The sequence below is a fragment of the Amborella trichopoda genome, chromosome 6 (assembly GCF_054954075.1).
Source record: "Amborella trichopoda isolate Santa Cruz 75 chromosome 6, AtrichopodaSantaCruz75HAP2 v2.0, whole genome shotgun sequence".
NCBI classification, from domain to species: domain Eukaryota; kingdom Viridiplantae; phylum Streptophyta; class Magnoliopsida; order Amborellales; family Amborellaceae; genus Amborella; species Amborella trichopoda.
This window is the reverse complement of record NC_142341.1, coordinates 19,291,720-19,352,667: the sequence shown is the minus strand read 5'-3', so window position 1 is coordinate 19,352,667 and position 60,948 is coordinate 19,291,720. Positions and strand designations below refer to the sequence as shown.

The 60,948-nt window shown below is 34.4% G+C and overlaps 1 protein-coding gene and 2 long non-coding RNA genes across 8 annotated transcripts; all 3 read left to right on the top strand.

Annotated features, from left to right (window-relative positions):
• The first annotated feature begins 1,006 nt into the window (after positions 1-1,006).
• LOC18430703 (uncharacterized) lies at positions 1,007-10,788 on the top strand. 6 transcript variants are annotated; one of them, XM_020665131.2, is made up of 4 exons: positions 1,020-1,325; positions 2,944-3,176; positions 4,068-4,171; positions 6,641-10,788. In XM_020665131.2, exon 4 carries the CDS (start codon positions 6,687-6,689, stop codon positions 10,524-10,526), a length of 3,840 nt encoding a protein of 1,279 aa, XP_020520790.1. In that variant the 5' UTR covers positions 1,020-1,325; positions 2,944-3,176; positions 4,068-4,171; positions 6,641-6,686; the 3' UTR covers positions 10,527-10,788. The 6 variants fall into 6 exon arrangements, with proteins under 6 accessions (XP_006840888.1, XP_020520790.1, XP_088726484.1 ...); XM_088870358.1 differs by having other exon boundaries at positions 1,300-1,520; XM_088870357.1 differs by having other exon boundaries at positions 1,314-1,389.
• Positions 10,789-14,992: 4,204 nt separating this feature from the next.
• LOC148781654 (uncharacterized) lies at positions 14,993-15,504 on the top strand. Its single transcript, XR_016058171.1, has 2 exons — positions 14,993-15,145; positions 15,278-15,504. It is a non-coding gene; the product is annotated as an uncharacterized LOC148781654 (long non-coding RNA).
• A 36,034-nt stretch (positions 15,505-51,538) lies between these two features.
• LOC148781653 (uncharacterized) lies at positions 51,539-53,502 on the top strand. The gene is made up of 2 exons (XR_016058551.1): positions 51,539-51,683; positions 52,989-53,502. It is a non-coding gene; the product is annotated as an uncharacterized LOC148781653 (long non-coding RNA).
• Positions 53,503-60,948: the final 7,446 nt, after the last annotated feature.

Genomic DNA, 60,948 nt, shown 5'->3' with positions numbered 1-60,948 from the left:
GTCTCTGGCAAAGTAAGTGCTTCATCTCTTTACGTAGGCGTGACAATGGACCCAACAAGATTTGGGATTCGACGGGTAAACCTGACTTCAATTTGGGTATGGGTTAAATTTTTGGATCCGAAATTGTTCGAGTCCAAGTTAAAGTTCAATTAGACCCGATTCATACCGGACCCATATTTTCAATCATATGGTATATGATGGCAATCAAGTATTTTTTAACGGTGTGGTAGGTGTTTATATTGTCACAATATTGATAAAATTTATAGTATTATTGTAAAAGAAAAAAAAAAGAAAAAAAAGAAAAGAAAAAAAACTTGTAATCATAGGTTATGTGATGGTAAAAAAAAAAGAGTTGTATACAATGAGACCATATATACCTTTGTTACAGTAAAATCACAATTATTTACAACTATCTGATGTAAAATCTGATAGCTTGGGTGTGTCAAAATTCGAAATTTTTTTTTTTGAACTTTCAGTTTGGTCAATAAAATAAATGCAGCAACCCAATTTCACACCACTTTGTATAGTGGTAAATGATATTATTATATACTTTTTTATATTAAAAAAAAACAAAAAAAAAACAAAAAAACCTTCATAATCATAAAGTGGCAATGGATCCGACTAGACCCAAAACCCAAGATCCGTTAGGTTCAAGCATTGAACCTGACTACTATTCAAATCCGGATCCAGCCGGACCATACCCGTTGCCACCGCCTACTCTCAAGGTGTTCAAAAAGTGCATATAAGGTTCTTCAACTCATTTGCTTCGAAAAGCAACAGTTGGAGACAAAGGACCAATCTCATCATATTAGAAAAAGGAAGGGACCTTCGCTCCATAAAATTGAGCCTCAAATCCAAAAATCAAGAGGATCATTTCCGTCATATCCTTAGCAATTAGGGTCATTTTAGTCATTTCCAATCTCATTCAAACCGCCTAAGCGACACGTGGGTACGTCAGAGGAACTTGCACCGTCCGATATTCGCGTTATAAAGGTTGTAATTTAGTAGGAGTGGACGGACCAAAGAGAGAGATGGAGACTGTGTGCGTGTAATCAGAAAGGGCGGAGAGAGAGAGAGAGAAAGAATCAAACCAGAGAGAGAGAGAGAGAAGAGAGAGAAAGAAGAGTGAGAGTAGAGAGAGAATGTATTGTAACTAACCTGGGGCATTGTTTGTCGTTTAACTGGCATATGGCAATGGATGAAATAGTCATTGCCTCTGGAAGCTCATGCATTTCATGCCTCTGAGCTTCTTCGTACAGCTGTGTCCATGATTCTCTCAGGTCTTTTTTTGCAGAGCTTGAAGAAGCAGTTTTAATGGCGGAAAGGTAACCAAAACCTCAAAACACTTCTTCTTCTCCTCCTTTTCGGGTTTGTTTTAATGGCGGAAAGGTAACGAAAACCTCAGAACACTACTTCTTCTTCTCCGCCTTTTCTCGTTTAGTATGGGCTTCTTCTTTGACCTTGAAGGGGCGAATAGTCTAGGGTTTGCTGTCTGTGAAGTTCAAGACTCCTGTTTGCTGGTGTGTTTTAGTCCTTTAACTTTGTGGAGTTTCACGAAAATTATGGATTTCGTCTCTTTGAAAGCTCTGCGTACTGTGTCTGTTTCTTATCATCTCTTCTATGTTCTTCTGATGATAAATTGGGAGAATGCGTACTTTTGAAAGAACTAATTTTTGATACTTGGCGTTATAGCTCGAGTGCCTTTTCTGAGGGAGAGAATGGAGGGAGAAACGAATGATGGTTTCTGTCTCTTGTTTCTGTTTCCTTGTTCTTTTTCCGTTTGAAGCTTCTATGAATCGAGAGAATGATGAGACATTACAGGTGCCTTTTGAGTGTTCTATTTTTCCTGCTTTTCTTGAATTTCAGAAGGAATGGCCTCTTTGTTCAAAAATAAAAAAGAAAAAGGAAAAGAAATGGCGTCTGTGAGTGCTTATTTCCAATGAGAGGATTAGGTTTCCTAAGGGAAAAAAAAAAAGAAAAAAAAACAGAAGTTAGAAGTTTGAGTGTCTTGGAATTTGCCTGACACTTGAGCTGTAATTTACGTTCATCTAATGGCTTCCATTTTTTAACGCTCCCGTTTGATCAAAGCCCTAAAGCATTGGACTTCTCTCTTTTAAACTATGAAACCTTACCAAGGCTCTTTCCGTAGATGCTGTGATTGTATTGAAACGGAGATTTCACTCTTCTTTCTCCTGTTCTCGTATCTACTCCATGGCACCACAGTATTTTCGTCGTTATAGGCTTGAATCCGATTATTTATCAAACAGTAAGGACCACGAACTGTAACTGTTTATAATGCTCCTCTTCAAAGTGGAAATGGATGAAAACTTAAGAATTTCAGTTCGATCATGTTAACTTTCAACTAATAATATTTTCTGCCTATTTCTTTATTGATGCTGTTTTCTAATCATTTGATCTCTCTCTCTCTCTCTCTCTGCTCATTCTTCAAGGAAAGAAGAGAGAAATCAACATTCTTCTTGATTTAATATAATCTGCTGGTTCAAAATTTCAATCTTTGGGCATCTTTCTCTCTCTGTCCATCCATATTTCTACTTTTTTCAATCTGAATAAATTATTTTTAACACTGGAATGTAAATGTGGACCCTGGTTTTTTAAAATAAGGGAATGTGGGCTAGATTCCCTTAATTTGGGGTTTATTTAAATGAAAGCGTGGAATTCGTTGGAAGGCAAACGGCGCAAGCCTCCTTTTGTCACTCTAAGTGCGCCACTACCGTCCTTTGGAGTAGGGGGCATCATTTTCTTTTTAGGCTTCAAGTCTCAGGCACTCCCGCCGTTTCCTCTATCTTTATCGAGCCAACTGCCTATTAAAGCAACCCCAGTTTCTCTCTCTACATTTTTTTAAAAGCTTTTCTCTTCTGCTTAAAACTGCAGTTGTCACTGCGTTCTCTGATATCTTTCTTTGTTTGCTGTCTTAATTTGCAGGTTCTGAGGGAAAATTTGTTTGTGGGTTTTAGAGGAGGTTTTAATGTTTCAAAAGAGAGAGAATGAGAGAGGGAGTGAAGAGAGAGAGATATTTAGTACTGTGGTGGGGAACATATTTATGCAGAGAGAGAAAGTGCTGGGTACAGCTGGGTGAAGAAGAGCGATCGAAGGAAGGGGACTTCAAGAGTTGAGACTCTGAGCATTTACTGGGTTTTCGGCTGGTTATATACGAGGTATGTGTGTACTACGTTGCGTGTGTATCATTACTAGTATGGAATTTATCATTTTGAATATATAACGTACATGTTTTATGCACTACTGGTGTATGTGGATTGGAGATTTGTGTTTTTGCGGTTTAGAGAGAGAAAATGAGCAAATGCATATAGGATCGAATAGAAACAAAGCTGGAATTTTTCAAACGAATGCATGATTTTGCCTCAGATGAAGAGCGGAAAGTGGAAAGTATGAAACTTATGAGTAGTACAGATGTGAGGGAAAAAAGTTATTCCTCTTTCAACTGTTTTGCTTTCTGCTTATCCTCTATCCCAAGAAGTGAAAAAAAGAATGACTAACTGAATAAGTACTTATGATACACCATACACCATATGTGTATGGTGCATGAAGTTTATGGAGGCCGGAAATACACAAATGTGAGTATGCCAGTTATTTTAAAATTTTTCTGGGCTTATGAGAAAACTTCAAACCTAATCAATCAAGGTCACACGATAAATTCCCCTTTATTTCATGTTTTGTTATTGTGTTCTCTTTAATTTTTGCTGCAAAATCTGTATCTTTTATGGTTATTTTAGGAATTTCTTTTATTTTTCTTAGGAATAGTATTGTCGTTTTATGGGAAATTTATCGAAATACCCGTAAAAAAATGGGCAAGTATTTTGAAATTAAATCAAAATATATGACTAAAATGGCAAATTGTTCATCTCTTGTGCGTAATTAAATAAATTTCTATTTCTCTTGCTTGTTTTATACTTATGCTTTGTTTTATTAATACTGTTAAATTTTTATGATTTACATATTTGCGTTATGTCAATTTTAAGCACTTCCGTAATGCTCTAACTCCAACTGGTGTACGTGCGCTTCATTTATTGTTTGCTTTTTCTTGATAGTATGCTTCTAACTCTAAGATCCAACTGTAACCTAAAGCTTCGGAATAATTACTCGTGTCAGAAACCTTTGCCGCACCCGTACAGCTAGCTCTGAAAGAATAGAGGTAAATGGTTGTGCATTTATAATTAAGGGAAAAGTTTATATAGAGCCTAGGCTCCAAACAATCAAATGAGAGCCTACCTCAAAACTTTCACTAGATGTGGTTGTTTTTTATATTTAAATATCATCAAATTGATCATCTTGAGGAAAAAAATGGATTTCAAGTTTTGAAAATAGTGCATCTTATAACACATTTTTTAACGGTCAATTTTCAAGTTTTCATAGATTTGCTCGATTTACACTCTTTTTGAAGCTTTAAATTTTATAACTAAAGATGAAAATATAATTGAAGGCTATCACAAAAGTTTCCAGTATTGAAATCATATTTCTCGATACTATTTGAAGGTGGGCTCTAATTTGATTGTTTAGAGCCTCGGCTCTATACAAACTCCACACGGTGCAATTGAATTATTTGCCATTTATGCAACTTTTTATTGTATTTTTTTTTTTTAATTTTGAATTTAATCTAGCCCCCTCAACAATTAAAGATCAATGCTTATTTAGTTTCATTGAATACAAGAACTTTTGAGTCTTGTAATTAGTTTTCCAATAATGTGATAACTTATTTATTGTGTTTTGACTTAGTTTATAGAATACCCTTATCTTTTATTGCATATTTTATTTCTAGCATAATGAGAATTGACTTTGATAAATTAGAATTTATTTTTATTTTATCCTGATAAATCTAATGTTGATAATATATTTGACAATATCTTGGCAAAATGAATCGATGACTATATTGAATGGCATCTCATTGTTATTACGATAAAAAATTCGCGATAATATATGCAATCTTAAAGCAAAATAGCAATTTGAATTTGAAAAGAAAAATATTTCATTTACCTAAAAATAGATAAAAAAATGTCTATAAGGCTAATGAGGTGCAATTTGCAAAGAATTTATAATGGGTATGCAATCTAAGGCCTTTAAGTTGGGTAATGAGTTTTGATATTTTAATTTTATATACATTTTAGATTATTGTCAACTTTTGTCATTTTTTAACTTTAAAAACATATTTATAATTGAATTCATGTTTATAAATCTCAATAAAATTCTTCATACTAATGTCTTTAATTTGACATGTTAATGTACCGATGGTGAATGCCGGAATAAAGCGTCAATTGCGATAATATCCCAATAAAACCAATAATATCCAAAGAATGATATTTTCACCGGTTTTTCAGGGAAGGGTTGGTTTGGTTATTCATTAGAACTTGGATACTTATGCTGCAGGAACGATGGCATTAATTAGGTAGCCTTATGGAATTACCATATAAGTGCCATTTGCCCATCATTATCCTGAAAACTCTCTCTGACACTGCTTATGTGACGAGATATGAGAACAGCTTCCCACATCATTATTACCTAGGCATGTATATGGATATGTTTTAAGTTTTAAAAACTTATTGATATAAACAGTTGACAACTTCAAAAAAAAAAAAAAAGAAACTTATTGATAGAGCTTTCAGAGTAGAGAGAGTACATTCATGAAGCTTGAGAAATGTACTCTTTTCTATAGAAGTTTGCATTTGTGAGAAGTGAATTTTTTGTTTAGTTTACCGTAGAAGAGATATACTATTCTAATGGCAGGGTGTGTATGATTCTGAAAATAAAATAAAATAAAATAAAATTAAAGTTCCGCGATTATCTTTTCCACACAGCCAAACCTAAAATTTAAAAATGAGACTGAAAAATGTGAGAAAAGAAGAGACAAGAAGAACTGTCCGACAAAACTGAGAATGATGTGAAAAGCCTTGCTGCTTTATAGGCTCCAAAATGGGTAAAACTTATGTAAAAATTCATGGTTCAAGGAGAACCTAGCTAGGGGTGTAGTGCGTGTGCATACAAAATTACAAATAAATGGTTCAAGACTACCCTACTCTAAGGGTGCGTATGCATACAAGTACAGACCCTTAGTAACATTTTTGTGAAGTTTGTATAGCTCCAATCTTGTATGATGAATTCCCAAATGTGAATTGCTTGATTTCAAGAACATTTTCTTCATGAATAAAACCTAGTCTGAAAATTTCCACAATCCCTAATCTTCTCTCCTGCTATTTTTGCTCAAGGTTCAAAGCACTTCCTAAAATCTTTTTAGTACCCATTTATCATAAAAGAATCTACTTAGAAGCCAATGATGCGAAATTTATTTCTTTTTGTTTCATTTCAGAATATCACAGTCGTTATTCTTCATTAAAATGTTCCCATTGCTTTTTTTGCTTTTTTGCGAATATTAGTACTCACTGTTGCTTCATGCGTTTTTTTCTTTTTTGACAAATGAAACCCAGTTTGTTGACTCTGACTCAATCGAGAGTTCCAGGAAAACGGTCACCAAATTCCAATTCGCCATGTCCATACCCCTGTACACTGTCTTAATTCTTCTTCTACTCTGAAACTAAGGAGCAAACGTTCGTTCTGACTATTCTGAGCCTTCTAACCCTCATCAATGAATCCATTAATTTTCTTGTTTCAGGTAACTGAAAAACCAAAAAGATTACATTTGTGAACACTTTGACAAAATGCCTCGATTGCCAGAGTTTCTCTCACTTTTGTTCGTATTCTGCATTTTCTGGATATCTTTGTCTGGAAAACATGTTTTGGGCAATGATGTTCAGGCACTGGTTAAGCTTAGAAGCAATCTTAATGGTGCTGCAGTTCCTAATTGGTTTGAACGAGATTTGCCCCCCTGCAACTGGACTGGTATAAGTTGCATCGGCTTTGAAGTTCTCTCCATAAACCTAGCCTTTGTGCAATTGGGTGGTAGTATTCCTCCTGTTATTGGTGATTTCAAGTCGTTAAAGTACCTTAATTTGAGCAATTGTGGACTTACTGGGGATATGCCCATAACCCTATGGAGTTTGGAGAAGCTGGAAAGCTTGGATCTTGGCTCTAATGAGTTAAATGGGTCAATAACTCCTGCAGTCTCAAATATGAAGATGCTCAGAGAGCTCTCCCTTGGCTTTAACCGAATGTTTGGGGCCCTTCCTCATGGTATTGGCAATTTTGCCCAACTTACTAAGCTCTCATTGCCCTCAAATTCCTTTTCTGGAGACTTGCCATCTGAGATTGGGAATTTGAAGAACTTGGGTTATCTTGATTTGAACAGTAATTTGTTTTCTGGTGAGATTCCGCTGAATTTGGCGAACCTTTCGAGGCTTTTGCACCTTGACTTGAGCCACAATAGCTTCACTGGTCCTATCTTTCCAGGAATTGGGAAACTTACTGGATTGCTTACAGTTGATTTTTCCGACAACTCTTTGACTGGAAAAATTCCACCTGAAATTGGTCAGCTCACGAGTTTGCAGTCCCTTTGGATTGGCATGAACAACTTTAATAGTGAGATTCCCTCTGAAATTGGAAATTTGATGGAATTGAATGTGCTTGATTTACGACAATGTGGCCTTGTGGGTCAGATTCCGGCAGAGCTTGGAAATCTAAGGAGTTTAACGGTAGTGGAGCTTTCGGAGAACCAATTCGAAGGACAGTTACCTCCAAGCTTTGGCAAGCTGAGCAATCTGATTTTTCTGCTTGCTACTAATGCAGGACTGGGTGGGTATATACCTGAGGAATTGGGAAATTGCAGGAAACTCGAATCACTCGATTTGTCTTTCAATTCCTTTTCAGGTAGCTTGCCTGATAGTCTCAAAGAGCTTGAATCAATCAGAACATTTATAGTAGAAGGGAACTATCTCACAGGTCCCATTCCTCCATGGATTTCACACTGGAAAGTGGTGAATGCTTTGAGGCTTGGGAAGAACCTCTTTGAAGGCCCTTTGCCTCCTTTAATTGGTAGCCTTCAGTCCCTTGTGACCTTTTCCTGTGATGCCTGCAAATTTTCAGGGGAGATTCCATCAGAGATATGCAACGTCACAGGATTAAATCATCTTTCTTTTGCTGAGAATCGATTCATTGGCAGCATAGATAACACTTTCAGGGGTTGCCATAACCTTACTGATCTGAATTTGGCAGGAAACAACCTTTCTGGTGTGCTCCCCAGTTACCTTGGTGAGCTTCCTCTGGTCACTCTCGACTTCTCTCACAATGGTTTTTCAGGAAAGATACCTGGTGAGTTTTGGGCCTCTCAAACGCTCCTTGAAATAGCACTAAGCAATAATCAGCTTGTGGGCCAGATTCCGGCTGCAATTGCTAATCTGTCCAGTATTGAACAGTTGCTTTTGGATAATAATTTTTTGGAAGGAGGGATCCCTAGAGAGATAGGGATGCTAAAGAACCTCACCACTCTATCACTTCATGGCAACCAGCTAACAGGTGAAATCCCACCTGAACTCTTCGACTGTGTCAATCTGGTGGCCCTTGACCTCGGTTCAAATGGCCTCTCGGGCCCAATTCCAAGAAGGATATCTCAGCTTGGGCTTCTTGACAATCTGGTGCTCTCTTATAACAAGCTTTCAGGCCCGATTCCTGGTGAGATTTGCTCTGGTTTTCAGCAGGTTGCTCCTTCTGATTCTGAGTATAGCCAGCACTATGGTGTGTTGGATCTCTCTTGGAATGAATTTTCTGGTGGGATTCCTGTAGAGATTCGGCAATGCATAGTCGTGGTTAATTTATGTTTGCAAGGAAACAAGCTTAATGGTAGCCTACCTGAAGGCCTTGGTGACTTGCCCAACCTTTCTCAGCTTGACCTTTCCTTCAATTCTCTCTCTGGACCCATCCCGCCTCATGTCTCAACCTCGAAGACTCTTCAAGGCCTCTTTCTTTCACATAACCAGTTATCAGGTCCTGTACCTGACCAACTGGGCTCGGTCTCAAGCCTTGTGAAGCTTAACCTCTCGTCAAACCAGCTAGATGGTCCCTTCCCCTTAGCCATTTCCCATCTCAAGAAACTGACTCATTTGGACCTTAGCATGAACCAACTAACTGGACCCATCTGGTCAAGTGGGATTCTTGGTAGTGGCTCATTGCAGGTCCTGAACGTGAGTCACAATGAGCTCACTGGTCCGCTACCTATGAGCTTGGCAAACCTGACAGCCATGTCAGTTCTCGACCTCCACTCAAATAACCTTAGCGGCACCCTCCCCTCCGACCTCTCGAACCTTGCCACCCTCTCCTACCTCGACATCTCCGATAACCATTTTGAGCTCACAGTCACCCCAGATATTTGCAGCTACCTGGGCATCCCCTATGTCAATTTTTCAGGCAATAACAATAACTTTGAGGGCAATATCCACGAGGGCTGTGTGAAGGGGTCCATTGCAAGAGGCGAATCTCTGGGCATGTACCCATCGTTAAGTCGACCAGCAATATGGGGCATCTCTCTCGGCTCCACCACCCTCTTCCTCTTCATCATTATTGCTATTCTCAAGTGGCGTATGATTCGACATGAGGCCCCCCTTGCTCTCTTGCCCAAGGTCGATAACATTGGCCTTGCATGGCCTCCAGTGAAGAAGGCTCGGGAGGAGGCTCCAAGCATCAATGCAGCCATGTTCGAGCGTCCTCTCATGCGTCTGATGCTAGCTGATGTATTGGTTGCGACTGATAACTTCAGCAAGACACGAATAGTTGGCGACGGTGGTTTTGGCACTGTGTACCGAGGATCTCTCTCTGATGGCCATGTCGTTGCTGTGAAGCGGCTTGATGGGGCACAAGTGCAGGGTGACCGTGAGTTCATCGCAGAGATGGAGACTGTCGGCAAGGTGCGCCACCGCAACTTGGTCCCTCTCTTAGGCTACTGTGTATCAGGTGATGAGAGAGTTTTAGTATATGAGTATATGGAGAACGGGAGCCTGGACTTGTGGCTTAGGAACCGTGCCGATGCAGTGGAGGCCCTCGATTGGCCTGCAAGGCTGCGCATATGCATCGGTGCTGCACGTGGGCTTGCCTTCCTCCACCATGGGTTTACCCCAAGGGTGGTGCATCGCGACATCAAGTCAAGCAATGTGCTGCTTGACTCCAATCTTGAAGCTAGGGTGTCAGACTTTGGGCTCGCGCGCCTGATGAGCGCATGTGACAGCCACGTGAGCACACAGTTGGCAGGAACGTTTGGGTACATTCCTCCCGAATATGGGTTGACAATGAGGGCAAGCGCCAGGGGGGATGTATACAGCTTTGGAGTGGTGATAATGGAGTTGCTGACAGGCAGGCCAGCAACAGGGCAGGAGGAGAGGGAGGGGGGGAATTTGGTGGGGTGGGTGAGGGGGATGGTGAGGAAGGGTTTGGAGGAGGGGACATTGGATGAGGGGGTGGTGGAAGCAGGGCAGTGGGCAGGGCAGATGGTAATGGTGCTGCACCTGGCGGGGCGCTGCACTGATGACGACCCCACCAGGCGGCCCACTATGCTGGCTGTGCTTGAGGGGTTAAAGGAGATTGCCTTGGATGACACTGATGCAAGGGTGGCTTAGCGGTGCGTTTCTGGTTTATGTGGTGGAGATTTGTTCGTGTAGGATGTGTTTTAATTATCACATTTGTATATTACGATGGTGTTTGAATGTTGGTAAAAGACTGTTGCGAGAGAGAGAGAGCCAGAGTACACGGTAGGCTACTACAAATAAACTAAGAGAGAAGTATATTTTGGAACAAGAGGCAGGGTATATTAGAGTGAGAGATATGCAGGTATTGTAATGTTCCGAAGGATGAGAATATATATATATTTTTTTTAATTCATTGGGGAGGATAGCCCCTAATCATTTTTTCAAGTTTTTTCAAGTAGATTAGGTGTTAGCATCTTGAAGGCATTATCAGTCGTGGTGCAAGTGGTGGTAATATAAAGTGGTAATATAAACTACAACGTGATGACTAGGATGTGGGGTGCTATCACCACGACCTAATCCCTTTCTTAAAGAGATTAGGTGGACATTTGTTCGTGTAGGATGTGTTTTAATTATCACTTTTGTATATTACTATGGTGTTTGAATGTTGGTAAGAGACTGTGTTGCGAGAGAGAGAGCCAGAGTACACGGTAGGCTACTATAAATAAACTAAGAGAAGTATATTTTGGAACAAGAGGCAGGGTATATTAGAGTGACAGATACGCAGGTATTGTAATGTTCCGAAGGATGAGAATATATATATATATATATTTTAATTCATTGGGGAGGATAGCCCCTAATCATTTTTTCAAGTTTTTTCAAGTAGATTAGGTGTTTTTGAAGGTATTATCAGTCGTGGTTCAAGTGGTGGTAATATAAAGTGGTAATATAAACTACAACGTGGTGACTAGGATGTGGGGTGCTACCACCACGACCTAATCCCTTTCTTAAAGAAGTTGGACATTGTAGGGCAAAAAAAACGAGAGACACAAAGATGTTGCCTTGGGATGGTGATGGTTGATGCCGACGTGACGCCCAAGATCTTTGTGGGTGGATGGAATGCAATCAAAGTACCTACTCAAAATGATGCACATCCCAAAAGGGAATTCATTCTATCCGTTTGTTCTTTTGGGCTCTTGGCCCGGTTAAATTTCATATTTGTTGTCCTAAAACCAGAGTTTTGTCTTCCAAACCATAGCTAGCAGGTCTCCATTTTATATATAATTTTCAAAAAAAAAAAAAAAAAAAAAAGAAACTGATTTTTTGTGATCTTTTAAGAGCTTCAAATTTTTCAAAAGATCTTCAATAGAATTATGAATTTTTAAAGCATTTTGGATAGACCATTGTTTTACATTTGAGTAATGATCACGTGAGACCCTCCATTACCCCAATTGCTATGAGACTCCTACTTATGGCCGTAGGATTCTTGTCCACATCTCAAGGAGAATGGAATGCGAGGTCACCCGATTAACCCATAAAGGTTACATGAGTGTCTGCTTATACCGGTTTCCCCTACATCAAGCTCTTCAGGCAAGGTTTTTGTGGTGGATCTATCACAAGAGAGCTGAAATTCTGATTAGGTTTTAGAGAGAGCTGAAATTCTGAATGGATTTTAGAGAGGCAATATGAGACTTGTTGTAAAAAAATAGAGTTGCGCAAATGGTAAGCAGAATATGAGAGGGAGAGATCCAAATGGTGTGAGAGAGATCTAAATGGTGACAGCTTGTCTAGTAATATGATACCAAATGTAAAAATCGGAAGAGCTGTACAAATAGTAAGCAAAAGATGATGATGAGAGAGATCCAAATGGTGTCAGTTGTAAAATCATTTGGGTATGTTAAGTTTGAGAAGAAATTGAAGTTCTTGTGGACTCACTCTTAGAGAGAGAATGGACGAGAGAGGCAACAACTAGAGAGAGAGACTCCCTATATTTGACCAGCAAATTTACGAAAACCAAGTACCTATGATGATCATATAGGTCATCTCAGCTTCCAAATTACTGATTATCACACAATTTTGTAAAGGAATTGACCTAATTTTTTTAAATGATTCCCCATTAATCCATCACAAGTAGAAATACTGCACTCATAAATTTCAACATAAATTGCTTTGTAAAATTCACCATAATCACAATGAAAATTTGCAAGAAAATTGCAGGACTCACACCCTAGACCTTTAGAATTGCAGGAATGAACATGATTCCAACATTGATTGCATTTGTTGAGAGATTGAAAATGGCGCCCAAAAATGAAGCTTCGTGAAGTTTTGGGAATTTTCTATTGAATTTAGAAGGGGTGCCTCCTTTTCTTGCTCGTTGTCAAGATTTTTGGCCATGGAACACCATTAATGTTGTCTTTGTCGGAGTTTCTCTCTCTAAAACTGATAGGTTTTTGTTTTGGTGGGTCTCTATCGATAGAGAGAGCGAGAGATTCAAGGGGATGTAGATAGAAAAGGGATGGAAAGTAGAGGAGGTTTAGAAGGGAAATGGTTTATATCTTATCTGGTAAAAAGGGTATGTACCTCCTCCAAGAGAAAGCTTCTCTTTGTGGGTTAATCGGGTGATTTATGTCATCCCATTTTCTCGAGATGTGGATGTGGATTCTACGGTCATGAGTTCGGGTCTCATACACTTGGGTAGGAGAGGGTCTCGTAGGATCATTATTCTTTACATTTTAAGATTTTTTTAGTTTAGTTTATTGCAATCTTATACTAAGGGTCTTTTGTATTTTTTCTTCTAACAATTATCTTATACCTTGAGTTGCAGTTCTTGTTATTTGCTAATTTAGTTCTTGTGCTTAGTATTGTTGTTTCATTATATGCTCATAATGGATCTATCATATGTTCTGTGTCATGATAATGGAGGTTATTGTACTACGTGAAAATTTAGACAAAATTTTGTTTAATATTACCCTTATGATTGTAAGTAAAGAGGTAAAATTATTATTCAATAGCTTTAATTTATCCATGGAACAACTACACATCATAATATTATCATGTCATATTATATATCCAATTTTTTCATTGTCTTTTTGAGTCATATATGAAATATTAATTTTTGGCACCTGTATAGTTTACTTTTTTTGGAACAAAGTCAATTTATTACTGATATTTTAGTTTGCTTTTTTTTTTTTTTAAAAAAAATTATTATGTTTTAGTTTGCTGATATATTATTATTTTCCAACTGGCTAATTATGCTCCAAAAGTCCCCATAAAAAAAATTATTTACTTGGGCTTGATTCGTTGAGGCGCTAACCATATGTCCCAAGAATTATCCACAGAGGGAAAAAAACTCAAAAGAGAAAAACGTGGTATTGAAATTCGTTGAGGAGCACTACGTCCTCAACTAAGATCAGTATCTCTTTATTATATTTATTTATTTATTCATTTTAAACAACATATGTTACTAGTTCAAATATCAGATAACCCACTAGAAAGACAAATCTCCCTCATTTTTACATTAAGTGCATTAGGTAACAATGTCCTGCAAAATTCACTTGTAGACATGATGGAAACATATAGAATTATCGAAATTGACATTTAGTATCCATCCCAAAGAAACGAAAAAAACAGATTTCAAATATATCATTCATTGTGATGAAATGATTGTATTTGACTCTTAATTATGAATTTCTTCTATCCACTCATTTTCCTTGCTCCTGCAATTATATGTTAAAAAAAATCATCACACTTAACATAAAAAAAGAGATTTATCCATTGGATTTATCACACTCAACATACTTTCCCAATATGGATTCATCACACTTAACATACTTTCCCAATATGGATTTATAAAAAGAGGAAAACGTGGGATGGCTATGTGTGTTGATTGTTTTTGGTGTATTAGAAAACATTACTTTCCCAATATGGATTTATAAAAAGAGAAAAACGTGGGATAGGTATGTGTGCTGATTATTTTTGGTGTATTAGAAAACATACATGCGGTCTTCTTTTGCAGAGAAAAAGAAAAGATAAAGTTATCATTCAGAAGAGATAAAGTTATCATTCTTCTAGAGAAAAGCGTAAGAGACAAAGAGAGAACATTTTTCTTTTAGAGAGAGAGAAAGTCTTTAAGAGAAAGAGAAGAACCTCGAGATAGAAAACCTAGAGAGAAAGTCTCTACAAGAAAGTAGAGAGCCCAAGAAAACTTGTTTCTGGAAGACCATTAGAATCTTTGAGTTAATAGTGGATTTGATCTCTTTCTCCCATTGACGTAGCTTGAAAAGATAAACCACGTAAATATCAGTACTAGTAAGTTTTATTTTTTATTCGCTTTATTTGTATGATTTCTCACTCATACACACACATCGATTTTGGCATAATTTTTTTTGTATCCGATACATTTGCATTATGTTGCGTGCATCCACATTCGGGTTCTAATTGGGTGAGCTCAACAAATGGTATCAAAGCAAGGTTACCTAGCCGTAACTTGACTTCTAAGCAAATGCTCACGACGGTGATAAGGTTCAATGATTTTCTGTTAATCCAGCTCTTTGATCATAGTCACTACTCCTGTACCCTATTCCAATTTTGACTTTTGATTATTTGGACTTTTGGGATAGCTTAAGGTATCGCATAATCGACATGGCATAGCTTAATTGATGGGGCATAGCTTAACCGACATGGGATAGCTTAACAGATGGGGCATAGCTTAACTGACGCGGCCAACTGTTCGTCTGTCGGAATTTGGAATGGTGCCAACACGTTTGCCAATGGTGCTTGAACTTTCTGCTTCCTAATTACTAGTTGTCCTTATGTCGGAATTTAGAATGGAGCCAACACGTTATACTTCCTGATTGCTTACATATTGTAGTTCTTGGTTCTGATCTGTCTTGTTCATTTTTCAGGGGGCATTCTTTTGTACTTCAAGCTCTGTCAGGCGCTTTGGATTCATAGGGTATGGTTCATGGTTGATAATGGTTGGGTGTGATTGGCTTGCTCGGGGAATTTCAATCTCCCATGGTTTATGCGATTGGGATCAGGGTGTCTATGAGAGAAAGACCTATGTAATCTTTTGCTAGGGAAATATAATTTTTTTTTTTTAAATAATAATTACCCCTTATAATTTTGGCAATAAGATCACTCACAGATGGTCTTTTTACAAACAATAGAAATTCCAAAAATTAAATAACACATCAATAAAATAAATATCAACTACTTAATGCCATTCATACAACCTAATACTGTGTTTGAGAATATAAAATAAAAGAACAAACAATTAAAAGAAAAGATGCTGGAGATTACCTTAACCGGGCTTTTTATACCCCACACCGAGTCACCACATCCAATGGAGCGAGATAAGCGGTTTAACTTCAATCTCGAACCGAAAAAGTTGATTTTGGCAAAACTAGGTAACCACCCTTAAATCTCTACAAAACCTTGACTCCAAAATAATTAGGCTCAAACCCTAATTTTTTCAACCCTTAGATTAGATCATGAGAGAGGAAGAGAGATAGAGAGAGAAAATAAGAGAGTAGAGAGAGAGGCATGGCCCCTAGGGAAGAGAGAGAGGGGCGTGGGCCCTAAGGATGAGAGAGAGAGTTTATAGGAGAGAGAGTGTATAGAGATGGGGGAGAGCACCCTATTTATAGTGAAATTTAAGTCATCGGTTTCTTTAGGGTTTCCTATAGTTTGCCTCTTTCTTGAGATTGAATAAGGACAGTTGATTAATGTGACTTGTGGGGTGAGAGATCTGAGTCATCCATTCTATAAATGAACCATCAACATTATGGAAGGTGCATGAACCATTATCCCCCTTTCTTTAAACCAGTTTCCCATCAATATTTTAAATAAATTAAATCCATTAAAGATATAGTGCATACCATAAATTACATATTCCATCTCATATTTTCCATAAGAATATTTCAATAATATCAAGTCGAGATATGCCTTCAATAATCAAGATAAGATATGGTCAATATTTCCTAATTAATTTTTGACCATATGCTACAAGATGTAGTTACCATTTGTAACAAACTTGAAGACAAAACAAGTTAAGGTATCCAAGGGAGGGGCGTGCCACCCATGTATGGTATGTGGCGCCCCACCTAATACCTACATGGGGGGCTCCTGTGCATTATGGGTCCCCCATGTATTTTTTTAAAAATATTTTAAAATGAATTTTAAAATATTATAAATTTGTAAATTAATAACTTCATTTTTATAAGTTCAAAAATAAGAAATAAAATATCAAATGACTTACAAAAATTGAAATAATAAATCTAAAATAATTTAATAATAAAATCAACACAATTAAATTATTATGTTGGGAAGTGGATCCATGTGGTTTAGAAAATTCAATCAACGATCACGGGGTACTCCACCTTCAACTGTGGACTACAGACCACACTTGCTTTATCGAACCGACCCAGTGTTTCCCATGACCCACAGTCCAAACAGGGGCTCATTAACGGGTCACCAAAGTCTAGTCGATGAGCCAAGGAGACGCAATCCTAGTCTGTGGATTACAGGTCTTCCCTTAAAGATAAGTCAAAGTCACCACGACCTGATGCGACCACAGCTCTATGACGCATACGGGTATCTCTCGCACAGGCATATGTTTCACCCAAAGGTGGATATCAAGCTTTCTCGAACGATCTATCTATATGCATGCCGGGTGATGGGACATGGATGAGGTTTTGGCCTCCGTCTTTGTAGGCCTACTATCACATATAAGAGTCACACAGTCCCTTGGCTCATTCATCTAAGCATAAGCTCCAACCTCATCAAGGGTAACCCAGAAACCCTTTTCGGCTTATTTTTTATGTCTAGGTACATTGCGTTTTCCAACCGACTGGCCTAGATCGTCAAGCACAGTCCGTTATCCGTAAATATCATTTGCTTAGCATGGTCTTCGACGCCACACTCCCACTGAGTTTATGTTCCACTATAGTAAATGTTTTTCATTACATATTAGTAAAACCTTGAAAGGCTACATAAACCCAACATCTCTCACTTGACATTTGAAACCCTTACATTCTCTCTTCCTCACTTTCTCCCATCCCAATCTCTAACATATCTTACAAAAACATCAGGGACAACTCCCTTAGTCAAAGGGTTTGTAATCATCAAATCTGTAGATATGTAGCTGATCTCGATCTCTTTCAATCTCATCTCATTTCTCAGGTGATAGAAGTATAGCTTGATATACTTGGAATTCTTGTGAAACCGAGGTTCTTTAGAAACACAAATAGCAACCGTGTTGTTGCAGAAAATTCGCATCGCCTCATAACGTATAGGATGGAAATTAAGTTGATTAAGAAACTTCTTAATCCACATAACTTCCTTGGCTACTAGACAACAAGCCACATACTCGTATTTCATGGTGGATGTTGCCACAATATCTTATTTCTTTGACTTCCAAGAAACCACACCCCTTCCGAGCATAAAAACATACCCAGATGTAGACTTCGCATCATCTGGATTCCCGAGATAGCTTGCATCTGAATATTCCTCTATTGCTATTTCAGTTCCCCTCTTATATATGAGCGCATAGTTCATGATCCCTTTTAAATATCCGAGAATTCTTTTATTACTCTCCTGGGTTGCTTTGGAATCGGCTCACCAGACTCATGGCGAAGGACAAGTCAGGCCTTGTTCCCGTCATGACGTACATAAGGGACCCAACTGCGCTCATGTATGACACTCTCTCCATGGCACTTATATCAATGTCTTCGATAGAACACATTTTATTACTAAGCTTCGTATTTTTGCCAATTGGGGTTGACATGAGCTTACACATACTCATATCAAACTTTTCCAGTATCCTCTTACAATAGGTTGCCTGGGAAAGTTGGATAGTCTTTTTTCTCATGTTTCTTATTATTTTGATGCCCAACACATATGAAGCTTCTCCTGGATCCTTCATTTCGAAGTGTGGTGCAAGGAAATTTTTCGTCTCTACTACTAGGGCAATTGAGCTACTAACAATTAATATATCATCCACATATAACGATATAAAGACCACATAAGTCCCACTGACCTTTTGATATATGCAATAGTCCTCATTATTTGTAGATAATCTTGCAAGAGCAAGAGTCTCTTGGAATTTTATGTACCACTGCCACGATGCTTGTTTCAGGTTATAAAGTGATTTATCAAGTTTGCATACAAGGTTTTCTTTCCCTTTCTCCTCAAATCCCTCAGGTTGGGTCATGTAAATTTTTTCCTGTAAATCTTCATTTAGAAATGTTGTTTTGACATCCATTTGATGAACCTCAAAGTCAAAATGGGCTGCTATTGCTATAAGGATTCAGATGGATGAAAATTTAGCAACAGGGGAAAAAGTTTCTTTATAATCTATCCCTTGTTTTTGGGTGAAACCCTTTGCAACCAACCTAGCTTTGTATTTTTCAATTTTCCCTTCAGAGTTCAACTTTTTTTTGAGAATCCACTTACAACCAATGGCCTTACGCTTTCAAGTAAGGCTACTAATTCCCATACATGGTTTTCGTTAATGGAAGCTTATTCATCTTTTATGGCTTTTACCCAATATTCCCTTTTAGGACAGGGCAAGGCTTTACGGTGAGTTCTATGTTCTGAATCTAGATATTCCCCAACCTTATCAATATATTCTCCAAGGTAGACAAAAAGTTTTAGATAAAGATGTGGTCTACTGACTCGGTTACTTTGTGTTGGTTCAAATAATAGTTTACTTTCTTTAGGGAGTTCAGAAACAGGTTGGGTTGGTTTAGAAGTTTCAGGTTCAGGGTCTAGAACTACATCATTGTTTTTGGCCTCCTTATAACAGTTGACTTGTTTTCTATTCACCCTTGCTTCAAGGAACTCTTCCTTAAAGAAGTGAGCATCGCGACTTTCAATAACCGTGTCAGTTTCAAGATTGTAGAATCGATATCCCTTACCATTATCTGAGTAACCAATGAAAATGGATTTGACAGTTTTGGGTTGCAATTTGGTTCTAATTTGATGTGGGATAAGGATATGGGTTAAGCAACCACAAACTTTCAGGTATTCATGGGAGGGAGTACGACCTGTGAAAATTTCGTGAGGAGTAAGTGGGGCAGCTTTTGTGGGAGTACGGTTAAGGATGTAACATGCCGTTAATATGGTTTCTCTCCAAAACTCCAATGAGAGATTTGCATGCCCCATCATACTCCTTACCATTTCCACTAAGGTCTTATTCCTTCTCTTAGCTACACTATTTTGTTCAAGAGTTTAAGGCATGATGTATTGATGGATGATCCCATTTTTAATGCACAATTCTTTGAAAAGGTCAGATGAATATCCTCCCCCTTTATCAGTTCTTAGGACTTTAATTTTCAGGCTGGTTTGATTCTTCACTTGGGCTTTATATTTTTTGCATTTTTCTAGCGCTTCTGATTTTGCATGAATAAGGTACACATGACCATATCGCGATTGGTCATCTATAAAAGAAATAAAATATCTTTTTCCACTTTTGGTGGTCACATTGATAGGTCCACATATGTCATTATGAAAGATTTTCAATATGCTAGTAGCTCTTTTTGCCTTGGTGGTATTTTTCCTTGTTAGTTTTCATTGCACACAAGACTCGCACACTTTCGATAAATCTCCCCTATAATTATGAAGAATCCAGTCCCTTTTTAATCTTTCCGTTCGTTTGATATTAATGTGCCCTAACCTCATATGTCATAGAGTATCATCTAATTCATTAGGGGAGGATACATAAGCAACGTTCTCTTTTATTCCATTGGTAAATAGCCCATCTACAAGTGGTCCATTCATGATCACATCTTTCCCCTTCTTGACCACCACTTTTTCTCCAATGAAAGTGGTTATGAATCCAGTCATAGACATCTTAGGGACCGAAACTGAGCACTTCTTCATATCAGGAGTATAAAGTACTTGTTTTAGGATCAATGTGCTCTCACTCTTTAGTTTCAGCTCAAAATCTCCAACTTCAAGTACATCAGTCTTTTTATTTCCTCCCATATAAATATGCTGTTGTCATGGCCCTATGGGAGTGAAAGAACGGTAACGTTCCTTGGTGTTTGTGACATGAGCCATAGCCCCCGAGTCAAGACACCAAGAAGCTTCCTTGGGGTCAGCTGGCATGGACTCGAAAACCACACATGCCAATTTCTTATTAGTTCCACCGGATTTGTTGGACCGACAATTATTGGCTATGTGGCATACCTTCTTGCAAAGGCTCTTTCTTTACTCCCTTATTTCTAAAATCTCTTCTTTTAAAATATTTTTTTTTCTTAAAAGTATTTCTTCCATTTCTTTTCTTAAATTTAAAAGATGGTTGAGATTTTACTATATGCACAGCATCCCTTGGGTTTTGCCTTGAACTCCTCATTTCTTTTTCAGATATGATGATCGTGATGAGTTCCTCCAATTTTAGTGTCTTTCTTCTAGCAGAGATGGAAGATATGAAAGTTCCCATGATTAGGAAGAGAATTCATTAAATGAATCACTTGCATAGATTCATTGGGCTTCATGCCTGTATCTTTCAAATATCTGACTAGCGCACGAAACACGTGCGCATGATTTGCAAACTTAGTACCTTCTACCGTTTTTAAATCATTGTACCTTCTCATAGCCATAGTTTGCTTCATGAGAGAGGGTTTAGCGTGCTATCTTTCAAGTTTATAAAAAATCTCACTTGCAGTATAAATTGACTCGTACTCAGAAGCATACGAGTCAGTCATGACACCTAAAAGAATGTGTTTGCATCTCAAGTTTCTCCTCTTCCAATTGGCGTACTCATCTTTGATTATTTAAGATGAGTCGTCAGATGGACGATGAGGTCGGTCCTCAAAGAGTACCTCATGCAAGTTTTCTTCTTAGAGCACAAATTTGATTTTTCTTTTTCATGAAGCAAAGTTGGTCCCATCAAACCTTTCGATTTTCAGGATTTCAGAGATGATGGTACGAGCGGCCATTATTTTATATTCTCAAGCAAAAATAAGAAAAGACTCCTAATGACAATCAAGTAAAACTAGCTCTGATACCAATGAAAGAAAGACCTATGCAATCTTTTGCTGTGGAAATACAATTTTTTTTTTTTAAAAAATAATAATATCCCTTATAATTCACTCACAGATGGTTTTTTTACAAACAATAGAAATTCCACAAATTAAAAAAATACATTAATAAAATAAATCTCAACTACTTAATGCCATTCATACAACCCAATATTGTGTTTGAGAATATAAAATAAAAGAACAAACAATTAAAAGAAAAGATGTTAGATATCACCTCAACCAAGCTTTTTACACCCCACACCGAGTCACCACATCCAATAGCACGGGATAAACGGTCTAGCTTCAATCTTGAACCGAGAAAGCTAATTTCGACTAAACTAAATAACCACCCTTAAATCTCTACAAAACCCTAACTCCAAAATAATTAGGCTCGAACCTTAATTTTCCCAACCCTTAGATTAGATCATGAGAGAGAGAAAAAATAAGAGAGTAGAGAGAAAGGGGCGTAGCCCCAAGGGAAGAGAGAGAGGGGCGTGGCCCCTAGGGATGAGAGAGAGAGAGTTTATGGGAGGGAGAAGTGTGTAAAGATAGGGGGAGAGCATCCCTATTCATAGAGAAATTTAGGTCTAGGATTTCTTTAGGGTTTCCCATAAAAAAAAAAAAAAAAGTCAAACACTAAATGTGATCGTGACCGTCAAATCGGTCCAGATTCAATATGGGCCATTGGCATTTATTGTAGTAGTCAGCGAGTGGGCGTACAGAATCTATTCCCATATATATATATATATATTTTTTTTTTTTTTTTCTAGAGAGAGAGAGAGAGAGAGAGAGAGAGAGAGAAAAGATAAGATTAGCCCATATATAGATACATAGAGAGAGAGAAAATATAAGATTAGCCCATATATAGATACATAGAGAGAGAAAAAATATAAGATTAGCCCACTAGCTCATATGAACATATAAGCCCAACATCCCAGATTGAATCTAGGCAACCTGACGATTACGGATGTCTGGTAGTGTTTGAATTTTAATTTTTTTTTTTTACAAATCCAAACCACTTGTAATTTTAGGTGTGTGCTTATAAAAAATAAGTGAATCTTTGAAAAATATCAAAAAAATATTTTACATAAAATAAATTGACCAAAATACCCCTGAAACGTTTTGGGGGGTATTTTGGTCTTTTTTACAAATATTTTTTTTATATTCTTATTAGGTGCGCCTTGATGAGAAGAACATACACCTAAAATTTCAAGTGGTTTGGATTTGTAGAAAAAAAAAATTGAAGTACTACCATACATCTGTGATCGTCAAATCGGCCCAGAATTAATGTGGGTCATTGGACTCATATGAGCTAGTAGGCTAATCATATCTTTCCCATATACATATAGGGCTCATATGTTCATATGAGCTAGAAAGCTAATCCTATTTTTCTCGACACACACACACACACACACACACACATATATATATATATATATATATATATATATATATATATATGGAAAAAGCTCATGTCAGCTCATGGGCTGATGGAACAGTGTAAGCCCAATGACCCATATTGAATTTGGGTTGATCCAATGATCACAGTTGTATTTCGTAATTGAATTTTAGTTTTTTTTAAAAAAAATCCAAATTCAATCTAGGCCGTTGGGCTTACACTGTTCCATCAGCCCATGAGCTAACACGAGTTTTTTCCATACAGGAAAATGCTAGGGTCATCCTACCAGCTAATGGAATAGTATAAGCCCAACGACCCAAATTGAATCTGGGTCAATCTGATGGTCAGAACTGTATTTCAATAATATAATTTTAATATATTTTTTATAAATTCAAGTAACATGAAATTTGGAGCATCGATGCTTCTTGTCAAGGTGCACTTAATCAAAATATTTTAAAAAATAATTCGTCTAAAATAAATTGACTAAGATGACCCTTGAAAATTTTTAGGGGTATTTTGGTTAATTTATTTTATGTGAATAGTTATTTTCATAATTTGATTATATTCCACTATTTTTGAAGAATAGACGTTCCAAATTTCAAGTGATTTTGATTTTTAGAAAAAAATAAAATTCAATTACGAAATACATATGAATATTCCCTTAATGTACTTAACTTCTTAGGACACTCTTATTTTGTAAAACAAATATTTTTAATAAGAGAAATTTTCGTAATTAGGAGGGGTAGGATAAATATTTATATAAGATAGTAGTGACATTTATTAATGGTTAAGATGCAATCAATGCTCTATGTGGGTGATGTCATAATGATGTCATGCTTTTCTTTTTATCAATATTTTTAATTTTACCCCTATTTAATTACTTAAAATATCCATAGGAAAAAAAGTTACTACATGGTGGAGTAAGAGGTATTAAGTGTCAAAAATTGTTCCTATAAGATAGAACAAAAGGTATTAAGTAAATGAAAAAGTTTATATAAAGCCCCGGCTCTAAACAATCAAATTTGAGCCTACCTCAAAAATATCACTAAAGGAGGTTGTTTTGATGCCCAAATATCTTCAAATTGATCATCACGACATCAAGATGAATGGACATGAGAAAAAAATAGATTTCAAGTTATGAAAATAGTGTATTTTGTAATGCATTTTTGGACCGTCAATTTTCAAGATTTTCAAGTTTTTATAGATATATCGATCTACACTATTTTTTAAGCTTTAAACTTTATAAAAAGATATGAAAATATATTTTAAGGCTATCACAAACATTTCCAATACTAAAACCACATTGCTCGATACTATTTACAGGTAGCTCGAATTTGATTGTTTAGAGCTTAGGCTCTACACAAACCACACCCTTAAGTAAATACTCATATATATATATATATATATATATATATATATATATATATATATATATATATATATATATATATATGGAAAAGTCTTTCCAACACCTATAGGCAAAAATGAATAGTGATTTCTTTTATCCTCATTAGCGTCCAAATTTCATCGTGCGGTCACGATTGTTTGATAGTATTTTATTTTTAATATTTTTTTTACAAATCGGAATAACCTAAAATTTAAAAGGTATGTACATCTTATTGAGTCGCATCTACTAAAATATAAAAAAAATTACCCGAAAAAATAAATTGACCAAAATTCCCCCAAAATGTTTTAGGGGTATTTTGGTCAATGTTTTTTGTGTAAAATATTTGTTTTATAATTTTCAAAGATTTCCCAATTTTTTATGAATACACGCTCCAAATTTCAGGTTATTCCAATTTGTATAAAAAAAATGAAAAATAAAACACTATCGAACAATCGTGACTACGCGATGAACATTGGATGATAACGGAGGTAGGTGAAATCACTGCTCATTTTCGCCTATAGGAGTTTCGTAGTGTTTTCCTATATATATATATATATATATATATATATATATATATATATGAAGATGCTAGGGTGAGCCCACTAGCTCACAGAATAGTATAAGCCCAATATCCAAATTGAATATGGGTCGATCTGACAGCCGAAAAGTATTTGAATTTTAATGTTTTTTTCTAAAAAATCCAAATTACTTAAAAATTTAGGTGAATATTCTTCTCATCAAGATGCATGTAATAAAAATATATAAAAAAATAATCTGTAAAATTAAAAATAACCAAAATACCGCCAAAAATTTATGGGGGTATTTTGTTCATTATTTTCATGCATAATATTTTTTCTAATATTCACCTATTCTTTATTAACACACGTCTAAAATTTCAAGTGATTTGGAGTTGTAAAAAAAAAAATTCAAATACTATCGGGCATCCATGATCGTTAGATCGACCTAGATTCAATTTGGGCCATTGAGCTCATTATTTCTTGCGACCCCATTGGCTCACATAAGCCCTTTCCACACACACACACACACACACACACACACACACACACACACACACACACACACATATATATATATATATATATATATATATATATATATATATATATATATATATATATATATAGATATATATATATATCTATATATATATATATGAGCAATGATTCAATGCAACGGTTCTATCATAGTATGATGAAACGACACTTCTAGAAAACCATGTTTGTGCTATTTGTATGACCCCAAATTTTGCATACACACTCCTTTCATCTCAATAATCAATCTCCCAAAAAAAATAATCAATTTGAACCCTAGATATGGCCAAAATGAGTCCCCTCCAAAAACGAATCTAGACCATTCATTTTGTGAATTTCAAGATCTTAGCCTTTATAAAGTCAATTTTTTTTTTTTTTTAATATTGTTAATCTAATGATAATAAAGTCATCAAAAAAATTTGGAAATGAAAAAGTCCTTCTAAAACATAGATTTAATCATCTCACCACAAAATGGACGGCCTATGTTAATTGGGCTAAAAAAAAACTTTCTAGGTTGTGTTTTCAATTTTTTATTTTTTTGTGATTGTTTATTAAAATGAAAAGAGTGTATATTTCAAATTTTTGGTCAAACAAATGGCCATAAAGATGATTTTTTAAGGTTGTTGCATCAAATTACTATACAATGGTTGCATGAAATCATTGCTCTATATATATATATATATATACTGTTTCATCTGTATCTGAATTTTGATGAGATAAATTTTGTAATTCTAGGATTTTAATTCTATTTTTTAATTGATGAACCTCTTTTTTAACTTCTTTAATTTCATGTTTAAGTTCTGAAATAGAAGGTTCTTTTTGTTTAGTAATATGTTGTTCACTAACTCTTTTCATAATAGAGGCAAAATTATATTCATCAGGTGTTTTACTAATAGGAGGTGTTTTTGCTTTTGTTTTAGCTAAAGTAATAAATTTGGTGATCACAGATCTTTTTTCTTCTGGATCTTTAATTTTTTCAATGATATCTAAGATTAAATTATCTTCTTGGGTAAGCATATGAAGATTATGTGTGGGTATAGGACAAGTGCAATTGGATTCTTCTATTTGATGAGATGATTCTATATCAGTAGAAGAATCTGAAGAATCAGATGATTCTGTCCATAATAGGTCGTTATCTTGGATATTTCCTATATGTGATTCAGTAGAATCTGAGGACGTGGTATCATTGTTTTGTTCCACTATATGAGGTATTAGTTCTTGTTTTTTACCTATTTCTTTTGGTAGAACTTTATATGGTATTGCAATAATATCATATAGGGATTGTGGTGGTTCTCCTTTGCTTAACGGGTTTAATATTATACTTTTTTCAAGAGGGTGTGTACTCGTAGTAGTAGTACCATCCATGCTGATGTATGTTTTTTCTTTTCCTATTAATATCTATATCATCCTGTACTATAGGCTGTTGAAATTTTATTTCAATATTTCCATCCTGATGTTCTATTATTTGATTTGGAATATTATTCACAGGTACTTCCCTAGGCTGGTTTGCATTTTGGAATGCCCATGATTGAGGTAAAATAATATCGGACCAAGTAATGGTTTTTGGTATAATTGTATTTGATTTTTCTATATTAGTTTGGAAAAATATAGTTTGGTCTTTCTTATCAGCTTGCATAATATTAGGACAGAGAGTATTCATTACTTTATAATAAATTCGATATACTATTGCTAAGTTCTGAGAACCATGTGTCATATTAAATCCATGAGTTTTCAAATTTATAGTTAATATATATAATATATTTGGGTCTGTTAATGAAATAGAAAAATTTGGAAAGCAATTAAAATATATGGGTCCACTACATAGGCTGGATTCCACTATGCCTAAGAGTGAATTTGAGAACTTATTGTGTCTTGTATCTCTTAGGCATACAAGCACTGAAGTGTTTAACCTTAGACGGGTTAAAGGTTTAATGGCTATTTGTATTAATCCAATATGCAAATATTTATAATTATTTTCTTTATATTTTTCAATAATTTTTCTTGATAATAGTTGAAAGTCTTCCTGGTTTTGCGTTACTGATAGACTTTCTTCTACTGTTTTTATAGCATAACCTAATTTGAATTTGAATGATCCTTTCTGATAAATATCTTTTATTGGTACTTTAGGAATATTCCAATTTTGGATATGATGTTCAATATCATTAATGATGATCTCTTCTTTATTTTTAACTCTTAAGGTTTGAGATTGAGTTGCAGTATTACCTTTAAGATTCCTAATTAAATTTGCCATTTGTAGGTTGCGGATAATGACAATCTGGACGATCAAGGGTCCAGCGTGTTCCCCTAAGCGGCTCTTTCTGACCTTGGCGGGTACTTTGCCTAGACTTTTCCTTTCGTTTCTTGCCTTAACTCTCGGACCAACTTTCTTAGATGTAAATTTAAATAGGTTTCTACAGTAATATTGTAACTTTTAACTCTTAACAATTCACTGTTTTTACTGTTTAGCTCTGATACCAAAACGTGTCGGGATCTACAGTAAAAACATTATATATTGTTTACAATAAATAGGTGAATATTTAGCTATTATATTTTAGTATTTCTTGTAAAATTCTATAAAAGTTTAAACAGAATAGAATTATGCAAATAAAAGGTATGATTGATATATCTATGACTAACCACTGTGTGTGGTTGAAATTACCTATTTTGATACTAAACACTATTTTGAGTTGCATAACATCACATCACATTCTTATATCAAAATTTGTACAGATACATCGAAAAGGAAATTGTAAGAGAACTTATACAAGCTGTAAATTTACAAGTAACAAATTGTAAAACAAACTAACTGTAAAAATAACAAACTGTATACAAACTGTAAACTGTAAAAACAAACTTACTGTTTACATATGCAATAACTGGAAAAGAGTTTCCAGTGTTGAGGGCAATAGGAAGGGAGAGAGCGAAGATTACTATCACACATGCTAGGAATATGGAAAAGGAGGAAAAGATAGAACCTGGAAATTAAGGTGAATTATGTGACCTAGTATTCATGAGCTATGAGGTCAGGATAGCTGTTGCAGTAGATGGAGCAAGTAGAAGTCAGAAGAGTGTCTTCTGAGAGAGAGAGATGCAGAGAGAAGAAGAGAGGAGAGGAGAGCGTCCGAGAAAGAGCTCCTGAGTGACCTGCCTCTTCTGAGAAATGAGAAGCCCTTATATAGAGGGGAAAAGGGGTGTCTTTGTCGCGAAGGAAGGATGACAAGGCGTAAAGGGACATGACATAAAGAAGATGTTGTCGGAGAAAGAAAACAAAATGGAAAAGAAAAGTGAAAAATGTTTTTTGTCTTTGTCGGCGCTTGTGGACAAAAAGGCATCAGTGAATAGTATGCAACTTTGTCTTTTCTGTCGGTGCTACAATGATGGTATCCTTGAATAATAGTCGTTTGTCTTTTTATATCGGTGGAGAGCATCTTGGCACAGTTTTGGTTTGTCGTATGTTGGTGGAGAGCATCTTGGCACAGTCGTGGTTTGTCGTATGTTGGTAGAGAGTATCTTGACGCAGTGATATGAGTGAGTGGCAGTAATGAGTCATGGTCTTTGACTGAATTCGTCTGGATCATCATCTTCTTCAGGGTCTGCTTCGTCTAGGGGAAAGTATCTATTGTTGTGAGCTGGTGATGACTGTACGGTCTCATCTGATGAGACTGGCTTTCTTCCTGCTTTTGCAAAGATTTCCTTCATTTGTTGTTCCAAGGTTTCTTTGGAAGCATTAGGGTTTGTTTGTAGCATATTTCTCAAATATGTGGGAAAGTCAAAGGAAGTATTGGCTGTATTATGTCCACTTGGACTGGGGTTATATATAGGTTTTTGTGAAGGTATACGTTTGGGAATTATGGTTGTGGGATCCATATTGAAGATGTCCCACCATTTTACTGAGATGGTTTTTCTCAGACGTGGAATATAAGTATGGTCGGCTGTATTATTGACAGAGATTGAGTATTCCCATTTCACAATCCATGGGAGTTGGTATAGTGCAACAAAGTATAGGTGATTGTCTGTATTATCATCACTATTATTGAATATAACGAATTGTTCCTGCACTTTTAGGAAAGCAGGAGGTAAAATTGCAGTAGTTGATCCCCAAACTAAAAACCAATTTTTAAACCAGTTGGGGAATCTTTCGAAAATGGGTAAACGAAACTGAATATACCAACTATGAGTGTTGTTTGGATTTTGGTAATAAAACATTTTATGCCATGCTTCGATGTATTCGGTATACTTGTAATATTTGTACGAAAAATCAGGATTATGTAATTTTTTGCCTTGAGCAGGATTGCAACCCCACTCATCATAAGAAAGCAATTTCTTGATCTGTTTTTTTGAATATGCAATCACTCTGGTATTTTGATGGTAGTAATGGACAACAGAGATGGATCCTGTTTCCATAAGAATGGCTTCATAATACTCACGAGTTTTGACTCCATTGGTTGGATTCAAATGGTTTATAAGGTATAATGGAGCAAGTTTGATAGGGTCCATACTAGTATGGTGGTCATTTATTGTAATATCCATAAGATATGCTCGTTCAATATATGCAGAGCGAGGAACATTAGGTCTTTGGTTTGGTTTTGATTGGGCTGGAGTATAGGCGGGAGTGGATGTATTAGTGTCTGGATAAGTGATTTGGTGAACAGAAGAAATGGAAGGTGAAAGGGTTGCAAAGGCGGATTCTCATCTTCAAATGGTATTATTGTCAAAGGGCGTTTCTCATTGCGAGAGGAATTGCTACGAGAGCCCATGAGAGTAGGTGGATTGGACAAAGTATATATATATATATATATATATATATATATATATGGAAAGTATTGCACAACACCTATAGGCGAAAATGAACAGTGATTTTGCCTACCCCCATCACCGTCCAAAGTTCATCCCGTGGTCACGATTGTTTGGAAGTATTTCATTTTTCATTTTGTTTCTATAAATTGGAATGATCTGAAATTTGGAGCGTGTATTCATATAAAATAGAAGAATCTTGGAAAATTATAAAAAAAAAATTTACGTGAAACAAATTGACCAAAATACCTCCAAAATGTTTTGGGGGTATTTATGTCAATTTATTTTCACGAATAATTTTTTATATATTTTTATTATAAGTACCTCAGTAAGATGTACATACCTTACAAATTTTAAGTCATAAAAAAAATGAAAAATAAAACACTACCAGATAATCGTGACCACACGATGAAAAATTTGGACGGTTATGAGGGTAGATGAAATCACTATTTATTTTCTCTTATAGGCTTTGAAAAGACTTTTCCATATATATATATATATATATATGGGAAAAAGTTGGCGTAGGCCCACTAGCCTACAACTACATATGAGCCCAACAGCTCCGATTGAATGTGAACTAATTCAATGATCACAATTGCATTTTGTATTTGGATTTTAATTTTTTTCTATAAATCTATATCACTTGAAATTTTGAGGGTATGTTATTTAAAAATAGTATAATTTAATAAAAATATCAAACAAATAATTTGTAAAAAATATAAATTGACCAAAATACCCTCGAAACCTTTTAAGAGTATTTTGGTTAATGTATATTTTATGAATTATTATTTTCAAATATATTTTATAAAATGCGTCTTGATGAGAAGAATAGACACCTAAAATTTTATGAGATTTAAATTTGTATAAAAAATATTAAAATTAATATATATATATATTAATGAATAGTGCCTATAGGCGAAAATGAACAGTGGTTTCGCCTACTCTCATCACCGTCTAAAGTTCATTACACGGTCATAATTATCTAATAGTGTTTCTTTTTTTATTGTAATTTCTACAAAACGGAATGATCTAAAATTTGGAGTGTTTGTACATCTTAGTGAGCGCACCGAATAAAAATATAAAAAAATATAATTCATGAAAAAAATGATAAAAATACCCCCAAAATATTTTGGGGGTATTTGGTCAATTTTTTTCATGTAAAATAATTTTTTTTATATTTTCCGTAGATTCGCCTATTTTTTATGAACATGCACTCCAAATTTTAGGTCATTCTAATTTGTAAAAAAATAAAATAAAAATAAAATAATCCCGGACAATTGTGACCATGAGATGAACTTTGGACGTTGATGACGGTCGGCAAAATCACTGTTCATTTTTGCCTATAGACATTTTGTAGTATATATATATATATATATATATATATATATATATATATATATATATATATATATATATATATATATATATGAAGTGGTTTCTTACGACTTTTTTAATGTAATATAATGAAAATATATTATATTAAAATATATCTAAAATTTAGAGTGTATGTACATCTTAGTGAGGCACAACTAATAAAAATATAAAAAAATATAATTCATGGAAAAAATAATCAAAATACCCCCAAAATATTTTGGGGCATTTGGTCAATTTTTTTCATGTAAAATATTTTTTTATATATTTTTCGTAGATTCGCCTATTTTTTATGAACACGCACTCCAAATTTTAGGTCATTCCAATTTGTAGAAAAATAAAATAAAAATAAAACACCACCTGACAATCGTGACCATGCGATGAACTTTGGATGGTGATGATGGTAGGCGAAATCACTGCTCATTTTCGCCTATAGACATTTTGTAGGATATATATATATATATATATGAAGTGGTTTCTTACTACCTTTTTAATGTAATATAATGAAACAATCTTAAAAAAACATATTTGGGCCCAAATTCATACTCTTTTCATTCTAATGAACAATTATAAAAAATTAAAATTTGGAAATATACACTGGAAAGTATTTTTTGAGCCCAATTAATATAGATCAATCTATTTTAGTGAGATTCTTAGATCTAGGCTTAGAATGATCATTTTCTTCTTCAAAATTTTTAGATAGCTTTACTATCGGTAGATTAAAATGTTAAGAAATAAGAAATTGATTTTGAATTTGTAAAGGCCTAGATATTGAAATTTACCAAATAAACGGTCTAGATTTATTGTTGGAAGAGACCCAGTTTGACCACATTTAGAGTACAAATTGAATTTTATATTTTTTTTGAGATTGATTATTAGGATAAAAAAAAAATGTGTAAAATTTGGGGTGATACAAACGCCATGATTTTCTAAAAGTGTGCTTTCATTATATTACAATGTCCCAGGAAAAACGTCTAAATTTCAAGTCCTTTGACCTGGGGTTTTGGAGAAATCATCAAAACTTGCTTAAGATGCCGTCTTGCTATGTTGCTACTTTTTGGTTGCTCGCCGCTAGGTGACAGCCATAATATGGTCTGCGTGCTTTAAAAAATGGTGAAACCTCTACGTGTCATTAAAGACATCTTCAAAAAGGGCCATTTCAATTGCTGAAATGAGCATAACTTTTGCAATCAATATTTTGGGAAAAGTTTATATAAGGATGCTACTTTATAATGTATAACTACATATTCCCCTCAAAAAGCCATCAGAAAAGAACTACGGATTCCCCTCAAAAAGCCATCAGAAAAGGTAGTTTTAATGTTGAAAACCGTTTGATTGATCATCTCGACATTGAGATATATGACTATGAAAAATAAAAAGATTTTAAATCTCAAAAATAGTGCATTTTACAACATATTATCTACACCGTCCATTTTCAAGCTTTTTATATGTTTATAGATCTACTTGATTTTAACCGGTTTTTTAAATTTTAAATTTTATAATGAGATATAAAAATAGATTTTGAGATAATCTTAAGAACATTTTACATCAAAATTATGTACCATGATAAAATTTGAAAGTGCACCTTACCTCTATACCTACGGATGTATCCCTATACAAACTGCACCTTAATATTGGAAGGAGTACCTATCCATATACAAAGTACCTATCCATATACAAAATTAAGGTCCTTTAGGTGTTGCTTTATGGGGTTTGTTTATAATTTTCCGTATTGGGCCCAAACTATGCCCCGTCGATGATCTTCAGCTTTAAGAGCTCATATTTCGGTCATCCAAGATCGGATTTACTTGACTTTTGGAGGATATATTTTGGGCACTTTGGATTAAATTTTGGGAGCCTTGGATGAACAATTCGGGCACATTTGACCAAGGCTTGACTGAGCTCCATTTTGCGCCATCTGCTCATTAGTTTGACATCACGGCGGATTCCAAACATCTGTCTTCACATTGGGGTTCCCACATCACATGTTATGAGGATCCCCAAGTTCGGGCTTGGTCTCAGGCTATTTTGGTTGTTTCCAATGAGTTCCAATAATTCAGTAGATTTCTTATAGATGTGGCATCGGGAGCCTGTTAATTTGATCAACTCTAGGTATTGCAAATGATGAATTACAATTGCCATCATATCCCCTACGTTTGCATATCCATATCCATCTTTTAACTAATAAGTATTCGGTATTTGTGGCTATTAAAAGCTTGATGAAAGCATGTAATCAATATTTGATATAGTGAAACAAAGAACTTCAGTGGTATTGAGATTGCAAATGATGTTTACCGAGACTCAGACTGGGCTTAACGAGCTAAGCCATTCGAGTTACAAAACCCTAAATACCTTGGCATAGAGTACAATCGATGATGGATAGCAAGGTTATCCATTGATGAGGTTGGCCTTGCCTAAGATAGTGAGCCAAGAGATTGCGTGACCCTTGTGTGTGATAGTTGGTATGTAGGGAAGAGGGTCCAAGCTTTATCTTGAACCATCACACGACATATACATAAGATAGCCCTTTTGGGAAAACAAATCAACATTGAGGGTGACATGTGTATATGTGCAAGAGATGACCCCATATATACCATAGAGTTGTCTGTGCATATGTCTATATGACCCATTGTTCGTAAAATCTCCCAATCTAACCGCTAACCATCCGATTAGATCGAATCCGACCACTAGCTGGTTCCGATTTTTGGCAGTTAGGGAGATCAACCAGTATTTTAAAAAAACAAAAACAAAAAATGTATATAAATTCTCAAAAATAAGGAATTTGATTTGTAATGTGTTTTTAAATATTCTGTACATTATGGTAAAGATTGAAAATTATTTTGGTCATAAATACTCACTTTTATATTTTCTCATATTTTTAAGAAAATTTTAAAAATAGTTATTGGAAAATATAAAATAAGTTAAAATTCATTTTTTTCATTAATTTTCAACTTCATTTGAATGTGTTTTGTTTTAATCATTATTTATATGTTTTTCATATTTTAGTAGATTTTTTTTATATTTTTTTTCAACACTCTTTTGACCGCTCGGGACTTACCCGATTAGAGCGGTTGAATCGGTCGGTTTACCGGTTAGGCCGATTAAACCGCTTCCATGCCCATGTCCTATTAACCGTTACAGTTCGATTTTGGGAACACTGGTATGACCTTGGCTTGTCCCATGGGGGAACCTATAATTCATAGACTAAGATTGTGTCCCCTCACCTATTGGTTGACTTTGATAGCCCGATCATGAGCCCTTGCGATAGTCTGTGGGTCATAAAAATTACTGGGTCAATTTGAAAAAATAAGTGTGGATTATAGTCCTTAATAGAAGATGTAGTGCTTCAGCAAAATTAATTCTTCCTTAACAAGGTTGGATCTGAATCCCATCAAATTAGTTAATTAATTTAATCTTAAATGATTATTAGATTAATAGATTGAATTTTAAGAAGTATCTGGATATTTTATTTTCTCAAAATAGATTTATAAATAGTGAAAAACTGTATTTTTAGTATTTTGATGTTCAGAGAAAAAATTAATAATTAACCTTGAATAAAAATCATTTTATAAATTTTATCAATCGTATATTATATGGGAGCCCATCATGAGCTATGGGGTGCAACATAAACTGCACATGGGGAGGTTCGTGGGGCCCACATAAGGAGCCCATGAGTGGCACGCTCCACTTTGTGGGTTTTATTTCCTATTTGTGATGAGGCCATCAAGGCACTCAATCAGTATGAAATGTATAAAGAAGGAAAATTAAGAGATTTGATTTTCAAAATAGAGCATATATAAGAGAATTATGGAAGAGATAAGAAATTATAATATATTTTTCATATTTATTTTATTTAATAGGATTAGGTTAAGGAAGCTGCATGATAAAGTTCTAGCACATTCTTTTTAATCACGATGGTTGATCTAGGGATTGTAAGGCTAAGATCTCTCACACCACAGGTCTCCTATGATCAATGATCTAGATATATTATCCATAACGTGGCTAACCCTAAGAAACCTTAGCTCTTTAGAAATAGCTTCTATGAGGTACCCTTTCTCTACAACTCTCATCTCTCTCTCTCTCCCCCTTACAAGGTGGCACGCCACCTTCTCTCCATCTCTCTCTTGATCTCCCACCCCCCTAGCCTAAGTTAACAAATATTTGAGAAAGAAATACTAAGGGGCATGCTCCAACTATAAGCATAAGAAAGGGGCACACCCCATACCATAGGAATTGAGGCCTCCTTGTTCTGGCTCATGCTTTGTTCCGCCATTGCTCTCTAATTTGAAAGGGTTAGCCTAATGTTTTCCATACGTTGAAGCTCTGAGATAGACCGTGATCATGTGCGCCATCGGAAGAGGAGACTCGGTGGGGTGTGCAAAGTTCAGTTAAAGTAATCTTCTCGCAGTTTACTTTATGCTTTTCAGTCTTTTGTTTTTTTGTTCTCAAGAGTATTATGTAATTTTAAAAATCATTGAATAAAACAGTTTTTATTAGTGGTCGCATGTTAGAACCTCGTTTGTAATTGATTTTTATTTATTTTGAGCTTATTTTATTGTATTTGGACCTTTGTAAGTGTTTAAGCCTGTAGAAAGATAAAAATTAAAAACCCCATAGACCGTACTTGATCGCCCTGTCCAACTTCCATTGAGACCCTAGGTGTTAAGCCCTTTTGACCAACATGGGCCCATAGTCTAATTTTGTACACCATATCGACATAACATATCCCATTTGCCACATTGGGTGTATTATTTTTTATAGAAAAATAAACCTAAACAAATTACACCCTCCTCCCTAACAAGAATATTGCATGATTGGTTGATTTGAAGAGCTTAACATACGACAATAGTTTAGGTGACTTTTTAAGGCTTGCTCCCAAATCCATTGTCTTATTAAGGTGTTAGGTTACTTATTGAGGTTTGGTCATGCTCACTATTTGCTTATTCATTGGTTTGTGGAGTACCTCATTGAGGTTTCCTCTGTTGGGTCAATGTGGCCATTAAAGGCCTTTTGAGTACTTCTAAAATGAAATAATATAGTGGAACATAAACTCAGTGGGAGTGTGGTCCCTCGTGGATCATACCAAACAAACAATGTTTGCTGATACAGGACTAGGCTTGACAATCTAGGCCAGTCAGTTGAAAAAACCCATCTTACATGAGCATAGAGTACAAACCGATAAGGGTTCTAATGATATTTCATTGATGATGTCAGAGTATGCCCGGATGAGTGAGTCGAGGGACTGTGTGACCCTTATGTGTGATAGTGGCCTCTAGAGATGGGGGCCAAAGCCTCATCCATGTACCATCACACGACATGTATATTGATAGACTGTTTTGGGAAAACAAACCACCTTTCAGAGTGAATCATATGCATGTGCGAGAGATACCTCTATGCGCCATAGGAGTTGTGGTCGCATTAGGTCTAGGTGACTTTGGCCCATCTCTAGGGGAGAACTTGAAATCCACAGATTGGGATTACGACCCCTTGACGTATCGGCCAAATTTTGGTGACCCACTAATGAGCCCCTGCATGGACTGTGGTTCATGAAAAACACTGGATCGGTTTGTTAAAGCAAGTGTAGTCCGTAGTTTACAGTTGAAGGTAGAGTGCCCTAGATTATTTATTCCTAAATCATAGGGATCATTATCCCATCTAATGAATTTAATTGTATTTATTTTATGATAATATAATTTTAGAATTATTATTTCAATTTTTTTAGATCTCTAAATATTTTATTTATAAAATGTGGATTTATAAAAATGGAGATATTGATTTTTAATGGTTTAAATATTTAAGTTAATTCTAAAATAATTTATTAATTTTTAAATATTTAAAAATAGCATTGGGAGCCCATTCGGCATATGAGCCCACCATGCCCTAAATTGGTGGGGGCAACAAAAATTGAGCAGCACGCCCCAATATTTGGGGCTTCCTATTCCCATGAGGTGGCACGCCCTACTTTTAGGGGTTTCCTATCTTTTATGGGATAAGTGGTTAAAGAAGATTTGAGTGAATCTTTTAAAATGCTTGATAAGACTTGTGCATAAGTTTTTTGATAAAACACAATATTATGATTAATATTATTTTACTTGATTTATATTGATGGGATAATGGTTAAAAGAATAAAGGGATAAATGTTTTAGCACGTTCCATAATGTCGATGGCCCATTTATGGAATGGATGACTAAAATCTCTCACTCCACAAGTCACTAAAGATCAATGGTTCATATTCAATCTAACCCTAAAAAACTCCAATATTGTTTAAAGCTTATAAAAAGAGATTATCTCTGCTTAAAATCTCTACATGTTATCTTTCTTTCTCTCTCCTAATAAAGTTTCTCTGTTTCTTTATCTCTCATGAAAGCCCAAAGGGGCATGCCCCACACTCTCATATTTGATCTCTCTCTCCCTCACATTGTAAAAAAGGGGCTAAGGGTTATGTTATTGGGTTCTTCTCTCTCTCATCTCTCAATTATGGATTTATGGCTCAAGGTTTTAGGGCATAGCAAAAAAAGAATCAATATCTCTCAAACTATGTTGCTAAGAGAATTCACCTAGGGTTCGAGTTTGTGATCAAAGGGGTTCATGTTCTATTGGTGTAGCTTATTGATCATTGATCTCGCGTCATCGGATGGTGGTGACTCGGTGTGGGGTGTAATAAGCCCAGTTGAGGTAATCTCTGGCACTCTCTTATTGTTTCTTGTTATATTTAATTATATTGTTTTTATATTCCCAAGCATAAGAATTATAGATATTAAAGAAAATTGGTTTAGTGGCATCAAAGTTTTTAAGATCTTGGATTTGTTAGTTTAATTTTATTTGAAGCAAGAGTTATTGTAATAAGACTACTTGTAAGTGTTTTTTGCCCAAAAAAAAGAAAAATAAAAGAAAAGGGGCGAAAAGAAGGAAAATAAAAAAATATATTTCCCGGCAATATCACATTAGTCTTTCTTTCATTAGTATCAGAGCTATTAATACTTGATGTCATTAGTTATCTTTTCTCTTTACTGAGTTTAGATCAAGCTTGTGAATGAGATATAAGAAAGCTAATGACCTTTATGGTCAAGTAATACACCCCGGTTAAAGAATTATTAGAATATTAAAAAACCGAAAAGGTAATTTGTATAATGGGTATTCTAGGCTATTTTGGATTAGTGATATGAAGAAGATAATGATATATTTTTCTATTGCATACTTTAGTGATATTGTGTGTGTTTAAGATTAGGATCTACATGTATAATTTCAGTGGGAGATCCTAAGGGAATTGATATTTATGAAATCATCAATGAAAGATATCAGTTTTGACCCTGCAAAATCCAGGAACTGACTTTTCTACTAATCATATGATTTTATTTCTCTTTAAAATTTTCCTATGACTCATAAAATTGAGTCTAATTTCTAACAAAAAAGGTTTCATCAAGAAATTTCTTGTGGTTTGAAAGATATGATCAATTTATTGAAGGGTGCGCAAGTGTTATTTTCTGCAACGAAAACTATTTTCATGACTTAGAAGTCATGATTTTATTTATATTCTTAACATAATGTTTTATGGCTCACACTAAGTTTTTAGACTTCTATTATGAGTCTAGTTTCTGATAAAATTTATTTTAGAGAGAAATATCAATGGGAAGAGAGGAATAAAGAATTGAAGAGAGGTCATCATGAATTTTCTACAATTTGGTATGTTCTTCATTGAGGCATAAATAACTATATTTATCAAGCCTATTTAACAGAGTGAAATGAGACTTGTGGAAATATATGTGTTACTATTATGTGTCCACTTTCGAACAAAAATGGTTTTAAAAGAAAACTCCATGAGGGTAGAGAGAAAATACAATTTTACTAGATAGTGTTCATCCTAGAATGCTGCAATATGATTTATTTTGTGATGTGAATGTCATTTATTTATTTATCTGAAGAAAAGTATTATTTGAATTCATACCATGATATTATAATTTGGTTTTGAGTCTAGTTTTCAACACAAAAGATTTCAGGAAGAAATCTTTGAGGATTGAGAGAAACATAATTTTTTATTGAGAGGTGCTCAATCTGATTTTCTGCTGGGAAAATTGCATTGTGACGTAAATGTCACTAAAATGAAGACTCACTAAATGGTATGATTTAAGGATGAAATTGAGTATTATTTTATTTTTTTGAGTATTTTTCAATATTCAAAAAGATTCGGAGATAAACTCTTTAAGTTGAGAGATATCGTATTTTTATCATAGGATGTTCATGCTCTATTCTGCAGTAATTAAAAGATGTGGCGTGATAAGACATATCTTTGAATTCCTAATTATGGAGACATTTTTAAGGCTCATTTAAAATTTTTTTATAGTGTATCATGCGTATGGTTTATTATAATAAACTTTAGAGAACAAAAATGACACTCTATCTAAAGAGTATTCGATTTGGGAATAACAGAAAGAAAAAGAACCACAATACCTATAAAAGCATATTGGTTTATTCGAAATGAATGGATATATAGAGAGACTTGGTGGTAGCAAAAAAATGCCAAAGATAAGTGGAAGAATCAAATTTGTGATATTTGAAATAATGAGATTAAGAAGATAATTTCTTCATGGTGTGAGACATGGAGAATCCAAGTGTCGAAGAGATGGACATTTCATGACATGTGAAACCGATGACCAATATATTATCTATCAGTTGCGTACTCTTTTAAGATTACAAAAGCTTGTCAAACAAGTGAAGGCAATGAATCAATATAGCCCAAGTACTACACTATATGGTTTTGAGGTAAGAAATCTCTCTCACATTACATGATAAGGTCATATAAGGAAAGATGATTCGATAACTTTTAGTTTTGTGTTTAATATGCTTTGGTTATATTTTGGCTAATTGTTTTATGAATATATATGTAGTGTATGGACATTAAGTGATGGGTGCTAACAAATTTGAAAGAGCTGATTTATGAATACCTTGTGTTTTAGTGCCTCCTTGTGTTACAGTATGAACTACTTAAGGGAGTAATATATATGGAGATGTGATTTGATCAAGGGCTTTGAGCCCTAAGGACGAAATATGAGAGATGAGTGTGGCTCATTCAAATATGTACACACAAAGGGAGTGTTCTGATGGAATTCAGTCTTAGTGACTATCATCCCAATAATGTTTATAATAGGATGTGTTGTATGCAATGGTTTAAAAAGCGGATCGCTGACCCCGATCGGGTACTTCAAAAATAGATTCGGATCTGCGAATCGACTATCCGGATCGGGAATCGGCTGAATAAATCAGATTAAAGCTTCAAAAAAATCTAAAAAATTATTAAAATTCATTATAAATATTGTTTTTCAAGAATTCAATAAGAAATGAGGGTACTCCATTAAGAATTTTCATTTCTTTGCATGAATATGCGAATATTGATATGTTCTTTTCCTACATAAACTACTATTTACCATTTAATTTACATCACGCAAAAGGATAAACATAGAATTATCATGGAATAAGTATATCAACATATATGGACTACAATAAAGCATACAATTAGTAACATACGATCTAAAAATAAAATGACAGACGACGTCATTCTTCTTCTTGGTCACGCTGGTGCCATTGATTGAATTCGTTTGACAATTCATTGAATTGATATAAAAACGAATCATCGATATTAGCAGGCGTCTGACTATACTCAAATCCCTGAGTGTTAGTGTTCTGTTGTGTTTCCAATCCAAAATCCCTGAAGCTTGTCCATCCTTCATGCTCACCTACACTGTCGTGCTTATCCCTACCCTGTTGCTGTTGGGACTCGATATGTGAATAATATGGCTGGGATATGGTGGCCTCAGAATCATCATCTCTCTCATTTTCCCTTAGACCCCCTTCCCACTCTCCCTCATTAGGTATAATATCACCGACATCTCCGACGAATTGTGGATACGTTGGCTAGCTGCCTCCTCTTTCATGTTGCTCATCACCTTCTTCAAGATCTTCCTCACCGATAGCCTTAAGGAATACTCTCTTGTGCAACACTAGCTTCTCATCTTCTACCCCCCATTGGTCTACTGTGTTTGTGACAATATTGTGTCTAAGTCTATCAGCCCATAGTCTTCAAGTTTCCTTCTTATTTGTCGCTTTCGGAGGTTTAAGTTGTAATGAACGTAGACTAGTTTATGAAGCGAGTCAATTCGTCCTAGTAGTGTGCAACCAGTGGAACGTACTTCAGTTGCGCTCACAGCCAGTAGCAGAACATGTCTGGGAGAGCACCTTGATTGCTATCCTCTTTAGGTGAGGTGCATCAGTATCATATATCTCCCATCATTCAGCTGAATTAAAACCCAAAAAGTATTGTAAGGGCAAGACCAATTCATAAGATTAAATATATGAATGAACAAAATATAAGCTAGGGGATAACCTGGATCCATCTTAGTTCGAGAATTCCTGGCAAGTCTAGTTCTGAAGGATCCTATAGCATCCCTATACATAGCACGCTAAAACAAATATATTTCATTTTAGTGCATTATTCATCACAAATATAACAACTCAATGAAGTTCTTACCCAAACATTTAATGATACCTCTTGTATTGCTGCTACTTAGTTTCGATGGCTTCTCTCCAACCTTGCAATAATGTATCAGATATTCAGGTGTCAAATAGAAAAATTTTGGGTTGAAGTAGTAACCTAAAAAATATATAGATAGAAAAATGTCATTTACAATTTCATAAAAAAATGATTTAAAATGAAACATTCTAATGATATAAATATATATTTACCAGCATAATGAATTGGACGTCCAAATTTGGTGTTCCACCTCCTTTCTATAATCTCGATCACTTTGCTAGCAAAACTACACTTCTCCCCAATAGTTGATTTCACCCTCTCGATACCTTCATAAAGGATGCTCATGGTAGCTTTCTTGTCAGCATCCACCATTCTTAACACCGTGACCAAAGGGGCAGTGGCCTCTACGACACTGGAACATCGAGACCAAAACCTTCTATTTGAGACTATGACGTCCACTTTTATACCGGTACTGGACTTCGAGAGGCGGTCATTTAACCACTCTTCACAGGTAAACAATCTCTTTAATGCACCTTCAAACTCCCGAATGGAGCCCACAGCTGAGTAATCGGTCGCAAAGCGGATTATGGCAGGCCTGATTATCTCTTTTTTCTTAGAGTGTTCTCTAAACATAAATAAAATTTCAGAGTGGCTGTATATAAATCTCGACACCAACCTTGCTTCCTCTAGAGTCTCCTTCATAATTTTGATCTCACCGATCTCCTTTAACATAAGATCGATGCTGTGTGCAGCACACGGGGTCCATACTAGATGCTTCCTCTTATCCATCAACTTGCTGCCCACAGAAACACATGTACACGCATTGTCCGTAATAAACTGGACTACATGCTTATCTCCCACCTCCTCCATTATTTGATCATATAGTCGTACGTAAAAGTTTGCATCTTTCTTCGTCCTTGATACGTCGTTGCTAGACAAAAAAGCTGTACCTTTTGGGGAATAAGCCAAGAAGTTTAAAAACTCTTTTTTGCTAACTTTATTCAACCAATCATCACTCATGAGAGTAATGTCTGTCCTTGGCTAACTCTGTTTATATTCTTCAATCCACTTTGTAACTTCCTCCACCTCTTCATCTAATATTGGCCCACTGAGCTCATATGCCGTCGGGGGTTTTACCCCAGGCGCGGCTCTCTGGATTGCACTGACCATATGTGGAAAATATGGGCTATTGGCTGCATCAAAGGGAATCCCTTTATCGTAGAACCATATCTCCCCAACATGTTTCTTGTACCTTTAACCATGCCTTTTAGGGTCATCTATTGTAACTTAGGCTTTGAGAGAAATGGGTCTATACGACCATGACCTGCAATACTGGCACCCCTAGATAAGCTAAGAACTATTTCTTCAACGTTTGATTCTTGTTGACACATACTGCCACCAACCCTCCATACATATTTGAGGTGGGCCCTCCATACATGCTCGACCTGGGCCCACCATGCATGTTTAAACTGGGCCCGCCATACATGTATGAGCTAGACCCACCATGCATGTCTGAGCTAGACCCACCATGCATGCCTATGTCATAACCACCGGGTATTCTAAACCCACGTTCCTTCTGATATTGTTCATGTAAACTCATTCTTGTGGCCATCTCTAGGTCATTATTATATTACTCTTCTAGGTCATTATTATATTGCTCTTCTAGGTCATTATTATATTGCCATGCAGAGTCTTCTGCAGATCTTGACATGATTCAACTGTTTTAATATGTAAAAAGTTAAAAATTAACCTGACAGTTCAACAAGAAAAATAATCACCATGTGTAGTGATAATATGTTGCGGTAGTTCATGTAGCTATATTTGTTGTTATTTCTTATTGTAAAATACTTCTATTGACAATAATATTTTCGTACATATCAATTACAAACATACAGGATAATATAATACAAAATGCAAGCTCCAAACATGACCACAACTCAATTATCAAGAACATACATTTTTTGCATTAAAAATTTAATAATAAAATTGAAAAAATGCAAGATAATATAATTGTCATATATGCCACGATTTTTTTACAATGATATTCACTTTAATTCCTCACGATAATACAATGTAACAACATGTATTTTTTGTGTTCAAAATTTTAAAAATTGGAAATACATTTTTAATGCAAAACTACATTAAAAATATAATACAGTTTTGCATTAAAAATATAATAACATACATTTTTTGCATAAATATTCTATCAACATGCAATTTTTTCAAAAAAAACTTTAACAATAAAAATTAAAAATATGGTTTAATACCTCATGATAATTAAAACCTGGTCACTATTATAAATCTTTTCTGAAAATCACGTTTTTTCAAAAAAAATCGATCATGTACTAAAAAAACAAAACAAAAAAAAAAACAATTCTTCACAGAACCACCTAACATCAGTCATTCGAACTCAAAAATGCATTAACAACAAATTAAAAAAATACAATTTTGCATTAAAAATATAATAACATGCATTTTTTTGCCTAAATAATCTATCAACATACAATTTTTTCAACAAAAACTTTAACAATAAAAATTAAAAATATGGTTTAATTCCTCATGATAATCAAAACCTGGTCACTATTTTCACATCTTTTCGAAAATCACGATTTTAAAAAAAAAATCGATCATGTATTAAAAAAAATAAAAAATAAAAACAATTCTTCACAGAGCCACCTAACATCAGTCATTCCAACTCAAAAATGCATTAACAACAAGTTAAAAAGATACAGTTTTGCATAAAAAATTTAATAAAATGCATTTTTTTGCATAAATAATCTATCAACATACAATTTTTTCAACAAAAATTTTAACAATAAAAATTAAAAATATAGTTTAATACCTCATGATAATCAAAACCTGGTCACTATTTTCACATCTTTTTGAAAAATCACGATTTTTCAAAAAAAATCGATCATGTATTAAAAAAATAAAAAATAAAAACAATTATTCACAAAGCCACCTAACATCAGTCATTCCAACTTAAAAATGCATTAACAACAAATTAAAAAAAATACAGTTTTGCATTAAAAATATAATAACATGCTTTTTTTTGCATAAATAATCTATCAACATACAATTTTTTCAACTTAACAATAAAAATTAAAAAATATGGTTTAATACCTCATGATAATCAAAACCTGGTCACGATTTTCACATCTTTTAGGAAAATCATCATTTTTCAAAAAATTCGATCATGGATAAAAATAAAAAATAGTACAGCAAACTCAAACAATAAAAATTAAAAATATGGTTTAATACCTCACGATAATCAAAACCTTGTCACGATTTTCACATCTTTTCGGAAAATCACAAATTTTCAAAAAATTCGATCATAGATTACAAAAAAAAAAAAAAATATGTTCTTCACCGAGCCACCTTACATCAGCCATTTCAACTCAAAAATCCACCTCCAAACGAATAAATTACATCCAATTGAGTACATGTTTTGATAACACAACAGTATAAGGAATCAAAACCCTAAATTATGAACACATTGTCATCAATAAATCAAATCAAATCGATTAAATTGAGCAAAAAAAAAAAAAATGCAGTTCTTCACAGACTACAGTCATTGAATCTAAAAAATGAAACTTAAATTGAATAAATCAGATCAAATTGAATACATCTGACTATAAACAAGACTATAACGATTAAAAACCCTAGAAATCTAACACATTATTTGTAATATATTGTGAACAATAAATCGAAAGGCGGAAAAAAAAAAAAAAAAAACAGCAGAAAGTTTTTTTCACAGACATCACTGTGTTCTTCTAAAAACTCAAGCTGTAATTGAGTACTTTAAATAAAATTAAATATGGTAAATGATAAAAGACAAGATAAAGATTTAAATCCCTATAAATTTAACTGATTATTTTCACAATATGGACTGAAATTGATCAAATGGCGGAAAAAAAAGAAAAACGTAGAGTTCTTACCTGGTTTCGTGAACCCGGGCATCAATCTCCAAATTAATCTGTTTTTTTCAAAGATTATCACAAATTCGTAACAGAAATTTTTAATGAACGCATTTACAATCAATATGCCTAAAATTTTTCACAAATTCATGCCCTATTTGGCATGAAACAAAAGGAAAAGCGGAAACCCTAAAACCCGCAACTTTCATGATCCAAAAACATGAAATTTCTCCACCTTTTAATGCATGAAAAGGTTGAAAAAAGCTGCATACAGCCTGAATATTCAATCACATGGCAAAAAAAAGAAGAAAAATGATAAAAAAAAAGACAATTTGAAGAAACCCGTGAAGAACACTGTGCAGCCCGTGTTCTTCACAGGACTCGTCAATTCAGTATAGTGATTCGACGAGTCACTGTACGAAATCGCCCGGTTCTCTCTGGAATTGGGTGATTCCGTTTATAATGCTGGAACCGGCACGGCCTGTGCCGATTCCCGAGTCGAGTCCGGTTCGTCTCGGCGTTTTTTAAAACCTTGATTGTATGTGATGATGATCTCTTGATAAATTCTCCATATTTACCAAAAAGGAAGTATTTTGTCAGATTCTTTAGTTATGCTTTATTTTGGATAAAAACTTTGTTTTGGTAGGAAATTAAAGGTGAATGTGATAAAATAATTTATGAAGGCTAAACATGTATTTTAAAATTAAATTGGATGATTTGAGAAAAACTTATGAATATGGTTTTGAGAAAACCACATAGTCTTGCAAGGTCCACTAAGTCTTTATAAAAACCATTATAAACCGTCATACTATTATCTAACTATTGATTGTGAATGCATATATATGTACCAAGACAATAGTTTTTTTTATTAAAGAGAAAAGCATTGTGTTTTGAAGGTATTTATAAATATGAGAGAAAAAATTATCTTACGCTTTTTTTTTTAATACCCATATTGCTTTGACCTATGTTTCTAGTTATTTAGAATCATCGATTACCTAAGATCTTGAAGGAAGGCCATCATGTTAGGCTTCCTTGACACATGCTATATTGATTAAATAACTTGGTTTGTATGGATTTACTGCCAAGATGAGTAGTGTGGTTGAACCTTTGCGGTTCATCAAAGTTTTACGTATTGTGAAAGCAATAGGTATTGAATTATTTATTGCATAAGAATGTTAAGAATGTATATGTTGTGTGTACAATAATTGAGTGGGAGCTGCTACAGTGCCACGGTTTTTAGTTGTTTGAGATATTCAAATATACAGGTGCAAGGTATCTCACGGATCTAGAGGATGCGAAGTCTACATCTGGATATGTGTTCATGCTTGGAGGGATTAGAGTTTCTTGGAAATCAAATAAAAATGATGTGGTGGAATTATCCACCATGGAGGTAGAGTACGTTGTGACGACCCAAATTTTTTTGAAACAGATAAAATAAAAATAAAAATAATAGTAATAATGATCGTAGTAAATGTAAAAAAATAAAAATAAATAAACAAATAATAAAATATAAAAATAAAATAAAAAAATAATTTTTTAATGATGGTACGCATTTTCAAGTGACGTGGGCTATTGTTGTTGGCATATTAATGCCATCTTTACACATCCTATGAAATAAAATGTTTTAAAAAATTATGAGATCGCGTTTTAGAAAGGGGGCTTAGACTCTCTCGCGCTCGTTAAACAAAAAGTAAATTCTCTCTCTCTCTCATTAAACAAGAAGGAGGTGCTCTCTCTTGCGCTCTACAGGAGCTCCCTGTTGTTAACAGGGGAACTCGAGCATTCTGTACAATGATTTTTACAGTGAACTCTCTTTGCACTAAACACTATTAATTCTAATTCTATTTCGGCAACGATAATAACATATCGAAGTAGCATAAAGGTAAGTGACCTCATTACCCTCTTTTAAATAAATTATTATTTATGTCTATTGTTGGAAATTTTAGACACCGTAAATTATTATACTTAAAATTGATTATTTCTGTCAATTGTTATGAATTTTAGACATTGCAAGTTTTATGTGTAAGTGATCTCATTCTTCTCAAAATTAGTCCGTTTTTAATAAAATTATGATATTTATGTTCATCATTTTTAAGTGTAAATAATCTCATTTTCCTGTTAAAATTATTATTTTGTGTCTATTGTTAGGAATTTCAAACATGGTAAATTATTCGAAATAAGCATATTATTTCTGTCCATCAGTAGGGATTTTAGACACTATAAATATTAGAATTGAAATTGATTATTTATGTCCATTCTGATGAATTTGGACATTGTAAGTTTTATGCGTAAATGATTTCATTGTTATGTGAAACAGTTATTTGAAAGTTTGTATTTTCGCTACTAGTAAAATTGTGATATTCTGTTAGGGTCATGAAATTTGGATATTGTAAAATATGGAATTTTCTTTTTAAGAAGATTATAATATTGCTATTTATTGTACAAATTCTTGATATTGTAAGAGTAGGTGTAAGTGACTTTATTTTTCTGTAATATCAGTATTTGAAGAAAACATATATTTCCGTAATATTCCCAAAGATATTTATGCATTTAATCGTAATATTTTTATATGATAAAATCGACGTACTTCTGTATTTAATTGTAACATTTGTAGTATAAATCTTAGATATTGCAAATATCATATGCAAGTGTTATATGTGTCATGTACAAGTATTATGTGCAACCATTATGTACAAGTATTATGTGTAAGTGTTACGTGTAAATTTTATGTACAAGTGGTTATGTGCAAGGGTTATGTGCAAGTGTTACATGCAAGTGCTCTACACAATTGTTATGCGCAAGTGTTATGTGCAAATGTTCTAAGCAAGTGTTCTATGTAAGCATTATGTGCAAGTGATCTGTGTAATTGTTGTGTGCTCTTGTTATGTGCAAACTACTGATAATTTCAAGGATATTTTGAAAATACAATGTTATTGTTTTCTAATATCGACTATGTCGATATGTAACATGTAATTGACACAATAATGTCTTTTGAATTTATGTGCATGGTAATAAGATATGTAGGCATGGCAACATACTACTAATGATATCCTGTGTGATATGTGCAGATGGGCACATGTTGTGTGATATGATGGGATGGGCACCTACTGTGTGCATGATGGTGCTGACAGCCGAGATCTGGGCACCTACTATGTGAATGATGGTACAGGCAGTTGAGATCTTTCCCTGGCTCTCTATGATAGGATGAGAGTTAGGATGTGAGTATTTAGGAGGGTTGCGCCCCTCAAAATTCTGTGTGGGGTACTATCCATTGGGACCCATTTGGTAGTGTAATGTCATCCAACTAGAAGGGCAAGGAAATGGTCGCTTCTTGCAAGGCTTCCGCCTATCAAAAGCCCCAAAGTGCGTTAAGGACTATATGTGTGTGTGTGAGGCACTACGCAACAGATTTAGCCGTTGGTGGTGCTTCTTCCTGTGGATAGTAGAAAGTCTAACCTTGAGACCGATGCCTGGGACCCGAGGTTGGTGCTTCTATTGCAGGATTTTTATTGTTTTGAATGCACGATGATCTGATTTTGTTGTTGTGAATATGTTTTGATCATGCCTGATACTCAAATGCAGTAATGTTTTAACATTACTCTAATTAGTTTATAATCGATCGCTATATGAATCGATCGCTATATAATCATGCCTATTTTATTTGTCCAATAAGGAATACATGACATGTGAGAGATTAGAAATGAATTTATTTAATGGTTTGTAGTAGAATGAAATCGATACACTAAAATTTTGCTTAATATGTATTGTTTTAGGGAATATTTGCATGTCTAGCCATGATTTGTAAGGTTAATGATGCTCACTTACTGAGTAGCCAAACTCATCAAACTATGATAAATTTTTTAGAGTAATTGTAAGCTCATAAGTTCGAATGCAGCAGGACCATCTTTAAAGAAATTTGTAGTCATAATTGACTTTCCCTTGTAATTTTCGATCGAATGCACCATTGTAATTTTTGTTCCATCAAGAGATGTATATACCTAGCCTTCATGTATAATATTTGTTGTGAGTAGACTTTCAACATATTAAAAGAAATGGAAAAATCTGTTTTGGTGTAATAAATAAGTAGGAGTTTGAATTTGTTATATCTATATATATATATATATATATATATAGTAATGATCCTATGAGACTCTCCCACACCCATGTGTGTAGGACCCCAAAGAATCACCATTAAATTTGGTACAGATCTCTAGAAAAGTGATCACATGGGTGTGGGACTTGACTTTTCTAGAGATTTGTACCAAATTTAATGGTGATTTTTTGGGTCCTACACACATGGGGTGTGCGAGGGTCTCACAAGGTCATTTCCCATATATATATAAGAATAATCTGTCGCACATCAGGAATGTTAGTAAACTTGGGGTGTAACAATTATGGTATCAGAGGCATAGGTTTAGGATTCCTAGTAAACCTGAAAAAGAATATACTCTAAGTTATACTTATTATATGTACAAACAATTACAAGATCTCGTGTGGCTGGAACAAGTGTGGAGGGAGTTTATAGAGCCTTGGAAAATATGGTTGCTCTTATGCAACATCAGATGAAGAACAACAATCCATCTAGGCAGTTAGTTATGGGAAATAGTAGGTGCAATATCAAACAATTTTTAAAAATAAAACTCACATTTCCTTTAGGTTGCTACAGACCCTCTAAAAACCGAAGGATGGGCTATGAAATTGAAGAAAATATTTGAAGTAATGAAATGTCCTGATAATGGGTTCCAAGAAAAGTATCTCCTAGATTTTGTTCGAGGTAAAAAAGAAATGGAATTTCTGGAATTAGTCAAAGGAAACAGGACGGTAGCGTAATATGATGCCAAGTTTACTAATTTGGCTAGGTTCGTCCCACATATGGTCAATGATGAGACAAGAAAAGTGATATAAAAAATAAATAAAAAAAAAGAAATACTGGCAACATCTTGCTAAAAGAGTCGCCAACGAAAGTTATTACTTGGATCTGTAAGAAAGGAAAGCCGAGTCCACACTACCTCGGAACCTTTGAGAGCCTGAAAGGGGTTTACTATTAGTAGAGCAAGTAATCATTTACTAGTAATTTTAGAAAGAGAAATTTGTGCTAATGAATATATGGAGGATATTTGAATAAGAAAATATGAGCTATAGCCATGACGTAGTGGAAGCGTGGTGGGCACATAACCCACAAATACAAAATTTAGAGGATTCAATTTCAGTATGTGACGACCCAAAATTTTTTGAAACTGATAAAATAAAAATAATAATTTTAAATGTAAAAAAATAAAAAATAATAATAAGGATAATAATATTAAAATAAAACAAAGAAATGATTTTTGAATGATAGTATATTGCATTGTTAATACAACATAAGGACCATTCTTTTCATTTTTCTTGATACTTTTGGAAAGAAGTCTTGATAGTTTGAATCAGATGGGAGACTGTTAGCTTTTTGCTAAATAAAATGTTTCAAAACAAACTTTTTATCTTGCTAGTCTATGTAAGCATTTTGGTCCTTAGGGACCATCACGACTTTTTTTTTTTTTACATCTCACTTTTTTTGGCCTTTTTATATGCCACGTTTTCAAGTGACGTCGGCTGTTGTTGGCATATTAATGCCATCTTTACGTATGATATGAAATAAAATGTTTAAAAAACTTATGAGATGGGGTTTTAAAAGGGGGCTTGGACTCTCTCTCTCTCTCGCTCGTTAAGCAAAAAGTGAATTGTCTCTCTCTCGTTAAACAAAAAGGGGTGCTCTCTCTCTCATTGAGGAACAGGAGCGGGGAAACTCGAGTATTCTGTACAACGATTTCTCTCTCTCTCTCTCCCGGGTCATAAGTGTTTACAGTGAGCTCTCCTTGCACTAAACACTCTTAATTTCGGTTCTATTTTGGCAACGGTAATAACGTATCAAAGTACCTCATTATTTTGAAAAATAGTATGTTTTTAAATAAATTATTATTTATGTATGTTGTTGGAAATTTTAGATACTGTAAATTATTAGAATTAAAATTGATTATTTCTGTCTATTGTTATGAATTTTAAACATTGTAAGTTTTATGTGTAAGTGATCTCACTCCTAAATAATTGTCCGTTTTTAATAAAATTATGATATTTTTCATTCATCATTTTTAAGTGTAAATGATCGCATTTTCCTGTTAAAATTATTATTTTTGTCCATTGTTAGGAATTTCAAACATGGTAATTATTAGAAATATGCTTATTATTTTTGTCTATCACTAAGGATTTTAGACACTATAAATATTAGAATTGAAATTGATTGTTTCTGTCCATTCTGATGAATTTAGACACTGTAAGTTTTATGCGTAAATGATTTCATTGCTATGTGAAAGTTTGTATTTCCACTACCGGTAAATTGTGATATTCTGTTTAGGGTCATAAATTTTAGATATTGTAAATTATGGAATTTTCTTTTTAAGAAGATTGTAACATTGCTATTATTGTACAAATTCTAGATATTGTAAGAGTAGGTGTAAGTGACTTTATTTTTCTGTAATATCAGTATTTGAGGAAAACATATATTTCTGTAATATTTTCAAAGATATTTATGCATTTAATCGTAATATTTTTATATGATAAAATCGACGTACTTTTGTATTTAATTGTAACATTTGTAGTATAAATGTTAGATATTGTAAATATCATATGCAAGTGTTATATGTGTTATGTACAAGTATTATGCACAACAATTATGTACAAGTATTATGTGTAAGTGTTATGTGTAAATTTTATGTGCAAGTGGTTATGTGCAAGTGGTTATGTGCAAGTGTTACGTGCAAGTGCTATACGCAATTGTTATGCGCAAGTGTTATGTGCAAATGTTCTAAGCAAGTGTTCTATGTAAGCATTATGTGCAAGTGATAAGTGTAAGTGTTGTGTGCTCTTATTATGTGCAAGCTACTGATAATTTCAAGGATATTTTGAAAATACGATATTATTGTTTTCTAATATCGACTATGTCGATATGTAACCTGTAATTGACACAATAATGTCTTTTGAATTTATGTGCATGGTAATAAGATATGTGTGCATGGCAACATGTTTCTAATATGATATGTGTACATAGCAACATGCTACTGATGAGATCATGTGTGATATGTGTGGATGGGCACATGTTGTGTGATATGATAGGCTGGGCACCTACTGTATGAATGATGGTATCGGCAACTAAGATCTGTGCACCTACTCTGTGAATGATGGTATCGGCAGCTGCTTTCTCTAGCTCTCTATGATAGGATGAGAGTTAAGATGTGAGTGTTTGGGAGGGTCGCTCTCCTCAAAATTCTGTGTGAGGCACTATCCATTTGGACCCATTTGGTAGTGTAACGCGCTCCAGTTAGAAGGGCAAGGAGAGGGTCTTGCCTTACAAGGCCTCCGCCTATCAAAAGCTCCTAGGTATGCTAGGGACCGTGTGTGTGGGTGAGGTACTACGCAACGGATTTAGCCATTGGTGGTTCTTCTTCCATTGGATAGTTGAAGTTCTAACCTTGAGATCGAGGCCTGGGACCCGAGGTTGGTGCTTCTATTGCAGGAATTTTATTGTTATGAATGTACGATGATATGATTTTGTTGTCGTAAATGTATGTTGATCAGACCTGATACTCAAATCCAGTAATGTTTTAACGTTACTCCAATTAGCTTATAATCGACCTTGATATGAATCGCATTCATTTAGTATATGTATCATGCCTATTTATTTGTCCAATAAGGAATACATGACATGTGGGAGATTATAAATGAATTTATTTAATGGCATGTAGTAGAATGAAATTGATACCATTGTTCGTAAAATCGCCCGATCTAACCGCTAACTGCCGGGTTCGATTCTATATATATATATATATATATATATATATATATATATATATATATATATATATATATATATATATATATATATATATATATATATATATATATATATATATATATATATATATATATATAAGGAATTTGATTTGTAATGCATTTTTAAATATTCTTTACATTATGGTAAAGATTTTAAAAAAATTTGGTCATTATTACTCACTGTTTTATTTTTCCATCTTTTTTAGAAAATTTAAAAAGTAGCCATTGGAAAATATAAAATGGGTTAAAATCCATTTTTTTCATTAATTTTCAACTTTATTTGAATGTGTTTTGTTTTAATCATTCTTTATATGCTTTTCATATTTTAGTAGATTTTTTTTTGGGTTTTTTTTATTTTTTTTGCGTTTTTTTATTTTTTTCAACAGTTTTTTGACCGCTAGGGATTTGCTGGTTAGAGCGGTTGAATTGACCGGTTTACCAGTTAGGCCAGGTAAACCACTTCTAGGCCCACATCGGGTTAACTGTTCTGGTTTGATATTGTGAACACTGATCGATACGTTGGAATTTTGCTTAATATGTATTGTTTTATGAAATATTTGCACGTCTAGCCATGATTTGTAAGGTTAATGATGATCACTTGCTGAGTAGCCAAACTCATCAAACTATGGTAAATTTTTTTAGGGTAATTGTAGTCTCATAAGTTCAAATGCAGCAAGACTATCTTTGAAGAAATTTGTAGTCATAATTGACTTTCCCTTGTAATTTTCGATTGAATGCACCATTGTAATTTTTGTTCTATCAAGAGATATATATACCTAGCCTTCATGTATAATATTTGTTGTGAGTAGACTTTGCACAGATTAAAAGAAATGGAAAAATATGTTTTTGTGCAATATATAAGTAGGAGTTTGAATTTTTTTAATATATATATATATATATATATATATATATATATATATATATATATATATATATATATATAACGAATGTTAGTAAACTTGGGGTGTAACATACATGGAGTGTTGTTTGGTGGCTAAGGATGCCGTATGGATTAATAAATTTCTTAATTACATTGACTTTCACCCTATACATTGTGAGGTGGTAAGGATTTTTTGCGACAACACGACGGCGATATGCGTGTCAAAAGAGCCAGGATTCTGTAAGAACTCCAAGCATATAAAACCATATTTCTATCACTTGAGGAATGAGATGTGTGGTGCTGGTGTATGGCTACAATAGGGAGCAGTTTATTTGAAGAACTCCTTTGAGCCTATGAACATACGACCCCATGTGATGAGGGTACGTGATGGTTTTCTACAACAACAGGTCAATGATTCGCGATGCGATATGAAAGATGGGCTACGACCACTTTTGGGAAGAGATTTGAGCAGCAAAGAGAAAAATGCATTGCATCTATAAATCTTTTTGTGAAAAGATTGATAGCGAAAGCCATAATTAATGTATTGAGTGAGAATAAGTGAAAAATACGTGAGAGAGAGATTGTAATTGGGAGAGAGAGATGGGGATGAGTGAAAGTGAGGAAGAGAGAATATTAGGTCTTCAAAGGCCAAGTGGGAGATGTTGGGTGAATGTGGTCATTAAAGGCCTTATGAGTGCTTGTAGAACATGCACTCAGTAAGAGTGTGGTCCCTCGTGGACCATACTAAGCAAATGATGTTTGCTGATACTGGATTGTACTTGATGGTCTAGGCCAGTCGGTTGGAAAAAACACTTGTCACTTGGGCATAAAGTATAAACCAATAAGGATTCTAATGGTTCATCCCTTAATGAGGTCAGAGTATGCCTAGATGAGTGAGCCGAGGGACTGTGTGTCCCTTGTGTGTGATGGTGTCATTCAGAGATGGAGGCTAAAGACTCATCCATGTACCATCACACGACATGCATTTTGATAGACCGTTTCAGAAAAGCAAGCCATATTTCAGAGTGAAGCGTATGTATGTGCGAGATATACCCCTATGCGTCATATGAGTTGTGGCGCATCAGGTCTAGGTGATCTTGGCCCGTCTCTAGGGGAGAACTTAAAATCCACAGATTGACATTACGACCCCTTGGCTCATTGGCCAGATATTGGTGACCCACTAATGAGCCACTGCATGGACTATGGGTTATGAAAAACACTGGGCTGGTTTGATAAAGCAAGTGTGGTCCGTAGTCCATAGCTGAAGGTGGAGTGCCCCAAATTATTTATTTATAGACCATATGGATCTTTATCCCATCTAATTGTGTTTATTTTATGATGACATGATTTTAGAATTATTATTTGAATTTTTCTAGATCTCTAAATATTTTATTTATAAAATGTGGATTTATAAAAATGGAGATATTGATTTTTAATATTTTAAATATTCAAGTTAATTCTAAAATCATTTATTAATTTTAAATATTTAAAAATAGCAGTAGGGGCCCATTGTGCACATGAGCCCACCATGTCCTAAATTGGTGTCGGCAACAAAAACCATCACATGTGCGGCACTCTCCAATTTTTGGGGCTTCCTATTCCCATGGTAGCACGCCCCACTTTTAGGGGTTTCTTATCTTTTATGAGATAAGTGGTTAGAGAATATTTGAGTGAATCTTTTAAATGCTTGATAAGACTTGTGCATATTTTTTTGGATAAAACACAATATTATGATTAGTATTATTTTATTTGATTTATATTGATGGGATAATGGTCAAATGAAAGAGGGGGATAAAGGTTCTAGCACCTTCCATAATGTTGATAGCCCATCTATGAAATGGATGGCTCAAATCTCTCACCCTACAAGTCACTCAAGATCAAAAGTTCATATTCAATCTCACAAAAAGTTACAAGCCTTGAAAACCCTAATATTGTTTGAAGCCTATAAAAATAGATTGTCTCTACCAAAATCTCTAGACCTTATTTTTCTATCTCTCTCGTAAGAAAGTTTATCTATCTCTCACGAAAGCCCAAAGGGGGCACGCCCCACTCTCTCATCTTTGATCTCTCTCTATCACATTGTAAAAAGGGGCTAAGGGTTTAGGTTATAGGGTTCGTCACTCTCTCATCTCTCAACTATGAATTTATGACTAAGGGTTTTAGGGTATAGCAAAAAGAAAATCCATCTCTCTCAAACTAGGTTGCTAAGGGAATTCACCTAGGGTTTGAGCTTATGATCAAAGGGGTTCATAGTATATTGGTGTGGCTTGGCTTAAACTTGCTTTCCCAATTAAGATTGAAGGTTGATCATTGATCCGGTGCCATCAAATAGTGGTGACTTGGTGTGGGGTTTAATAAGCCCGGTTGATGTAATCTTCGACACTCTCTTTTTATTTCTTTCTATATTTAATTATATTGTTTTTATATTCCCAAGTATAAAAATTATGGATATCTTCTTTGATTAAAAAAAAATTGGTTTAGTGACATCAAGGTTTCTAAGATTTTGGATTTGTTAGTTTAATTTTATTTGAAGCAAGAGTTACTGTAATAACAATACTTGTAAGAAGTGGTTTAAAAAATGGATCGGTGCCCCGGATCGGCCACCTCAAAAACCCATCCGGATTGGGGAATCGGCGTTTCGGATCAGGAATCGGTCGAATCGAATAGATTCGACTTTAAAAAAAATTCAAAAAATTTATTAAAAATCATGTTGTTTTTTGGAAATCCAATAAGAAATGGATGTACTACATTAAGAACTTTCATTTTTTTCATCAAAAAGCGAATATTGAGATGTTCTTTCCCTGTATGAATAAATTTAAAATTTGTCTTATAATATCATCTATTTAAAAAAAAAAAAAGTATTTACATCTATAATAAAAATAATACATTATATAATTTATAATGTAAATAAAAAACAAATAAAATACAATATTTGGTTATTAATGTATAATTATTAATAATAAACAAAGGTTTGACCCTTACAAATAAATAATTTTACAAAAGTATAGAATTTAGAAATGTAAATTTGTAATTATATTATAATATATAACTATCATACATGCAATGTGGGATAATTGACAATGCAACTAAATTTTAAAGTGATTTGGGCTAGTGTTATTTTTTTAATCTTAAAATGTCCCATAAACTAGTAATTTTTTTTAATGGTCAATAAATTAATATTAATATTATTTTTGTTGTTCTAATATCCTACGAGTTGGTACTATTTTTTTCTTTTTAATCTCTATTAACTAATAACCTAATGCCTAATATCCAATAAAATGGTTATTTTTTATAGTAAAAAGCTTATTTTAATTTTAATAATGGACGTTAATACAATAGAGAGATAGACAAAAGAAATTGCCCCACATGGAAAAGATGAGTGAGCATTTCAATATATAAAAGACATGGCACAAGGAGCCATGCGTAAGCCATCGTGCATGGCACAAGAGACAAAACCACATGGCATGGCCATCTGGTGTAAAAGACACGGCGGACGTGGACGCGACTTGCCTGAAAGTCAGGATGACATGGCCGTAGAGGTTAATATTTTTAATAAAAAAAAATCAAAAAAAAAATATAACCACCTAGATCTCATCTGGAGTGGTATCACCGATTCAGTTCCTCATATTCCGAATCGAAATGATGATTTTTTAAACACTGCTTGTACGTTCTTTCACGTGATTCTTTCATGCTCCTACTGATGTGTTCATTGTCAAGGTTCGTGAGACGTGATTCTTTCATGCTCCTACTGATGTGTTCATGGTCAAGGTTCATAAGGGTCTAGGTTCTGATGCATAGGAAGGCCTTCTCTAAAAGAACTATTTGAATCATGCTAGTGCCTTTCTTCCAATGATTGAATACTAGGTCATGAGAGTTGCCTTGATTTGCTCTTGGGTCGGATGTGCAGAGTTCGGCTTTCTCTCAAATCACTGAATTTTTAATAAAAAAAAGTCAAAAAAAAAATATAATTGCCTGGATCCCATCCGAAACGGTATCACCGATATCTGATTCAGATCGTTCGATATCAAATCGAATCGACGCTTTTTTAAATACTGCTTGTAAGTGATTCTTTCATGCTCCTATTGATGTGTTCATGGTCAACGTTCGTGAGGGTCTAGGTTCTGATGCATAGGAAGGCCTTCTCTAAAAGAACTATTTGAATCATGCTAGTGCCTTTCTTCCAATGATTGAATAGTGTTCGGCTATCTCCCGAATCACTGAATTTGGATGTGCCAAGTGACATGTTGATGCTTTGCCCTTAGCTCACTAAATTGGAAAGTGCCACTTGCATCATTGAGGCTTGCTTTAGATAATTGAATCCGGATATGTCGAATGCTTCATTGAGGCTTGGTCCTAGATCACTGCTAACATGGTGCACCAACTATTAAGAAAAAACAACTCCTCAAGAAGATCACAAACAACATTCTGACAGAAGGATCCTTTGAAGCTGTTTATATTTTTAGGTGAATCGATCCCAAGGCACCCTTACATACTTTGTTAATTATATTTGCACCATCTAAGAGTGAAATACCTTTGATTAATTAGTTACAAGTGGCTCAAGAAGAAAATACAAAAAAAGTGATACTGTATGAAGGGCCTTCTACTGCTTTCCCTTATGCTCAGTTATCGATCCTCACTTCTCAATTATGATACTTGATCGTATAACTCTTTCTCCGCACTCCCACCTTTTCCTCACATCCTTCCCTCTACTGCTTTCATAGGTGAGGCATGGGTAGTCGTTGACATTCCCTGCAACTGTGACATAGTATGGTAACGGGCATGACATTCCCTTGCAACTGTGACATAGTAACGGGCATAGTGCTTTCATTATTGAATATTTTTATGGTTTTCAATTTTTTTAGTTCTTTCTTGCTAAAAACAGATGATTTTCAATACATTACTGAATAGAGTAAAAACTCTTTTTAAAAAATAAATTTATATGTAAAACTTCCTATACATTTATCTAAGATAATTTAAAGGACACTTCGAAACAATTGACAATTCATTGTCAAGTTTATGAGATGCACGATTCAATACTTTACCCTTATCTTTTCATTTAGTGGAGTTATTTCATGCAGCAGTTCTATAATAATATAATTAGACAATCTTCAAACACTATGTTAAGGTCATTTACTTGACTACAATTTTTAAATACACTCTTTTCATTCTAATGAACAATCAAAAAATAAAAATAATAAAAAAATAAAACGTAATCTAGAAAGTATTTTTTAGCCCAATTAAGATAAGCCATCCATTTTAGTCAGATGTTTAGATCAAGGTCTTAAAAGGATCTTTTCCCTTTCCAAAATTTCAAAATATTATTATTATCATTAGATTAACAATGTTAAAACGAAAATTTTAATTTTGAATTCATAAAGTCTAGATATTGAAATTCACCAAATGGATGCTCTAGATTCATTGTTGGAAGGCACCTATTTTAACGATATCTAGGGTGCAAATTGAATTTTAATTTTTTGAGGATTAATTATTGGGATGAAGAGAATGTGTGTGCAAAATTTTGAGTCATATAAATGCACAACTATGGTTTTTCTAGAAGTGTAGTTTCATTGTATTACACTGACACAATGACATGAGATTATTCCCCTTTAATTTATTTTCAAAATACCCATAAAAAAACACATAGAATTTTTTTTTTTTGGGTATTCCAAGGAGAAAGACTGGCCCTTACCCATTTTTTAATAGATTAGGGAGTTACATTTTGAAGGTGTTAATTGGGGTTGTCAACGGTGGGAATGGATACCTCGATGTGGTAACTGGGTTTGGGGATGCTGGCATGTTAGTGGGGATTTGGGCCCCCTACCCTTTGGTGAGAATGGAGTCAGAGACCTCACTATGGGGCTAGCGTAAGGCCCTAGGTCTAAAAAAAAAAACTCATGGAATTGAGTTGGAATAGTTGCAAATAAGCAAAATAGTAAAGGAAAAGTATTTGGCGAGTCAGCTGACTCATGTATATGCAAGCCCCCTGCAAAATTCATCTTAAACATGGATTTTGGATCTAAAGTTGTAGTGATTGTTGATCTCAACTACGAGGATGATCATCATCTAGACTTTTTTTAAAAACAAAAATTTGATGTTTTTAAAGTTTGTCTCGACCATCTATTTTAGCGATTCAGTGGAGATACCATTTTGTAACGTCATTGTATAGATATGCGTTTGATGATTAAGAGGACACATGACAATGCTTCATCTCTCTATGCATATTTTCATAAATTTTCCTTATTAAAATGATGAATTATAATTGATAACAAGTACATCCAAACAAGCACCACGTTAAAAAAAAACAAAAAATCAAAACTAATGTTTGACAAGATCGACCTCTCATTTTGAATGCTTAACGGATAA

Coding starts and splice junctions, on each gene's coding strand:
- LOC18430703 (XM_006840825.3), top strand. CDS start 6,687: ATGCCTCGATTGCCAGAGTTTCTCTCACTTTTGTTCGTATTCTGCATT.